Source organism: Prunus avium, chromosome 8, assembly GCF_965620075.1.
Source record: "Prunus avium chromosome 8, drPruAviu1.hap1.1, whole genome shotgun sequence".
Taxonomy (NCBI): Eukaryota; Viridiplantae; Streptophyta; class Magnoliopsida; order Rosales; family Rosaceae; genus Prunus; species Prunus avium.
The window spans coordinates 26,884,330-26,944,574 of record NC_142291.1 but is presented as its reverse complement, the minus strand read 5'-3'; the positions used below and the strand labels follow the sequence as shown (position 1 = coordinate 26,944,574).

The window sequence follows — 60,245 nt, the reverse complement described above, 5'->3', positions numbered from 1 at the left end:
TGGGATAGGGTTTCTTGATTGCGATATTTCAAAGTGCGATTTGTGGTTGAAAGTGCGATGTTTGAAAGGGAGATAGTGTTGATTGAAGTATTAGTGCATTATTGAAGATTTGAGGGTTCTGTTTTGGGACAGTCGAAAGTGACAGTGTTTCGGTGCTTACAAAATGTATACAGAGATACTTCACATGGGGACAATGTTTATGCGGTCTGGAGACCATCCAAAGTATGGTAAGTTACTACAACTTTAACTTAGTGCATTGAATATTTTATAGGTTTAAGCTTTGTCTACATATGTGTGGTTCTATGTTGTTGTCCTTGGTTTGGCTATATGTGTGGTCCTGTGTTGTTGTCCTTGGTTTAGTTATATGTGTGGTCCTGTGTTGTTGTCCAAAGTAATATTGTTTTTTCTGTCAGATAAACCCGAGCTATGCACTTTAGAACTTCACCATTTTGGTATGTTGGAAAATGGTGTATATAAGGGTGGGAAGGTGTGCTTTGTAGACAACTGTGTGGATGACTATTTATCATTATTGGATTTGAAGAAAATTGGGGCAGAGCTTGGGTATAAAGTGAATATAACCCAGAAGGTGACGAGCCTAAAAGTGTTCTATAAGGTGCATGCAGAAGATGTTGTTAAGGAGGTCTTAGATGATAGGTGCATTGCAAACTTAGTTGGTACCATTCCATCAAATAGAGTTGTTGTGCTGTATTTTCATGATCCAACTGACCAGAACACACTTGGCAGTCAAAAAGAAGTGGTATGGTCATCGTTGGATTCTGAGGAGTATGCAAATGTAGCTGAAGAAAATGCAGGGCATATAAATGGTAATGAAGAGGAACATGTGCAAGTTGAATCTGATGGTAATGAAGCAGACAATGAAGAGGAAAATGTGGAAGTTGAATCTGATGGTAGTGAATCTAAAATTGAAGAAAAAGAGAAGGATCAAGGGTTAAAAGACAGTGATTATGAATACACTGATGATGAGATGCCAAACATTGATCATGGAATGACAGCAAAAAATGGAGAAAATGTTCCACCAAATGTGGGTGAAGAGGAACCAAACATTGATCTTGAAATGGTGCCTCTTGATGAAGGTACAGGGGCTATCTCAGATGATGGTGAAGACGCTGATGCACTCCCTTCTGAAGGTGAAACTTCCGAGGATGACCAAGAAAGTGGAGAAAACTCAAAGAAGTCAAAGAAGAGAAAGAAGAGAAAATGACCAAACTTTAAACAATTTAGAAGAGAGACTGACCTTAGAAATCCTCAGTTTAGGTTAGGAATGCAGTTTGTCGAAAGAGAAGAAGTGAAGGAAACTATTAAGGAGTACACAATTGTCGAAGGCAAATCTATAAAGTTTGTGAAGAATGATAATTTTCGGGTCAGAGCCAAGTGTGCTGGGCATAAGTATTGCCCCTTTGTTGTGTTGGCTTCGAGGATAGATAGGAATCAGCCCACTTTTGCAATCAAGACTCTTTCTTTAGAACATGAGTGTACTAGAGTTGACAAGTTGGGGTATTGCAATGCAAGATGACTATCCATTAGGTTTGTAGACAAAATTAGGAAAAATCCCAACTGGGATGTAGTAACAATGCAGGCAGAAGTGCGAGAACAGTATGCTATGAATGTAAGCAAACATCAAATATGGAGAGCCAATAGGTTGTCAAGAGTGGTCATTGAAGGTAGCTACATAGAGCAATACTCAAGGTTATGGGATTATGTAGAACAGTTGAAAGCTTCTAATAAGGGTAGCACAATTATAATTAAGAATGACATGGTTGGGGATGAATATGTTTTTCAAAGAATTTATGTGTGCTTGGCAGGTTGTAAGAAAGGGTTTTTGGAGGGATATAGACCTGTCATTGGTGTGGATGGGTGCCATTTGAAGGGACCATACATAGGACAAGTATTAACAGTTGTTGGGGTTGATGGGAACAATGGAATGTTCCCCATTGCCTATGCTGTAGTTGAAGCTGAAAATTAGAGTTCTTGGATGTGGTTTCTTGAGTTGTTGGTATTAGATTTAAAAATAGAGAATGGGGCTGCTTGGGTGTTCATAAGTGACAAGCAAAAGGGTCTGCTTCCAGCCATTAAAACAGTTGTGCCTACAGCTCAGCATAGAATGTGTGTGAGGCACCTTTACAGCAACTTCATAGGGCAACATTCTGGGCTCCTTTTAAAGAACATATTGTGGGCAACAACAAGGGCCACCACTGTTCCATGGTATGAAGCAGAGATGGAGAAGATGAAGACGCAAGATAATGAAGCTTACAAGTGACTTTTAAAAAGGCCACCAAAGAATTGGAGCAGATCTCATTTCGATGAACACTGTAAGTATGACATCTTATTGAACAATCTCTGTGAGACATTCAACTCATGCATACTAGAAGCAAGAGACAAGGCCATCTTAACACTCCTTGAAAGAATTAGAATTTATGTAATGGTGAGGATATGTGAAAGAAGAATTGCTGGCAGGGTTTGGAAACATCATGTTGGGCCTAGAATAGTGAAGATCGTTGAGAATAATAAGAAGGGAGCACATTAATGTATTCCCAGGCTAGTAGGTGAGAAGAAATACCAAGTGTCTCATATGTATAGGGGTGAGTTTGTTGTGGATCTAAGAGCAAAGACTTGCTCTTGCAAAAGATGAGATTTGTGTGGGATCCCATTCTCACATGCAATTTCTTGCATTTTCCACAGACAAGAAAATGTGTTTGACTATGCATATGAGTCTTATAGCCAAACTACTTACCTCTCCTCATACGATCCAATGGTCCACCCTGTGCCATCCATGGATCAATATGGAAGAAGACTAATTAGACCTCCTCCTTACAAGACCCAGCCTGGAAGACCCAACAAATCAAGAAACAAAGAGCCTTTATGAGGTTGAAGTACTTGCTCCAGTCCCTCCAAATCCTATACCACCTAATTACATTCCACCCCTTGCAAAATTGAGAAGGGTTTTTTTTATCAAGATCAGGTGTTCTATTTGTGGAAAGGAAGGGCACTTTAAACAAGGAGGTGCTGCCAATTCTAGCAACCAAGGGGTAACTGAGGTAGTTGAGGTAGCTTTATGTATTAGGGTTACTATGCAATATGTATTGGGCCCAATAACTGATACCAAGTTTTTTTCATTGTAGGACCAATCTAATGGGCTAAGCAAGCCTGTAAGAGGCTGAGGAAGGGGTGTACATAGAGGTGCAATAAAGGGTGGTGGTAGAGGAAAGGGCAAACAACCTAGCTCTTCATCAGTAAGTGTGACATCTTATTGACTGTTTTATAAGTTTGTGTTTTCAAATTATGTTTTTAATATTGTTTTGCTATATGTTGTTGAAGGTTGGAGATGGGAATGAAAAAAGGAAAACACCAGTTGCTTCACAGCCCCTCCCAAACAATGGAGATTCATCCTTTTCAACACCACCAAACATTGTGCAATCATCATCTCAGCTAGTTTTAAGACCACCAAACACTGGCCAATCTTCACCTCAGCCAGTTTCAAGCCATGGTATCATATTTAAATCTCTTGCAAAGAAGGCTAGACCTTGGAAACCATGATTTTGTTCCTAAATCCAAACATCATGATGTGTAATTGCTTGAGTTTTTGGTTAGGTTGGAGTTTTTGATGTGTAAAGCTTGAGTTTTTGGTTAGGTGGGAATTTGAAAGTGATGTTTTGAACAATTTGGTGTTTTGCTGGTTAGGTTTGATGTTTGGGTTAGGTTTTGGAACCATCTTTTGCTATCCAGGGCTAGCATTCGATATTGGTTGGAACTTTGTATTTGGAGGGCATATTTTGAGCATGAACTCTGATTTAAATTTGGTTATGTATTTGGAGTATGCAATTGGAACTAATGTAAACTTTGGAATCAAGTTATGCAATTGTCAAATTATATCTTATTTTAAGTGATGTTATTATACATTTACACATTACAATGGCACAAATGGCACAAATGGTAGAAATGTACCAAACTTTGGACTCAAGTTATGCAAATGGCACAAATGTACCCAACTTTGGATTGAAGTTATGCAATGACACAAATGTACCAAACTCATTACATTACACATTTCACTATTTAATCATCAAATTCTCCGGAATTTTTCCAAACAAATTTAGGATTTTAATCATCAGCATTGCAACCATGACACCAAGAACCCATGCCACAAACAGACCCACCCACATTAGTTTCCCTCTATGTCAATACACCATAATTTTCTCATCCATCTTCATTCTCTGCCTTCCTAGCCTTCAAACTGTTGCTGTCAATTCCTTGTTTTCTTGCTCAATTTCTTTGAGCTTATCTTTCAGTCCTTCATTATCTTCTTCTATTTCATTCAGTTCATGCTCCATACCTCTCATTCTTCTTAGCAACCCACGAAGAACTTCCTTTCCTCGTGGGCATATCTCTTCGTCCAACCACTCCCAATAATGACCTTTGCCTCTGTTCTTCTGAAGAATTTTCCATATCTAGGGTTAGATCTAAAACCCATGGACCAAAAACCACAAATTTCCAGAGAAAAAACACAAAATGCCAGACAAAGTGATGTACCCGATTATTCTCACAACCCTCAAATCTTCTCCTAGGATTCTAATCTGTCCATGAAGTCCATCTTTTAATAGCTCCCCCACACTCGCAAAGCTTCCATGTGTTACAGCTCCTCGAACTCTGCAACATCTTCTTTTTCTCCTCTCCCTCTGAAATTTTTTTTTTCACCAGATGCCTTAATATTAATAGAAATGGCTAACATGGCATTAGGGTTCAAGTTTAGCGCCATAAATTTGAGAAGTTGCTGATATGGACATGCCTCTGTTCAATCCTCCACTCGAAAAGACAAATATGCCCTTAAATTAAACGGAAAAGTTGACAAAGATGACGGAAATGACGGTTTCTGAAACTGGAGGCATAATTAAAGTACGACAGTAACAATTTAGCAATATGAGGGACGAAAAATAAAGTTGGGCCATAGTCCAGGGACCATTGCTACAATTTTGCCTAAATAGTATAATGAAGTCCAACAGGCCATCACAAAAAACTCTAAACTATGCAATAACTATAGCTCTAGGACAAATTACACAAGAAAATTATATCGAGCGTGCGCATAACGTGTTGTAAAAGTAAAGAGAGAAATATGAGAGAATTCAAAGTTTGTCTTTTCCTATTTTTTTGCCAACCTTTTCCTTTTCCTTTTCCTTTTCTATTTTGTTTTTTTTTTAATACAAGTGATAGCCTACAAAGGGATGAATGTTTCTCAAACACACACACTACCAACGTGTCATGGAGTTTGTGTTCGAATTTTTGTGAGTAACAAAATACAACATTATTATTAAATTTATATTTTTTATATTATTACTATCTTTATTGAATTGAAATTTTAAATGTGTTAAACGGTGGTTTTACTTCTTTTAAAGTTGAGATTTCAAACTTTTTCCTTCTGGTATAGCAGGTCTGGACATGTTCTATTGATATTAATATTGCTTTAATCTCTTTTGGTAGTTTTGTTTTGGATTTTAATGTCTTAAATTTTGAGAAAACGTGAAGGCCAAATGTAACTGAATATGATTTAATTGTGCATTAATTTGATATATTCAGATTTGGTTTTAAACCATATTAACAGTGGCAACTTATTGCTTTTAACGGTGTGAGCATTTTATGCAGTTTAATTGCTTGTTTAATAACCAAACCTCCACTTGGAAAGCTCCTATATAAACCATTCGAGCTATACGTTGGTTCGACAAAAAAAAAAAAGCTATACGTTGGAGACAGATAAATCATATTGGTGCCACATTTCTTCATTTTTTCTCCTCCACATTCTTGGGTATTTTGTGTTTCAATTTTTTTCTTTTATCAAGGGAAAGATTCAAGTTGTTCATCCGATCTAAATATTATGAGTGTACGCTTGTGAGGGTCATAGGTTGTTGTATCTTACAAGGTAGGACGCCATACAACCTTGCTACATAGAGACATTGTCTCTGAGGGGTGAAATCTACTCTTAAGGACAATGAATGACACACCTCAACCTAAAGCTATTATTCTACTCAAACATGAATAGAGAATTTTCTTCTATGCCCCTAAAGATAAGCATTTTGCTGTAATTTCATCGGCTTTATTTAATCTACTCTATCAATGTAAATTACGATTTTCTAGTAATGATTTCATATGATGTTTTGCAGGAAAAGTAGAATCCTTCAACCAAATTTTCCAACAATCTTAAGAGTAGATTTCGCCCCTTGGAGACAAAATACTTAGGTTGTGTTTGGTACGCCTCACTGGACTAGACTTGCTTAAATAACACTAGAAACTCATGTTTAGTAAGAGAGGGGAGTAATTTAAATGAGATTATATAGCTCAACAGTGAAAAAACCCTTCACTCACTCCTCTAATATAGCGAAATTGAAAGGTGGTTCGCAAAATAGCGAACTCACTAAATAGAACACGCCAGTCCGAACTACACCAATTTCTTCTTCTTCTTCACATGGAACTGGATTTTCTGGATTTGTGTTTTTAGTAAACTGTATCGACGCCAAAAACCATTCCCAATTAAACACCCATCACCATTGCATAACCTAGAAACTTGACGCCTCCCCTACACAACCATAACATCCCCTGCAGAACCAATTCCCATAAAGCCAATAATTCCATTCGAAAATTTGAAAAAATCAAAAACCAAAGAGTGACTTATTTTGGGGAAAAAAATATATCAAGGGATGAAGAATTTGGATTCTTGAAAATAGAAGAAAATTAATGGTGGGTCTGTCACCTTTGGAAACGTTTCTTCCCCAATTAATGGGCTGCTGCGTTTCCCTTTTTCATCACCTCATCTAATGGTTTGGTGATGTGGGTCAGAATCTGATGGCCTTAATTAGGGGCAAAGTGGGGTGATAAGGAGGAGAAGAGGCATGGTTGTGTTTGTGGAAAGCATGGCCTGAGCTGTGTGGTTTAGGGAGGTAGGCAAATGGGTTTGAGGAGGATCGTAGGTGGTGAGGTGATGGGGAGAGGAAGAAGAGAAGATATTTGTGGTTTTCTCAAATATTTTATTATTTTATAGTTAATTAATTATTTTAACTTAAATTTTATGTATTAATTGTTTATATCCACTATGATGTTATTATCTAGTTTTTTTAAATAGAATTTTATTATTGTTTTAATTTTTTTTTAGAACATAAATTAACAAAAAATACACCTGAAAATAGCTTGCATATTATTAATCTAAAAAAACATAAGAAAGCCTTTAAAAAATATCAGAATCCTTAATTTAATTTAAATATTACAATATTTATTTTTTAGTCCGACACAACAGCAAACATAAGTCTTCACTAATTTTACAATCTAGCTTCTTAGAGCATCTCCAACCGATATGTCAAAAGTGCCACATAGACATTTAACGGCTAGAAATAACATCTCACATCACTCCAACCGAATTCTCAAAGCTGATGTGGAATAAAGGCTAGAGGTTCACCCATTACTTTTGACATCCCAAAAGCAAGATGTCAAATAAATATTTTATTATTTTTTAAAGACAGCTGTTACTTTCATTTATTATTTTCTTCTTCTTTATCTTGAATGATTTAACTGTTACAATAATTATTTATTTGACATATCGAGTGGAGTGTAAAACTGTGTAAATGTCAAATTGCCACATCAGCCATCAAATTTAAATTTGATGTTTGGTATTTGACATCTCCAAGGGAGATGCTCTTAGTTTGACGCAACACCAAACGTAGGTCGGTACAGTACTTAATCCAGCTTAGTCCAATCCAGGTCAATCCAAGACAGTCCCAGGATTTAGTCTAGTCCATGACAGTCCACCGTACCAAATGACCCTTTATTGTCTTAAAGAGGTTTCTATTGAGAATCGAGAAGATATAGTGACAACTTGGATATGCGATAATGATTTCTGCCATTTGGAGTGCACAAAAAGGAACCTGAAACACTTGGTCTGCAAATTAATGTCTTTTTCCACTAGGTTAGACCTCGTTGACTTTTCCTTAAACTTCTTTATATAAGATTAGGGTAGGCTACACCAAAGTTTTCAGATTTTACATCATTAATTAACTAAACTCATAAGATTACATATTGGCACAAACTCATAATTATTGATAAAACATTTTTTTTATTAAATATAAATTTCCTAAATTGCTAGCATGAATAATTGCAAAATGTAATAAATAAGATTATTGTTGTTGGCGCTAAATCTAAACAGATAGAGATGAGTGCAACTTACAAGTGGGATGGACGATCGAGAGATCGATTGGATGCCGATTCTTCCTGTCCTTGGATGCCGATCCTGAATAGAAAGAAGTCGAGACTCGTAAGGTCTATGGAACCGGTGTGGAACCAGCCTAAGACCCTCCGATGCTTAAGTAAGATTGTTGTTTTAAGAGCTCTTGCTGTTGACCATATAGAAGTATAAAAGTCAAGCTGAAAAGTCTTACCCCTGTATTGTAGTGGAATGGGCATATTTATAGAGGGCATTTAGTATGCTCTTAGTGCTCATTTTCGATGTGGGACTCGTGGGAGGGCCCTATGAGGTTGACACGATTCCTTAGATATTTCAGGCGGGTGCTTCGAGGTTGATTCTGCAGAATCGGTAGGGGATACCGATTGTAGGCTGTGTTGGGCTTGTAATGATCTTTTGCTGCTTTGAGACAATATCATCAGTAGCCTATGCCGATTGTCCGAGGCCTTGGGTGCTTGGGCGAGTTTATGAGATCCACGTGTCGTTGTACGAGTGGAGGGTCAGGTATGGTACAAACAATTGTTAAAAATTGAACAAACTCTAATCTATATTATTGTATAAATCAAACAGTATAAATTATTTTATTATTACTAAACATTATAATTGGAATAGTTTATTATACCCTTCCCGAAATGTGATTGGGACTCACATTATTAAAAAATAAATTAAATTCTCGAACACAAATGGTACCTAATAATAGTGGTACAATTCAAATCTAATGCAACAACTACCATAAATAGTATGTCTGCCTCTCATTCTATAACTACGATTTAGAAGTTCGCTTATTGCAACATCAAGACACTTTTTGTAATTTACGCTAAAAAGATCACTAGTACAGTCAACACCATAAAGGTATTTCTTATCTAATACTTGTTTCCCCCGAGCACACAATGGCCCATGAATAATTTTAGAACTTAATCTAGTGAATAGTTGACGAAGTCTTTTCAGCATGGGATGATCATTGAAATCAACATTTATCAAGTAAATCCCATTTTTTGTGTCTCCTTTACCAATGAAATCTACACCTGAGTATTTAAAAATGCATCCTTCAATCCAAAATGATAGCTCCTCAATTGAGAGGACAATGCTTGCGAAGCTCTAGACCTGTTGTATTGATACAACTTTGGCATGGTGCAAAGACCTTATTTTTTCGAAATAGAGTTCCAACATTGTGCTAGCCCATATACATAAGTATTTTTTTTCTGTTGTAGATTTAGATGTGTTAATGAGTCCACTTCGGTATCCTGAATGAGAAATTTATTTAGATAATACTTCTGTCAATAATGTATTCAAGTTTTCCTCATAATATTCATTGAATATAAATTCTATCTGATTAAAACACAATAAGATATTATTGTTCATTTTATATCATGTGATTATAACGCAATAATTATATATAAATCTATGTGATTACCAATTCGTTCTATAAAAAGCCATATTTGATATATGTGTGAATGTACACAACGCTTAAACGCTAACTTGTTAGTATTCCCATACGACACTAACATTGGTATGGACCAACTTCATAATGTAATTTGATGATTCATATCATTAATTTTTAGGTTCTAATAGTGATTCTAGATATGCCAAAAATCACTTGTATGGAAAATAACTTCTCTATTTAATCACTTTAGGTGGTTTTAAGTGATTTTATGGAGAATCAGATGAGAGGTGCTTCTCCCCATAATCACTTAAAATCACTTAAAGTGATTATACAGAAAAGCATGTGGGAGATACTTCTCCCCAAAAGTGATTCTGGCCTATCTAGAATCACTCCCAAACGAGCCCTTAGAAATTGTTTGGCCGCTTGATTATTATCGTGAATATTTCATTACTTTTCAAAATTATTTGTTTGTTTATTTATTAAATGACAGTTAGATGACAAAACACTTTTAAATTTGAGTGAACTTTTGCATCAATGATCTTTGGGTTAATTTCAATTTGGTAGCCTGGAGTTTACCTTGTTTGTCCCTACGTTTTCAATTTTAACATTGAAGTACCTTCAATGATCTTTCAATGAGACCTAAGGAATGATCGGTTTATTAACATACTAAATGATTAGTGCTTAACCACTCCTATATATACAATAATTTTCATATCTTTTTTTTTTCAAGTCATATTCATTGATCATCCTTTAAAAAAAATAGGTAGGCAAATCATAAATCATTAACACATGTCGTTTGTGATAAAATAAATGGACATACAAGTGTCCCTTAAATAAGTGTTTTTTAGGTAAATAAGCTTATTTGAGGAATCTCTCGACTGAAGCTTCTTCTATATATATAAGAAATTAAAAATTAATATTTTTTTCTCTTTTGAAAGCTAATATATGTATATATATATATATATATATATATATATATATATAATATTTTGTAGTTTTGTGTATAGTTGAAGGGTAAAACATTGCATTTGGTCCTTTAATATAGGGATCGTTAATGGGCTTGGTTGGGCTAGCTCGGCCCAAGCCCAATGAGCTTGGGCTAGGCTAGGCCGGGCTTTATTAGACTAAAGGAAATATATGGGTCGGGCTGAGTTGGGCTTTTATTACAAAATCAAAGCCTAAGTTCGCCCCATGGGCTAGGCTTTTATGAGCCTTGTCGGATCGGACCAAGTGGGCCAAAATAGACCGGGCCAAATTGGGTTAACAATATAAATAAGTAAACAGTTTTTTTTGTCGAAAATAAATAAAGAATAGGATTTGATTTGATAAGGCCCAATTTCTTATACAACTTATAAAAATAAAAATTAAAGTCTCCCAAATTAAAAAGATTACGTTATTACATAACAATTCAACTTCGAATTGTCTCAGGTTTTCTGTCAACCACAACCTCAACAAAAAGATTATATTGTTACATAACAATTCAACTTCCAATTAATTGTCTCATTTTCAGATTCATTGTCAACCTCTCCATTAGATGTCATCCAATCTGGTCCTTGAGGCTCTACTGTTCATTAATTCTTCCGCGCATTGCTCATCTTGTGCTGCATCTTGCATCCTTGTTGCGGTGGAGAGAGAGAGAGAGAGAGAGAGAGAGAATAAAGAGTAAGAGTGAGGCATTGGAGAAGTTGATCGGCACATCCATCCAACATACAAAAAAAATTAAAATTAATGATTGAGATCACAGACTAACAGTGCAAATCCAAAAGCTTGGTTGGAAGTGAGTTTTTGTTGAGAACTAGAGCAATCCAACTACAATAACAACTTTAGAAGACCAAATCCAACAAAAAAACTTCAAAATCAAAGATCACAGACGAAGAACAAAGCTCAGACAGTAGCTGATGCGGCACAATATCACTTCCAAAATGACGATGCATATTGGAACTAAACCAAAAATCGAAGAAATCGCAGTCCAACCTACATCTTAGACAAAAAATGGTTTAATATTAGTAGTCGGAATGAGGGTATATAATTTTCTAACCTATATTTCCCGAGCAACATAAGCCAAATCAGACTATTATCTTCTTAGAATTTATATCAATTAGAGATGTACATGAGATATACAAGTAAGAAATGCTCTTCTTCGTTGTCTTTTAAATAGGTATGAAAATTTTAGACACGAACCAATAAACGACTCAAAACACGACAAAAAATTAGAGTGTTAACCGTACAATTAAAAATCTAGGTATAATTGTCAATGAGAATAACCCAATAAAAAAAGCCTTAATTTGCACACTAGTGCTCTCAAGTAGGGGTGTGTGCGGTTTGGTTTTCGCCTCAAATTGGAACCAAAACCGGTATTATTTACCAGGCTTGGTTTGGTCCGATTTTAGTAAAAAAATTTATGAAACCAGTCAGTTCAGGTTGAATTGATTCTTATTCGGTTCAATTTTAAATCGGATTATTATTATTATTTTTTCAAATTATTATTTTTTATACAAATTTCAATTGAAAATTTATTTTTTGAGTTTGAAAATTAACAAATTATCCAATTTCATACAAAAAGAAATATTAAGCCTAGAAAAGAGAGATGTTTTGAAGTTGAGTTTAGATAAATATTAGGTATGAGATTAAAAATATAACATTGAATATAAATAAATATTAAAATTATATATATTTTAATTTGGCCAGTCCAATTCAACCCGATTTAGTTTTGTTGGGTATAGAACCGAAACGGGAACCAATTAGAATTAGTTCGATTCAGTTTTTTGAATTGAATTTGACTTTTTGGTCAATATGATTTTTTTTAGTCCGGTTTAATTTGCTTGATCGGTTCTTCGGTTTCAATGCCCACCCCTACGTCTCAAGTTCGAACCCATTCCGTTCATGTGGTTTAGACTATGCTTTTACTTAAAAAAAACAACATCCGTTTAAAATCCAGGTCAATCCGGGTCAAATTCGCCTCCCTCTCAGTGTCACTCTCTTCCCTGATCGCAGACCGCCATCGCCCCAAATCCCTAATTTTGATTTCCTCAGCCCCAAATCTCTCGTTTCCTCTCTCTCTCTCTCTCTCTCTCTCTCTCTCTCTCTCAAACTCTTTGTCTTTATCGTGCGCTGATATCTTCTCTCCACTCTCGACTTTATAGGAGCTCTCTCGGCTGAGCACTACCCATCAGGTGCTCTTTCCCTTGTCCCCTTTTCCTTATTTCGTCTTCTATTTTTTTTAAAATGTTGTACGGATATCATGCGATTTTCTCCCCTCAATTGTTCTCATTCTGCTGCTGCTTGTGTCTTCTTATTGATTGATTTATTTGTTTTTCTCCGTGATTTTCACGAGTTCATTTTGTGTTGAATTTGTGGTGTTGGTTTCATTTATCCTTTGTGTATTAACTTCCATCCGCAATTTGCTTGTTCTGTTTTTGTTTCTGTTTAAATTTGATTTAGATGCGGTTGAAAATTGAGAATTTGACTCCTACGTGAATTTGGATGACCATCTCATATGAGAACTCATGTGTTTCTGGTATCAAAGATTGTGTCTTTGAAGTCTTTGAAAGAAACCATCGCTATGATGGTAATTCTTTGACCTTCCATTTGCTGACATTCCTTCATTGTTTGTGTAATTAAAGGAATGATTCTGCTTGTTCTATAATAGTAAAGAACATAGTAATAAATTCTGCTTGTTGCTATTATATAATTAATCAAATTTGATTGTATGTTTTTAATTTCTTTCTAACGTAAAATTATTATGTTTCATATAGATGGATCCTTTTGATAGTGCCGAAGGTGGAGGTACAGAATCTGCAAATAATGTGCAAGAATCTGCTTCTTCTAACCCTATAGAACCTGTAACGCAGTTTGGTAAGAGGTGTAGAAATTAGCGCTTGAAATTAAATATATATATATATATTTTTTGTAATTTTGATTTTGGCTTGGTTCAGCTAGGGTTTAGATGAGTCCACCTGCTTTGGTGAAGATGGAAGATACTAACCCTGAAGTTTTAGCTTCCAAGAATTCAAATTCCGAAAGCAGAGATTCAGACCCCATCCAAGCTCGATTTAATGATTTGTGCAAGGTTGCCACTTTCCCCCCATTTTTACTGTAATTGAATGTATCCTTCTGTTGTTTCTTATTGTAAATGTCATTTTATTTGTAACATTTGGTTTATAAACTGTACTTTTGTTTACTTTTAGAATTTCTTTCTTTATTTCCATAGTCATTTCTTGATTTGTGTTCCTGTGAATATATATGGCTTCTAATTTCAGAATGGATTGTCGTTGGATGAGAATGCTTACACGCAAGCTATGAAGCTGTTCAAAGAAACCAAACATCTATTAATTTCAAATGCATCGGCTATTGGAAACAGAACAGTATGTGTTTTTATCAATTTTCCATTGTATAGTCAATAATAATGTTATTTTAAAATAAGGTCTGAGGTGATATCTTTTAGGATCTTTTTGCTGGGACAGTTGCTTGAATCTGAATTTTTTGTAACTTAAATGCATTTTTCTGTACAGCCTGAAGAAGCAGAACAGTTCTGGTTTGCCTTTGTTTTGTACTCTGTGAAAACTTTGAGTGAGAATAATTCACAGATGAGCTCTGACGATAATGGATTTTCTCTCTTCCAAATTTTGAGAGCTGCGAAGCGGAAGTATGTTGTTTGCCCATCTGTTTTTAAAAAATAATTTTTAATTTTTTTTAAATAAATTTTTTACTTAGCTTACACTCGTAAATTCTTGTTATCTTATATTTTTCTGGTGTTTTACAGCATTGTAGATTTTTTCAAGGAGCTTCCTCAGTTTGTTGTTAAGGCCGGTCCAGTTTTGAGTAATCTTTATGGCATAGATTGGGAAAACAAACTTGAGGTATTGACTTGTCAGAGAGTTAGTTTATGCCTGAAAAGGACTCTGTATTTATGTCTTTTGAGTTTCTGTTTTCTTGAAGTTACTTTACTCCTTGCTCATGAGTTTGAGTTCTTAATTTATTAGGCAAAAGAGTTGCAGGCAAATTTTGAGTACTTGAGCCTGTTATGCAAGTGAGTGTCCTTTCTTCTGCACCATTGTTCCTTATGTATTATTATGTCTGATCGTTCAAGAATTTTCTCTCTTAAAATTTTGCATTATCTTGTGTAAGATCTCTATACTTAGGATGAGACCTTGATGAAACTAAAATAGCAGTATTGCATGTGTGGTGATTTCAGATATGAAAAGTGATGGTAGTGGCTTGACGTGTCAACATTTTTATTAGGCTGTAATGGAAATTTGTTGCAAGACTGAAATTGATTAGAATTAATGTTGATTACAAAAGGAATAAGAAAAGAAATCTGTAATGCAGCTTCTTTGATATCTTCATTTAATTATTTCAGGTTGACTAATTTGCCCCAGAACTAAGATGTTGATCTCATCCTTGTTATGTGCCAAAAACTTTTTTACAAAGTGTGCAGTGTTAAAAACAACCTGGTTTTTTATGTTATGTTATGAAATACTACGCCTCCAGTTTAGTGCTGAGTTTTATAAATTAATTCATGCTACCATCAAGTGGTTGTCACTGAATGCTATATAGTACACAAAATTAATTTGAATGCTGAAGATTGAACTTGATGCTAGGCTGGCTGCTTTAGTGGTTTATTAAGCTTCATTCTTGATTTCTAGAGAACACATTGAGTTGTGAGTGGTATGGACTTCTTATACTTTAGAACTTAGTAGCTGAGTATGGTATTGATGTCTATTACGATTTTGTTACTCTGTAACATGCTACATATCTTTAGAAATCTGGGTTACATTAAACTTACTGTCTACCCTTCGATCTATTTCCTGTCATTTGGGTTCATTGAAAGAAAGAAGAATTAAAAAATAGGAAATGAATGTATGCTAGAGTAGTGCTTTTGGTTAATCTTTTGGATAGTTGACTACATGGTCGAAATTTGTTGTACATCATGCAACATCCCAGTTGGTAAATGTATAGTGTAAACCCATGGAGGACCCCCTTTTTATCTTGTGTCTATTCAATTGTAGTTTCATGAACTTTTAATGGATATGCTAAAATCACTAAGCACCTACAGAGGTGTGTTTACCTGCTTACCCATCTAAATCTTGCAAGGGCATAGTATCTCTTTGCAGTCTGTGGCAATCCATTTTTTTGCATGCTTCGCACTAATATTTAGGAGAAAATTAACATTATATGGATGAAAACTTACCATTAGTTTGATTTCCATTTAATTCAGACTAGATTACTAATTGCATTGAGATGATCCAAGGGACATATGCAGCATAACTTCATTCTTATTTGTTGCGAACTATTTTTGGTGCTACCTCATTTTAGGCGGAGGTCATGTTGGATGTTTCATTGTATGCATAATAAATATGCTTCATTGTACTTTGTCTACGAATTTGCTTTCACATATATGAAGGTTTAAAGCTAATAGAGTCATATCATAAAAATTCAATGCTTCAAGGTACTACAAACGTGTATACCGAGAGGTCTTCTTGACAAGTGATGCAAAATCCGATAAGCAGTCAGCTGTTGCCAGAGGAACTGGTTATGTGTCGGAGTATCATCGTTTTGGATGGTTGCTGTTTTTGGCCCTTCGTGTACATGTATTCAGCCGATTTAAAGACCTGTTGACTTGTGCAAATGGCTTGGTTGCCATATTGGTCAGTTGCATTTCTGTATTACTTCTATTAGTTGCTGATATTAGGATGGCAGTCAGTTACTTGAAATGTGAAACATAATATCAATTTCCATTCTACAATAAACAAAAAATAGGTTGCCTCAAGAAGTGTGAGAACATTACATTACATTATATATGTACACACACACACACACACATATATATACGTATCAACCCACATACATATATTCTTTTTGGCTTTATATATGAACATGTATTTTTTCTTACTGCTTGGTTTTCCTTTTTACAGGCAATTTTAATTATTCATGTTCCTGTTTGCTTCAGAAACTTCAACATCCATGATTCAACACACTTTGGTAATATTTCACTTGGCTTATTAGACTTTGTATTATATGATTTCCTTTTCAAGGAAGGATGTTCAATTTTTGAAACTTGCTTCGTCTTTTGTTCATTTCCCCCATACTTTTTCCCTCTATTGTTTTGGGGTGGGTTTACATTTTGGCATTCTTCATCGGAGCTGATTTGGTTAGTGTCCAATTCAGTTAAGAAAGGCAGCAAAGGCATGGACCTGCTTGCGTCCCTTTGCAACATTTATGACACCTCAGAAGATGAGTTGAGAAAAACAATGGAAATGGCTAATGCTTTAATAGTGGATATTTTGAAGAAGAAGCCCTGTTCAGCGTCCGAGTGTAGAAATAAAAATCTAGAGAATATGGATCCAGGTTTCTTTGATAATTTTCTCCTGTGTACAGTGATTGATACAAATCTCTTGTTCCTTTGTCATTTATCAATGATTCTGAGATCTGATCCTGTTTAATGCAGATGGTTTGACCTATTTTGAAGGTCTTATGGAGGAACCATCATTGTCATCCAGTTTAGATATTCTAGAAAAGGATTACGATGATGCAATTCGGAGTAAGGGTGAACTTGATGAGAGAGTCTTCATCAACGAAGAAGATAGCTTACTTGGTTCTGGTAGCTTTTCTGGAGGATCCATGAATTTATCCGGTGTGAAGGTATGCTTTTAATAAATAGCACCATTGAGGTCCATACGTGTGGTATTGTCAATGTTCTTCTTTGTTTCTTCCATTGGTTCCATTTTGTGTAGAGGGAGTTTTTTGATGGTTTTATATATTCTGTTATGTTAGAGGAAATTTGATTCTATAGCCTCCCCAACAAAGCCAATTGCAAGTCCACTCTCTCCCCATCACACTCTTGCATCTCATCTTAACGGTGGTGCTAATTCAAAGATGGTAGCCACACCAGTGAGCACTGCAATGACAACTGCAAAGTGGCTTCGGACCTTTATTTCTCCACTTCCGTCGAAACCCTCAGCCAAGCTGGAGGGGTTCCTGGCATTGTGTGATAGGGATGTTACCAATGATGTGGTACGCAGGGCACAAGTCATATTGGAGGTTATATTTCCAAGTAGTGCCTTGGGAGAACGATTTGTAACTGGTAGCCTGCAAAGTGCTGACCTCATGGACAACATCTGGGCAGAACAACGAAGATTGGAAGCACTCAAACTTTATTTTAGAGTTTTGGAGGCAATGTGTAGGGCAGAGGCTCAAATACTGCATGCTACTAATTTGACCTCTTTATTAACCAATGAGAGGTTCCATAGATGCATGCTAGCCTGCTCTGCTGAGTTAGTCCTGGCAACACATAAGACTGTCACAATGTTGTTTCCAGCAGTATTGGAGAGGACAGGTATTACAGCTTTTGATCTTAGCAAGGTGATAGAGAGCTTCATTAGACATGAGGAATCTCTTCCAAGAGAATTAAGACGACACTTGAATTCATTGGAAGAACGACTTTTGGAGAGCATGGTATGGGAAAAGGGTTCCTCGATGTATAATTCTTTGACTGTTGCAAGACCTGCCCTCTCAGCAGAAATAAATCGTCTTGAGTTATTAGCAGAACCCATGCCATCTTTGGATGCAATCGCCATGCGTATTAACTTCTCTTGTGGAGGGTTGCCTCCAGCACCTTCTTTACAGAAGCATGAGAATTCCCCAGGTATTTACTTTATATGTATGTATATGTATAAACATCTTAACTCTGAAGTTGTAATGCAGTCCCTCAATTTTATGTGGGATGTCTAAGTCCATGGACATTGGAAATGGATTTCTATCCTCTTAGTGGCAGATGATATAGTAATGTGCTGAAGGGGTGAGTTCGTCTTTTTATTGTTAATTTTCAGGTCAGAATGGAGATATCAGATCTCCAAAGATGGAGCAGAATTCCTTTACATCTCCTGTGAAAGATCGTTTTCTGGCCTTAAGTAACCTTAAGTCAAATCTGACAGCCCCTCCTTTACAGTCTGCATTTGCCAGGTATCAGTCTCCAGTCCCAGGAACTAATAAATTTAATTTCTCTGTAGTAACTGACTGTTGAAAAATGTAAAGTCCCACATTGGGAAACTTGACAAGATAAAAGACAATATATAAGTGAATGGTTCCTCTACTAATGACACCGGGAACTTTTGTGTTAAAACCCCACACTTGCATGTGCTTTGCATGTGGTTAAGTTGGTGACAATATCGGTCGTGGACCAGTTGGTAGTGGGCCACTGGTCCATCTCTCTTAAATCTTGACACTTACTGCTTTGCTTTTTTCCTTGTTGGTATTATACTTCTGAAATTCCAATGTGCAGTCCAACACGGCCAAATCCGGGAGGTGGAGAGGAAACATGTGCAGAAACTGGAATTAGTATTTTCTTTAGCAAGGTGCGAGGGAGTTTCCAAGAAAATAGTTTTCTCTTTATTTTTCCGGTAAATAATCAGAGGATCTGCCTGAATGAAGAGGATGTGTGAAGAGGATGTGTGTTGTAGATATTAGTTCATACCAATGAAGATCTGTTTGTTTGGCATGTTTAGCCACTTGACCTCATAATTCTGCTTTATTAGGATTTATCCTCTGCTTTATACATAGTGCATTTCTTGTATTTAGATAATCAAGCTGGCGGCTGTCAGAATCAATGGTATGGTTGAAAGGATGCAACTGTCTCAGCAGATCAGAGAGAATGTTTATCGTCTCTTTCAACAAATCCTTGTTCAACGGACATCTCTCTTTTTTAACCGCCACATCGACCAGATTATCCTTTGTTGTTTTTATGGAGTTGCAAAGGTGTGATATTACTTCTGACAGTTTTACGGGATGCTGTTAAATAATTATCTTCTTTTCTTACTCATCCACTGTTTTCTGGTTGCAGATTTCTCAGCTTAATTTAACATTTAGGGAAATCTTATGCAACTATACAAAGCAACCACAATATAAACCGCAAGTTTTTCGAAGTGTGTTTGTTAATTGGCCTTCTGCACGCCACAATGGGGTATCATGCCTAAACTTTACTGTTTGTGATGCAGGACGCATAGGACCTAAATTTATTAGTTTCCTAATGTATTTGTTAGTTTCCTAGATTCTCTAGTTTTCCAAATTCTAGTAGGATTTCTACTTTTCCAGATTTCCAGATTTCTAGTTTTAAGTTTCCTATTTTATTTGGGTTATGATTTCTGTTTAAGCAAGGGATTTTTATCCTATTATGTCTTGGTTTTAGTTTGCAATAAATACTCCCATGTAGTTCTTTAAAATTCAGATTTGGATATTGAGTAAACCTTCTCTTAAAACTATGTGATTTCTGTCCTTCCTTCTCGGTTCTCTGATTTCGGTCCTTTCTTTCGTCCCTTCGATCTATATTTTCGCCTCCTCGATCTCTTATATTCTTCTATGTTCTATTGTTTGAGTGCTTAACCTAATACCTACGGGCTGTACTACATCCATTGGTATCAGAGCCTAGTTTCCTAATGTATAGGACCTAAATTTATTAGGAAACTACATCAGTTTGTTAGTTTTCTGGATAGATCCCAACCCTTCTCATGTTTTGGAAACAGAGGCCAGCACAGGAACACATTGAAATCATACCATTTTACAATGAAATATTCATTCCTTCTGTGAAATCTCTGCTAGTCGAGGTTGGACCAGGTCCAACAACTACAAGAGCTAGTGTAGTTCCTGAAGCAAACAATGACAATGATGGTATGCGTTTGCTAAAACTTACATGTAACTGCACAATTTATTTCCTGTTTTTTTTGGAATATTCTTCTCCATCATTTCCTAATAAGCTCAATTTTTTTAACTGGCCAATTAGCTCAATGTCCTGGATCACCTAAAGTATCCAGTTTTCCAAGCCTCCCTGATATGTCTCCAAAGAAAGTATCTGCAGCACACAATGTTTATGTCTCTCCATTGCGATCATTTAAGGTACTTGTTTAGTTTTTTAGCTTTTTTGCCTTTATTTTATTATTTTGTTTACTTTTTTTTACAACATGTTGATTCTCATATATGAATTGCCTCTTAGAATTGCAGAAGCCATTCTTAACGCAAAGTTGTGGTTATATATTTACTATGTGTTAATCACCAACTTATTTAACATAACTAATTTTATATTACTTTAATCTTGAATCTCTCAGCAGTCTTTGATGGGTCAATGTTATGTTTTTTATTTTTTATTTTTTGTAGTGTTGAACATTTGATGCATTGGCTTCATATTCCTTTTCTTTTATTTAACTTCGAAGCCCATTGGCCTAATACAATCCCATGCAATACATATCCCTGATATACCATTGTTTTTGGCTGATAGCTTTTTGCTTATTTAAGAGGATTTTGCTGTATGTTGCATGCCTAAATTCTTACTGTGATCCTACTTTACGAGTGTCTAGAGTGGGCTGGCTTAGGTATTAGGACTCTCTCAATTTGGTGGAGACCAAGGTTTCTTTCTCTTTTTCCACCTTCAACTTCTAGTTTGTAGGATTAAGTACCAAACATGCATGAACTTGGATAATGCAATATGCAGTATGATTTAAGTATGCTAGTGCGATCATATCAATGTTTTGTTAATTCCATCTTAGTCAGTATAGTTCAATTTGTATACAAAATTGATCTTATTAGAGTTGAAATATCTGATAGAATATATAGAATAATATCAAGATATGTCAAACTATATCTGTATGAACTGAATGGTTACTTGATCTTGCTATGGGCTTTTAGTGAAGCTCAGTGATGTATCAGCCAATCGTTTAACTCATGCAAATTTGTGAGGTTAAAAGAAAAAACATCACATGTATCCTTTGGCGATACTGTACTCGAAGAAACTTCATGCCTGTGCATCAAATTTTGAACTTTCTGCAGATGGATGCTTTGATCTCGCATAGCTCAAAAAGCTATTATGCTTGTGTTGGGGAGTGTACCGTTGCGTATCAGAGCCCTTCGAAAGATCTCACTGCCATCAACAACCGCTTGAATGGGTATTCTATTACTTCAAACGAAGGTAAATTTTTTTGCCAAATTAATGATTTCCTCTGATGCATCATTCTGTTTTTCAGTATGCGAAAGCTCAGAGGCACTCTCAACTTTGACAATGTTGACGTAGGCTTGGTCAGTGATTCTATGGTGGTCAACAGCCTCTACCTTCAGAATCAAAATGGAAGTTGTGCATCCTCATCAGGCGCACCAGTGAAAACTGAGCAACAGGACTCATAATTCAACTCAATGGCTGTGTGTATAGTTATAGTTTTCCAGTTTGTAAATCTAGTATTTTGATTCTTCATAGTTCTGTACATTTCTGTTTATGACACGAAGTGCTGGTGCTGAATGGGCGGGTTACCTAGAATGGCCACCAAAAAGCCCCGTTTCCCATTTGCTCACGTATGTTAGGTAGGACCTTTTTCCTCGACTTTCTAGGGTTCAACTAATTATATCGAGATTCTTCTTCTGTAGGTGTATCTTTCCACCTGAGTTGTTAATGTTAGTTCCAATTTACACGTATTAAGTGTTCAACTAGCAATTGGTTGAAAAATGACCAATTCAAAGCCTCACCTGCCAATTGCAATTCACAATATATGACTCGTCCAAATGAAATTTTATTGTGAGTTACATTGTCTCCTAGCTATTAAGCATTGTCATTAACTGAAATGATGGTATCATTGTAATCACCCCATTTCAATGAGGTATAGATCCATAACTTGTAATATTTAATATCCGGTTTGAAGCTGTAATGTAAATGTTTATTATATCTAAAAGAAGTGAAAATCTTAGCTTGAAAAGCGAAATTAGGGGAATCTCATACAATAAAACTTGGGGGAAAAAAAAACCTAGTTATGGAACTTGAAAAGAGAAATATTAATAAATAAATTAAGGATATTTAGATGTTGCTAATTAAATTCACTAATGAACTTCTCTTCTGAATTAGGTGTATATAGGCATAATTTCCCCCATATAAATACTCCTATCAGCAAACTCACACACCGGTTATAACTATGCCCTTGTATAACTTAATTGAGGAACAAGGGTGAGGGAACCGATACCAGTGCTCTAACTGTTCAGTGTTGCCCTAAATCTATTATCTAGTAACTGTTAGCTTTTGTGTAATTTGAGTGAAGTCAAAGCATGAACCATACGTCGAACAGATGGGTTCAGCCAAGTTGTTTAGAGAGGATGTGCTTCCCATTCTACACCCGAGTTCGAATCCCTTTTTCTGAAATTTAGATTATATTAAAATAAAATATCGTTTGTATTAAAAAAAAATATATATGAACCAAAAGTCCTTTAATTTGGGAATCATGGTGTAATGGATTAGAACCCACATTGGCGTAGTTGATCAACCACAAGAAGTATAATTTTCCGAAGTGTCGAGATAAGTTTTTAGATTGAATAGTATGAAGCACGTCCCTCAAGTGACACAAGAAAGAAATTTTTTTTTTTTTTTGGGGTCAAACAAACAAAGAAAAATCTTAAAGACGAAACCTGATAATTTTGTGAATCCATGGATGTCTTGTGGTAAAATTAGTTTTGCAAATTTAAAACACATTTTATAATAAAAACCCGTTTTAAAACTAAAAAAAGAAAGAAAAAGAAAATACATAAATCTCAGTTCAAATAGGTGAAATGTCTGTGAAGAGGACCAAAAGCTCAAACAGCTCCTCCAAAGTAAAGTTCCTGGACATTATTTGAAAGCCAGCATTTCTCTCTCTCTCTCTCTCTCTCTCTCTCTCTCTCTCTCTCTCTCTCTCTCTCACAAAGTCCATTGGTCGAGAACCAAAATCTGGGCAGATTTGGCCCTTCAGTCGTGAATGGACGCTATCAGAAAGCAAGCCACCAGGCTTCGCGAACAGGTCGCTAGGCAACAACAGGTACTTTCATACCAATCCTAATCCCACCAGATCCAATTTTATTTAATCTCTTTCAATATCTGCCCGCTATTCTGAATCCGTATTTGATTTTTCTTATTTTAACTAATTTCCCCTTGATTTAGCTCGAGTTTCTTTTTCTTTGTTGGTGAAATTTGCAATCTTGTTCTGCCTGTAATGCTTTATCTTCGTTGGGTTTGTGAGTTTCGATTTGTTTCAAATTGTATGATCCAACACAATGCATTCGCTTTTCAAAGTCATAAACTTTTTATGAATTTTGTTGATTGACATTTGATGTGCAACATAAGAGAGTGTAACACATAATTGAGGAGAGGCAATATTAATTGTGTTCTAGCGGCCTTAATTGGTGAATATTTCGGGGATATTCTTGGCATTTGATGGCTAATCTTGGAAATTTTATTGGGTGAATTGAGAAATTGGTCTATGGAAGATTGCAAAGGGAATACATGGGTAGAACAAAGAAGTATATTTGTTGGTTCATTTGCCTTCAAAAATTAGAGCCTGCAGTGTGTTACGGATACAGGTCAGGCTTGTTCATCCAATGAAAAGTAAAAGTTTTACATAGATATGCTCCCTTAAATGAAATGGACAATCAGTTAAATTAAGGTATGGTTTCACTCAAAAAATTCAATAGAAATTAGCCATTTGAGAAGTTTTGCCAATGAATGTGTTAAGGGATTTCAGTTTCTGCTGTAACTTTGTTCTCCATGGCTTGAAAAGTATATGGTGCATCTTCAACTACATTCCCTCAATTTGAAGCTCCTATTTATTTACATCCCTCTCTGTCATTAATAATGTTTTCTTTCTTTTTTTATTGAATAAAATTACATGGCTAAATTAGATTGCATTCTTGCAATAACAAAGGTTTACTTACATTTCAATTTTCATTTGAGCAAAACCAATCATTCTGACTACATTGGGCTTTACTTCAGGCTGTCCTCAAGCAGTTTGGAGCTGGAGGATACGGAGGTTCAGATAATTTAGTTACTGATGAGGCAGAACTCCTGCAGCATCAGAAACTTGAGAGGCTTTACATATCAACACGTGCTGGCAAGGTTGCCTACTACCTTTGTTGCCTCATCTAATTTCAATTCAATTTGTTTGACCTTTGCTTATATAAATTTTAATTCATGTTTTAGCATTATCAAAGGGATATTGTTCGTGGTGTGGAGGGATATATTGTTACTGGGTCCAAACAAGTTGAAATAGGTGAGTTGGTAAAATTTTATGTCATTTGTCAAGCTCATACGTAATCGTTTAAGGACTCGGTTTTATAATAAAAAATGTAACCTTATTGAATAGGAACAAAGTTGTCAGAAGATAGCAGGAAATATGGTGCTGAAAATACATGCACTAGTGGTAGTACATTATCAAGAGCTTCATTAAGCTATGGGCGAGCTCGTGCTCAAATGGAGAAGGAGCGGGGGAATCTATTGAAAGCTTTTGGCACACAGGTGTGTCAAATTTTCTTCGTTTAAACGCGAAAGTTTATAGATATGACTTACATGAGCAATATGCGTTTCTGAATGCTCTTCAGTATGTGGTGGAAGGACTAATACATTTGTATATTTATGTTTTAGTTACTTTGCATAATAAACTGTAATTGGCCTTTTCCTTATGAGATGAGTGAAGGGATGTGGATTCAGATACACAATTTTGCCTCATCTTCTGTGTTCAAGTTGTGACAACAGCGAACACAAGTTGTGGCATCCTGAGCTTTGCAAACATTATGCAGAAACTTATGGAAAACTAAGAATTAAAATTGAAGGTTATGTTGTGTGTACTTGAATTATACCAGACATGATATAACAAGTCATTTCTCTTGTGGCATAGCTTACAGCGTTCCTTATAGCTGGATCATATATTAACATAATGTTGAGTTTACGGTACTTCGAGTACAATTTCATCAGAAGTTATCTCAGTTCACTAAAACCTCAAGCCATACCATACTATAAATTGAGAGCAGAGGATCATATATCTTGTTTAGACTGTGGTTCTCTTAGTATAAATTCCCCTAGGCCCTCCAAAGTTAATCCCAGAAGGCATTAGAATTTTGATAACTGACTTTTAGGCCCACTGTATTATGACATTGATATTTGCTTAAAAGATTTTTATTTTATGCTCAGCTTTTTATTTCAGTTATCCTTTACTTTTTGAAGACCATTGTAGGATTTAATTTCAATTAGTTTCTTCGTTCTTGATACTACCAGAGGTTAATGCGGGTGATATGGTGTTTAAAATTGTTATTAGGTGGCAGAGCCATTAAGAGCGATGGTAATGGGGGCTCCATTGGAGGATGCTCGGCATCTTGCTCAACGTTATGATAGAATGCGACAAGAAGCTGAAGCTCAGGTATCTTTAATTTGTGTTTACCAGGGACTATCTGAGTGTTTTATTCTCACAACAGCAGTATTTTAGACTGGAAAGCATAGTGAGTCTAGTGATGTACCTCATATTTATACAATTGGTGACAACTAAATTGATAAGTTGATTTTCTTTTACAAGTATGTCATTGTGCGTTCTTTTGAACCTAGACAGGCTATTGAAGTTTCCAAACGCCAAGTAAAAGTGAGGGAAACACCAGGAAGTGCAGAGAATGTTATGAAACTGGAAGCTGCAGAGTCAAAGCTGCAAGATCTGAAGTCAAATATGGGAATATTAGGGAAGGAAGCTGGTGCAGCAATGGCAGCTGTTGAGGCTCAACAACAGAGGTTGACTCTCCAGCGCCTCATTGCTATGGTAGACAAGTTCTCTCAAAATATACCATGAGTTAAATATGTTAAGTATCAGTAAATCTTTGGCCGAGATGTATGGGGTATTAGTGTTTAAACTTTCTTCTTGTCAACTTTGTTCTGGATTGAAGGTTGAGGCAGAACGTACTTATCATCAGAGGATCCTTCAGATACTTGATCAACTTGAAGGAGAGGTAAGCAGTCATGCTACAACAACACACCCCCCCCCCCCCCCCCCCCCCTTACTTTTCTGAGCTACAGCAAAGTCCAACTTTTTATTTTTGCATCAATTGATGATTTTATGTAATCTTTTTCTGATATTGATAGATGGTATCAGAACGACAACGAATTGAAGCGCCTCCTAGCCCTACTGTTGATAACACCATGCCTCCACCCCCACCTTATGAAGAAGTTAATGGCATATATGCTTCTCAAACACATAATGGATCGTCAGACATCATGAATTACTTCTTAGGGGAGGTTAGTAATGAATGAAAATCCTACATTCTTATTGCTTAAATGATGCAACACTTGAAGGCTGTTCAATATGTGTATGGTCATTTGTGTTTATTTGTCAATTTATTGCAGGTCATGTTTGCATATCAAGGGGTATCTGATGTGGAGCTCAGTTTGTCAGTTGGAGACTATGTAGTTGTGCGAAAGGTTTATAACTCTCTGAGATACTATACTTCAGCTACATTGATCCTTAAAATTTGAATTAAGGGTAGCCCAGGGCTTGGATTTGGACTAACCCAAGATCTAATCTAAATAGAAAAATGGGACCAATCTATTGTTGTATTTAATTGTGATAATTAATATATGTCAACTGGATCCACTTTAGGTTGCTGGGTTGACAGCAACAATTAGATATAGTCCAGCTGGTTTTTGCTAGGCAACTGTGTCATTTCGGGTTGCCTGTTATCCGAGGCAAGTCATTGAATCCAGGTTGCAGATTGCAGCCTAGTTCCTTTATTTGAAAGAAAGGCCAGGTCATATTCCTACAAGTAGTGTTTTGGCTCATAACTGATGATGGGAATGCTTAGCATGATTTGTATTTTGTTCTTTCAACAGGTGACAAACAATGGTTGGGCAGAAGGTGAATGCAAAGGCAGGGCAGGCTGGTTCCCATTTGGATACATTGAGAGAAGGGAACGAGTACTTGCAAGCAAGGTGGCAGAAGTGTTCTAAAGTTTGTGCATGGGTTGGATTATAAGCAGAGTGTTTTTTCTTTTCTTTTCTATGTGTATGTTTTTTTAATCTAATTGTACTCAACGATGGAGCATACGGCGTTCAATTAGAAGAACGTGTATCCTCTCCCTTTTGAAATGATGTATGTAGATACTAAATTCTTTCTATCTATTGATTGATGAGAAAGGTTTATTTTTTTTAATTTATGGTATATCCTACTCTATCTTTCCTTTCTCTTGTTTGTTATATACAACAAATGACGATCACTTTGAATTCTTCGCTCCATATCCTTGTTCTTATTAATCTCAGTTTTCTCTTGTTTCTTTGTTTTTGCTTTTGGCATATCTTTGTGTTCTCTCTTTTTTTCACAATTTTTTTTTTTTTCAGATGAGTTTCTGAATGATTTGATTTTGTTCGTTTATAAATGGCTTTTCAGAACAGACCGAAACTCATGGCCAAATCGAGCAGATCCATATTATTTGTTTGTACACGTGGCTGACCAAAATGAGGATCCCTAATTGCACGGTATTAGGTCTTACATGTAAAGGATCATCTGCCCATGAGTCAAAATGTCCTTGCCAAGGTAATTTTTTATTTGGTCATAGGGTACTTGAAACAGATTTCTGGAAGTCCACAGAAAAATTATTGCCAATTGCCTGAAATGAGAAGCAAGAATTTTGATAAGAAATATGTTTTTCAGTAATATCATCATGACTCTAGAAGTCAAATACCACAAGTTGCGGGGTCCTCACGTAGTATTTATATAAGGAAAACATTGGGTCTCATACATGTCATGCAATCGAATTTGACAGATTTATCAACGAACTTGACGGTATGGGGCAATGTGAGATGAAAAAAGTGAGTTTGAGAGGCTAGTTGTGTCAAAGTCACTTTTAAACGGCAATGTGAGATTTGGGATATCTTTTTAGAGGGCACGAAGCCTTTAAGGTAATGGAAAAATACCATGATAGGATATGTGTCCAATTGACTCTACCATGAAGGTCCATTGTCCAAGACCCTTGACACAATTCTGGAGCCCTTGCAAACAGAGCTTCAAAAGCAACTCATTTTCAACTTGCCTCCGAAGCAATTTGGCAATTTCCAATCAAAATCCGGTTGACCCGCATGCTTGTGGTTAAAATGACTCAATCTTCACCTTTTTTGACAACAAAAAAATAAATCCAAGAACTCTTTTTGTAGAATGCACCATGCACCTATATTCAATTCTCGCATTCTTAAATATAGTTTCAATAAAAAAATAATATCAATTCAAAAATTTAATATTATTTCTTTAATCTTCATTTTCTGGTAAGATTCTTTAATTTTATATAACTAATAAGTTTTTTTTTTTCTTCAGACATGACGTGCGCTCTCTCTTAAAGAACGTCCATGTTGAAAAACCTCATATCTAACTCAATTTCTTTTAACTTTATCAGAATAGTTAATCGCTTAGAATGTAGGTCCTAAAGCCCAAAAACGAATACTTAAAATCTAAAATCGAAGCTCTAAAATATAATTCGATACCTTAAATAATAAACTCTATCAATAAATTGAAACAAAATTGAATAAAAATGGCGCATAAAAGAAAGAACGAACGTCCATCTTAGAACAACTAGCATACAGGCCGAAAGAAAAAATAGTAAATAATGTACGTAGTCTATCTAGAACAGTTCAATCGCATATTAACCCTAATGAGCATAGCCATTTCATTTTCTTTAGTGCGCTTGCAACTTGGCCTAGTCTTCCACTGAAAAAGTAGCAAATGCTGATTAAATTCTCTGATAATGGATAAACGATTGAACAACAAATTCAAGTTGACACCATATGAACTAGTAGCAGTGTAGTTTTCTGGACTGAAACAAAAATGGTACAGTGGGGAAGCACCAATGGCTGAATGGTGGAGGAAACAATGTTTCTTGGTCTTCTGTTCATTTTTCGTCGAAATATATGCTCCCACTCCCACACAAGCAATATCCTTTAATTATTCGTGGCCAGCTTGAATTCGTCTTTCAACATCATTTGTGGAAGCTTCCTCCACAACAAGTCAAAACCCCCTAACTAGGCTTGTTATAGTCCGCGGATAAGACTTCTGACTAGATCCCAATTTAAAGTAGTCAGCAATTTCAACTCCGGCCAGCGGCCGTGACAGATATTTTTAGAAACTTCCCATATATGTATATATATTGTGTTCATGGATATTTTAAACCCAATTTTTGAGTCTCATAAATCCATCATGATATTCTTCAAATCAATCCCTCTTCGTTTCTTGGTCCTCTGTTTTTTCCACCATTCAGCCATTGGTATATGTATATATATTGTGTGATTGGGGCAAGCAAAGAGCTTCGTGAGCGTTGCCCATATAGCAAAGGAGCCATAATTTGGTATGATCATTGCCTCTTCTTAAAGTACTTAGACGCGAACTTCTTTGGGAAAATTGATAACAAAAACAAGTTCTCTATGACAAACGTCCAAGCAGTAGAGAACAATCCCACACTAATCAATGAGAAAGTTCAGGAATTGTTAAGTGGGTTATCTAATGAAGCCTCCGATGCTAATCCAAAGTTTTATGCTACCGGTGAGGTACAACTCGACACATTCACAACGTTATATGGTATTGCTCAATGCACAAGGGACCTCTCTAACGTTGATTGTAAGAAATGTCTTGATGTTGCAATAAGTGAATTGCCAAATTGTTGTGATTCAAAACGAGGTGGGCGTGTTGTAGGTGGGAGTTGCAATGTTGGATTCGAACTTTACCCCATTGTTGGTACTTAGCTAGATCATAATTGCTATAAATAAATAAAAAATTTGTAATTGGATCAGTGTATTATTATATATGCTACGAATAAATGAAGGCTTGTAGCTTATTGCCTAATTTGTCCAACCATCTCATTCTATGATCTGCAGTGTGTATTCTAATAATTGAAAAAAATATATATATTGACCATTACTGTTATTTGATGCAGATAGTTAATTTCAAGAATACCCCTGAGGTAAAGAAATATATCAAATAAGTTAAAGATATCTGGTTAGATAAGAAAAATACAAAATTCCCAAATAAAAACGACAATAAATCAACAAGGTCACAAGCCGCAACCTCTGGCAGTGGCAGAGCTGGTGCTTGAGACTCAACAATTTGTTCCATTTGAGTCCTTAACTCTTGCAACATACTTCTTGTTTCCGTGGCCTCCTGGCGTAGAGTATCAATCTCCAGTTGCTGCTTTTCCACAAGAATCTCTGTAGCAGCAACCCTCTCACGTAAGGCAAACATCTCATTTTGATCATCATGAATATCATGATGATCATGATCAGATGTTGTCGTTGACGGTGATGTGGCATTCGGGCGAAAGAAAGACGTGAAGCGAGAAAAATTAATAGACTTATTGAAGCTCCGGGACGAATTAGGGTCATTCTTGCTGGGTGTAGTTTCTGCAGGATCTATATCGCTTGTGATGGTGTTTTCTTTGTTACAAAATTTCATTTTAGAGTACAATCCCAGTCTAATTGTTGTGTTCAGTTTTGTAAGGCCTGGTGGCAATGGAGGGTTTGATGCATTAATTTCCGAGTTTGATTTTCCATCAGTGCAGCTCTCAAAGCTCACATATATATGCCTCATGCAGCTGTTGGGCGCCTTCCTCTTGGAAGTTTTCTAGGGTTGAGGAGGAGGCGGAGGATTCTTCAAATATGGTACTTAATGTTTCTGACATGATGGTTTTCCAAATATACTCTGCTGATCAAGGCAAGAGATGCACAATTAATATAAACCTAAAATAAATAAATATATAAACAGTAAGAGCAAGTTTTGGAAAATTTAATTACCTTTTAATTAGTCTTGATGCCAAAAAGATGCTGCAGAGTTTTACAAGGACAAGCCCCTATAGTTCTACACTCCCATGAGTGTTTCTTGATCCCTTTATATACAGATTAGCTAGGTGGTTCTTGAGAGGTTTTCTCTCAATCAGTATGTATGAATGATTTGAGGGTTTTTTTAATATATTTTTAAATATTTTTTAACAAAGAAATTAATTAATACTGCACAACTTGAAATAGAGTAGAAATGTAGTGTGCTTGTCCTAGATTGACAGAACAATAGGAGCTGTACGAGGTTGACAGTTTTATTGGTAACTTCACCCATGTAAACGACGTTTGAACCATTATGAAATTGCTAACACTAGGAACAAATACTAGCTAGCTATAACAAAGTATCGAAGAAAACAAATAAATTAAAGTAGCTGGCCCCAAAACCGTTTTGGTTCGTCAAAATTTGGTCCTATCCTCCACTTCAACCATGTCCTAACACTTCATTGGCCTCATCATTGACGTGCCTTCTAATGGATAGATCTGGATAAGTATCTAGTCCTAGCATTAGAAACTCTGATAGCAGTTGGGCCATTTAAGATCTCTCTAATTGTTGCCAACGGGGTCTAGTTCATTGGAAAAGGGGCTTGATTTGTATACTAGTGGTCTCAAGTTCGAACTCTCGTGGCACATTGATAGTGTGTGTGTGAGAAACACCACTGCCCACTGTAGTTTAGACTATCACTTATATTAAATAATAATAATAAAAGATATCTCTAATTGGTTTTAGCATTTGAGTGTCATTAATAGGCTTCATTTTGTTTTCGTTAGTTAGATTTTCATTCATTAAATCCGAGATTTTTTTTTAGAATCATTCAGTGTCACATTGAATTTTAGTTTTGTTCTCGTGGGAGTAAAAATTAAGCTAGTCCAGTTGGTTTTTGCTACAGAAAAACTGTATTGTATTTTGGATTGCCTGTTATCTGAGGCAAGTCATTGAATCCAAGGTTGCAGATTGCAGCCTAGTTCCTTTATTTGCATATATTTCTTCTTCTTCTGCTGAATAAATAAACCTAATTAAACGAAGAAAGAAGGGGTCATGTCATATGCCTACATGTAGTATTTTGGTTCATAACTCATGATGGGAATGCTTAGCTTAGCTTGATTTGTATTCTGTTCTTTCAACAGGTGACAAACAATGGTTGGGCAGAAGGTGAATGCAAAGGCAGAGCAGGCTGGTTCCCATTTGTACACATTGAAAGATGGGAACGAGTACTTGCAAGCATGGTGGCTGAAGTGTTCTAAAGTTTGTGTATGGGTTGGATTATGAGCAGAGGTTTTTTTTTTTTTTTTCCTTTTTCTCAGATGAGTTTCTGAATGATTTGGTTTTGTTTGCTTGCCAATGCCTCCAAATTCCCTTGTCAAGCAACATGAAATAAAAAATAGTATATAAAGGACTTACTAGTCTATCTAGAACTGTTCAATCGCACCAAGCCTAATGAGCTTGATCCCACGACTCTGTCGTATCTGCATTGCAATTTGCATTATATATATAAAGTTCTTCCTTTTATATTTTTGACATGTAATTATGAAAAATACTTCCTTCGTTCTACATTCTTTGCTAATGATGACATCATTCCCCTCTAATTAGGAACTACATTCCTTGCCAATGACAGTATGACATGTGTGTAAAAGTTCTTCCTTTCATATTTTTAACAAATTATTTTTGCACATATATCAAACTGTGATTTTCACAATAAAAGAATATCTCCTTTCAGTAGAGGGAGACAAGCAATATCCTTTAATTATTGGTGGCCAGCTTGAATTCGTCTTTCAACATCATTTGTGGAAAGCTTCCTCCACAACATGTCAAAACCCACCAAGTGATATCCAGGCTTATTATATTGGCTGGATAAGACTTTTGACTAGATTCCAATTTAAAATAGTCAGCAATTTCGACTCCGGCCATGACAAATTTTTTTAGAAACTTCCCATATATGTATATATATATATTGTGTTCATGGATAGGACAATTCAAACCCAATTTTTGAGTCTCATAAATCCATCATGATATTCTCCAAATCAATCCCTCTTTGTTTCTTGGTCCTCTGTTTTTTCCACCATTCAGCCATTGGTGCTTCCCCACTTTACCATTTTTGTTTCAGCCCAGAAAACTACACTGCTAATAGTTCATACGGTGCCAACTTGAATTTGTTGTTCAATCTTTTATACACCAAAGTTCCTCCTTCTGGCTTTGGCCTTGGTTCAACTGGCCATGCTCAAAACCAAGTGAATGGCCTGGCCCTTTGCCGCGGCGATGTCTCTAGCCAAAACTGCAATACTTGTGTGATTGGTGCAAGCAAAGAGCTTCATGAGCGTTGCCCATATAGCAAAGGAGCCGTAATTTGGTATGATCATTGCCTCTTAAAGTACTCAGACGCGAACTTCTTTGGGAAAATTGATAACAAAAACAAGTTCTCTATGACAAACGTCCAAGCGGTAGAGAACAATCCCACACTATTCAATGAGAAAGTTCAGGAATTGTTAAGTGGGTTATCTAATGAAGCCTCCGATGCTAATCCAAAGTTTTATGCTACCGGTGAGGTACAACTCGACACATTCACAACGTTATATGGTATTGCTCAATGCACGAGGGACCTCTCTAACGTTGATTGTAAGAAATGTCTTGATGTTGCAATAAGTGAACTGCCGAACTGTTGTGATGCAAAACGAGGTGGGCGTGTTGTAGGTGGGAGTTGCAATGTTGGATTCGAACTTTACCCCATTGTTGGTACTTAGCTAGATCATAATTGCTATAAATAAATACAAGATTTGTAATTGGATCAGTGTATTATTATATATGCTACAAATAAATGAAGGCTGGTAGCTTATTGCCTAATTTGTCCAACCATCTCATTCTATGATCTAGATATATTTCCATAGAACTCTTGAGCTGATCTGCAATTTTTATTCTGGTTATTTGATGCAGATAGTTAATTACAAGAATACCCCTGGGGTAAAGAAATATATCAAATAAGTTAAAGATATCTGGTTGGATAAGAAAAAAATACAATATTCCCAAATCAACAAGGTCACAAGCCGCAACCTCTGGCAGTGGCAGAGCTGGTGCTTAAGACTCAACAATTTGTTCCATTTGAGCCCTTAACTCTTGCAACATGCGTCTTGTTTCCATGGCCTCCTGACGTAGAGCCTCAATCTCCAGTTGCTGCTTTTCCACAAGAATCTCTGCGGCAACAACCCTCTCACGTAAGGCAAGCATCGATGTCATTGTCGATGGTGACGTGACATTGGAGCGAAAGAAAGACGCGAAGCGAGAAAAATTAAGAGACTTATTGGAGGTGCGGGCCGAATTAGGGTCATGCTTGCTGGATGTAGTCTCTGCAAGATCTATATCGCTTGTGTTGATGTCTGCTTTGTCATAAAATTTCACTTTGGAGTGTAATCCCAGTCTAATTGTTGTGTTCAGTTTAAGGCCTGGAGGCAATGGAGGGCTTGATGCATTAACGTCCGAGTTTGATTCTCCATCAGTGCAGCTCTCAAAGCTCACATATGTCTCATGCCAACTTGAATTTGTTGTTCAAACTTCTATACACTAAAGTTCCTCCTTCTGGCTTTGGCCTTGGTTCAACTGGCCATGCCCAAAACCAAGTGAATGGCATGGCCCTTTGCCGCGGCGATGTCTCGAGCAAAAATTACAATAGTTGTGTGATTGATGCAAGCAAAGAGCTTCGTGAGCGCTGCCCTTATAGTAAAGGAGCCATAATTTGGTTGTATGATAATTGCCTTTTAAAGTACTCAGACGTAAGCTTCTTTGGGCAAATTGATAACAAAAACAAGTTCTCTATGACTAACGTCCAAGCGGTAGAGGATAATCCCACATTATTCAATCAGAAGGTTAAGGAATTGTTAAGTGGGTTATCTAACCAAGCTTCCAATGCTTAATCCGAAGCTTTATGCTACTGGTGACGTATGTTAAAAAGTAATACACATTTGTACTAGAATAATATAGAAATGTCTTGAATAATCTAGAAAAATCAAGAAAGATTGAGAGAAAGTAAAATATCTATGAACTATAACTAGAGAAATCTAGAATCATGTGAAAAATTATGGCTAAAGACAAATATCAATGGAGGAATTCTCTAGAGCAAGACTACATTAACTAGATATTATATTAGAATAATATAGTTAAGTCTAGAAAGTTATATAATCTAGTGGCTGTAAATGTACAAGCCAAGTCGGTGGAACTTGTGCTATGTCGGTTGTAATCTCCTATATATAGGCTTGATGCCTATACAAAATTGTAATCAAGTGAAAACTGAAGCTACAGCTTGTCTAACTCCCAGCCAACTCTTGTATCCAATTCTAAAGCCTTGTACCCTTCTTAATAAAATAAAATTATCTTGTTACCCTTTCAAAAGCTTTCTATTCCACATAAACAATATTGTCCTAAATAGTAAACTAACTATTCTCTAAGCCTCTCTTCTCCCTTCAACTAACAGTGGTATTAGAGCTTGTTCCGATCAACCTTGGGCGTTGGTTCACTCTAGTCCTCCATCATGTCTACCACTGGCCAAAACTCTGACCCTCTTCCTATTTTCACGGGAGAAAACTATGACTTCTGGAGTATTAAAATGAAGACCTATTTAATATCTCAGGATTTATGGGACATAGTTGATAGTGGCTTCAATAATCCAGAAAACCCAACTGTGGAACAGTTGAGGCAACTGAAGAAGGATCAACAAAAAGATGCAAAGGCCTTATATGCCCTGCAACAAGCCTTGCATGATACGATTTTTCCAAGGATCATGGGAGCCACAACTGCAAGGGAAGCATGGAATACCTTAAAGGAGGAATTTCAAGGCAATGTCAAGGTACGTGCTGTTAAACTACAAACTTTGAGAAGAGAGTTTGAAAACATTAAAATGAAGGATTCTGAGACCACACAAGACTATTATGCTAAAATAAAAATAATAATCAATCAATTGAGAGCCTATGGAGAAAATATTAATGATTCAAGAATTGTAGAAAAAATACTTATAAGTCTTCCTGATAAGTATGATCCGATAGTTACTGCCATTGAACAGACAAAAGATTTAACTAGTCTGTCAGTGACAGAACTAATGAGCTCTCTTGAAGCTTATGAGAAAAGACTGAGTAGGATAAATGAAAATTCAGTTGAAAGTGCCTTTCAGTCAAAACTAAATTTAAGGTCTCAGAAAACTAAAGAAGGGGAAAGGAAATTTGGAGAAAGTTCTAGAAGAGAAAATTATAAATCCAATAAGAATTGGGAAAATAAAAATGAAATAAAGGAAAGAAAAATCTATCGTCCCTGCGGGGTGTGTAAAAACACAAACCATCTAGAAAAATATTGTTGGTTCCGTGGCAAGCCCAAATGTCCAAATTGTAAAAAATTTGGGCACATAGAAAAAGACTGTCGGACCAAGAACTATCAAGCCAATTACTCAGAAAAAAGTGAGAAGAACGAGCATATGTTTTATGCTCATCAAGCCACACCAGAAGGAACCAACAAGAAATGGTATATTGACAGCGACTGTAGTAACCACATGACTGGAGATGAAAGCATCTTCTCCAACATAGACAAGTCCGTAAAATCCCACGTAAAACTGAGAAATGGAACACTAGTGGAGACAAAAGGAAAAGGTACAATCTCTATCCAAACTAATAAAGGAACTAAATATATAAAAGATGTTCTACTAGTACCTAGCCTGGAGCATAATCTATTAAGTGTTGGACAAATGATTGAAAATGGATACTCTTTGCACTTCTCTGGAGGCTCCTGCACAATATTCGATAAAAGAAATAAAAATCACATAATAACAAAAGTAAGGATGGAAAATAGAAATTTTCCTATCCACTGGCAATTTGTAAAAGCCACAGCCATGAAAGCAGAAATAGAAGATTCATGGTTATGGCATAAAAGATTTGGCCACTTTAATTTTTATGCACTAAAAACTCTTTATCAAAAGAATATGATGAGAGATCTTCCAAACATAAAAAAGATCCATGATGTCTGTGAAAGTTGCCAACTTGGCAAACAACATCGACAAGCATTTCCATCTTGAAAGGCTTGGAGAGCTAAGGCCTTGTTGGAGCTTATTCACACAGACGTTTGTGGACCCATGAGGACTCCATCTCTTGATAATAACAGGTACTTTATCCTGTTCATAGATGACTATACTAGAATGACGTGGGTTTATTTTCTACGAGAAAGATCGGAAGTATTTAATATCTTCAAAAAATTCAAAACCCATGTTGAAAAACAAAGTGGCCACTATATTAAAGCTCTAAGAAGTGATAGAGGAAAAGAATATACCTCTAAAGAATTCAACAAATTTTGTGAAGATGAAGGAGTACAGCATCAACTAACAGTTGGCTATGCTCCTGAACAAAATGGAGTCTCAGAAAGGAAAAATAGAACTATCATGGAGATGGCAAGATCCATGATATTTGAAAAAGGCTTGCCAAACACATTCTGGGCAGAAGCTGTGTATACAGCAGTATACTTGCTAAATAGATGCCCAACAAAAGCTTTACAAAATAAGACTCCTATTGAGGCTTGGAGCAATATAAAGCCATCAGCAAAGCATCTCAAAGTATTTGGATGCATTTGCTATGTGCACATTCCTAAGGAAAAAAGACACAAGCTAGAAGAAAAATCTGAAGTTGGCATATTCCTGGGATACAGTTCCCAATCTAAAGGCTATAGAGTCTACAATCCCAAAACAAAGAAGTTCATGATAAGCCGAGATGTTGAGTTCGATGAATCGGCGTCATGGAATTGGGAGGAAGAAAAAGTTGAAAAGAAAAGTGTTACTATAACACAACCGTGCAGAGAGGAAATTGAAGAAACTCCAGGTACGACTCCACCACCTACAACTCCTCCATTTATACAACATGAAGGCTCTCCAGAACCAGAACAAAGAACTAGATCACTCCAAGATATATATGAAACTTGCAACTTCATAACTATAGAACCAGAAAGTTTTGAAGTTGCAGTAAAAGAAGAAATCTGGAGAAAAGCTATGGAAGAAGAAATTAAAACAATTGAGAAAAACGAAACATGGGAACTCGTTGATCGCCCACAAGACAAAGAGATCATTGGGGTTAAATGGGTCTATAAGACCAAATTTAATCCTGATGGATCGATACAAAAGCATAAAGCAAGGCTAGTAGCTAAAGTCTACTCGCAGCAGCCAGGCGTAGATTATAACGAGACATTTGCACCAGTTGCAAGACTTGATACTATAAGAGCACTGGTAGCATTAGCAGCTCAAAAGAAATGGAGAATTTATCAGCTAGACATAAAGTCTGCATTTCTAAACGGAGAGCTCGAAGAAGAAATATATGTGGAGCAACCACAAGGATTTATTGAGCAAGGAGGAGAAGATAAAGCACTCAAGCTAAAAAAAGCCTTGTACGGACTCAAGCAAGCACCACGAGCATGGAACAGCCGCATTGACAAATACTTCATCAACGTAGGCTTCAGGAGGAGCAAAAGCAAGCCTACTTTCTACACCAAAACTCAAGGTAAGTCTGATATCTTGATCGTCTCTCTATATGTGGATGACCTAATCTACACTGGAAACAATGAAGAAATAATTCAAGAGTTCAAAAAAGATATGATGAAAACATTTGAGATGAGTGACCTTGGGTTGATGCACTATTTTTTGGGCATCGAAATAAACCAAGAAAAAGATGCAATCTTCATATGCCAGAAAAAGTACACTGAAAATCTTTTGAAAAAGTTCAAAATGTACGGGTGCAAGACTGTAGCTACTCCACTTATCACCAATGAGAAATTCAGAAAGGAAGATGGATCAAGAAAAGCTAATGAATCAGTTTAAAGAAGTCTCATTGGGAGCTTACTATACTTAACAACAACAAGACCTGACATCATGTACGCGACAAGCCTACTATCAAGATTTATGCATAATCCAAGTCAAATACACTATGGAGCAGCAAAAAGAATATTAAGATACTTGCAAGGCACAATTGACTATGGCATATTGTATAAGCCTACTACAGATCCAAGACTATTTGGCTACACAGACAGTGATTGGGCTGGATCAGTGGATGACATGAAAAGCACATCAGGCTATGCATTTACAATTGGATCAGGAATATTTTCATGGTCATCAAAGAAACAAGAGACTGTGGCTCAATCATCAGCAGAAGCCGAGTACGTAGCAGCAGCAAGTTCAGCATGCCAAGCTATTTGGCTCAGAAGAATATTTAAAGATATGGGAGAGTGCCAAATAAAAGCTACTGAAATACTTTGCGACAACAAGTCTGCTATAGCAATGACGAAGAATCCAGTATTCCACAGCAGAACAAAGCATATTGCCATCAAGCATCACTTCTTATGAGAAGTCTCAGCAAACAAAGAAGTTGAGCTCAAGTACTGCAAGACAGAGGAGCAAATTGCAGACATCTTCACTAAGGCACTTCCAAGACCAAAATTCGAACTACTACGAAGCATGCTCAGAGTAACACAAATGTGCATTAAGGAGGAGTGTTAAAAAGTAATACACATTTGTACTAGAATAATATAGAAATGTCTTAAATAATCTAGAAAAATCAAGAAAGATTGAGAGAAAGTAAAATATCTATTAACTATAACTAGAGAAATCTAGAATCATGTGAAAAATTATGGCTAAAGACAAATATCAATGGAGGAATTCTCTAGAGCAAGACTACATTAACTAGATATTATATTAGAATAATATAGTTAAGTCTAGAAAGTTATATAATCTAGTGGCTGTAAATGTACAAGCCAAGTCGGTGGAACTTGTGCTATGTCGGTTGTAATCTCCTATATATAGGCTTGATGCCTATACAAAATTGTAATCAAGTGAAAACTGAAGCTACAGCTTGTCTAACTCCCGGCCAACTCTTGTATCCAATTCTAAAGCCTTGTACCCTTCTTAATAAAATAAAATTATCTTGTTACCCTTTCAAAAGCTTTCTATTCCACATAAACAATATTGTCCTAAATAGTAAACTAACTATTCTCTAAGCCTCTCTTCTCCCTTCAACTAACAACGTACAACTTGATACATTCACAACGCTATATGGTATTGCACTATGCACAAGGGACCTCTCTAAGGTTTACTGTAAGAAATGTCTTGATGTTGCAATAAGCTGCCAAATTGTTGTGATGCAAACAAGGTGGGCGTATTGTAGGTGGGAGTTGTAATGTTGGATTTGAACTTTACCCCATCGTTGGTGCTTAGATTTTTATAAATCTAAAATGTTTATAATTTGATAAGTGTATTATTAACTATGCTACAAATAAATGAAGTCTGGTCATTCTGCCTGCAGTTTTCATTCAAATAATTGAAAAAATGAAAACTCTGCATAAACTACATGGTGCAAAGTGTAATTACAAGAATACCCTCGAGGTGAAGAAATAAATAAATAATTTAAAACACCTTGTTAGATAAGAAATGAACCACATTTTTGTAATGACAATTAATATTCCCAAATCAAAACGACAATAAATCAACAAGGTCACAAGCTGCGACCTCTGGCTGAGCTGGTGCTTGAGACTCAACAAATTGTTCCATCTGAGCCTTTAACTCTTGCAACGTACTTCTTGTTTCCATGGCCTGCTGACGTAGAGTATGAATCTCCAGTTGCTGCTTTTCCACAAGATTCTCTGCAGCAGCAACCCTCTCAAGTAAGGCAAGCATCTCATTTTGATCATCATGAATATCATGATGATCATGATCAGATGTTGTCGTCGACGGTGATGTGGCATTGGGGCGAAAGAAATACTTGAAGCGAGAAAATTTAATAGACTTATTGAAGCTCCGGGACGAATTAGGGTCATTCTTGCTGGGTGTAGTTTCTGCGGGATCTATATCGCTTGTGATGGTGTTTTCTTTGTTACAAAATTTCACTTTAGAGTACAATCCCAGTCTAATTGTTGTCTTCAGTTTAAGGCCTGGTGGCAATGGAGGGCTTGATGCATTAACGTCCGAGTTTGATTCTCCATCAGTGCAGCTCTCAAAGCTCACATATGTCTCATGCAGCTGTTGGGCGCCTTCCTCTTGGAAGTTTTCGAGGGTTGAGGAGGAGGCGGAGGATTCTTCAAATATGGTACTTAATTTTTCTGACATGATGGTTTCCAAATATATTCTGCTGATCAAGGCAAGAGATGCACAATTAATATAAACCTAAAATAAATAAATAAATAAACACAACCATAACGCATGTTAAGAGCTAGTTTTGGAAAATTTAATTACCTTTGAATTAATCTTGATGCCAAGAAAAATGCTGCCAAGTTTTACCAGCTTCCAAAGGTTGTCATGGAAGGAAAAGCTTCCTTTAGTTGTACACTCCCACATGAGTGTTTATTGATCCCTTTATATAGATTAGGTGGTTCTTGAGGTTGAGAGGTTTTGTCTCAATCAGTATGTTTGAATGATTTGAGGGTTTTTTTTTACAAAGAATGCACAAGTGGATAACTTAGAGTAGAAATGTACGAGTTGGGCAGTGTTATTGGTAACTCCACCCATGCAAACAACGTTTGAACCATTCATGAATGCTAAACACTAGGAACAAATACTAGCTAACAAAGTATCGGAGAAAACAGAAGAAATATTTAAAAGTAGCTGGCCACAAAACCGTCCTGGTCGATCAAAATTTGGTCCTATCCTCCACTTCATACCATGTCCTAAAACTTCATTAACCCCCAACATTGACCGAAAAAAAAAAAAGCATCAGAAACTCTGGTAGCAGTTAGGCCATTCAAGACGTCTCTAATTTGTGCCAACGGGGGTCTAAACCAGTGAAAACGGGCTTTGATTTGCATACTAGTGATGTCAGGTTTGAACCTCTATGACACATAGTAGTAAGTTTGAGAAATCCCCCTTCCCCATTATAATTTAGATTATCACTTGTATTAAATAAATAAAAAAGACGTGTCTAATTAGCATTTGAGTGTCATTAATAGGCTTCATTGTGTTTTCGTTAGTTTTCAATCATTAAATCCAAGGTTTTATTTTTCTGAATCATAAAATAATGTAAGCAGGAACCAAGAAGCCACTTACCATACAACCTAAATTTGGGGGGAGTAGAAGTACAATGGAGCAACATGATATCGACTATCATAGGAAATGAAGAGAAAGAAGGAACATGGGATTTGGAGCCCATGGCCTACAAAGGGAGAAGGGATATGACATTAACCAACACTGACTTGAGCGACATAGTATTTTCTTGCTGGTAAACCCTCTAATTGTTAATAATGTCCTGCTTCTCAACTACAAGCATTTGCAAAGGTTATCAAAACCATCGAAGTCCCAAAATCTGAACATAAACATTTCCATTATACTTAAATGTTTCGAAAAGTACAACACCATTAGACACCAAATTCTTCAAACAACCACTGAGGCAGAAATCATTATTTCAAATGATGATAGACACACTACTACAAATATTGAAAAAGACAACGCTGAATACACAACGGTTGGCTCCAGTATTAAGGTCGACATCCAAACCACTTAGGAACTGGAATGGCACTCCATCTGCATCGGTGGCAAGTTTGGTTGTTACCCTTGTAGTCATATTTGTCCCATCTTATAGGAAAGCTAAAGGTAATAAACTCTTAATATCCACAACTAAGTGTCCATGATATGCATCAGCAATGTAGCGTTTGTTCTCCAATTTGTTAAAGGCCAAACCCAGTGCGTTCCACATTGCTTCCAGTTCGGCTGACAACACACAAACATTTTAGTGGTTACAACAAGTGATGATAAAAGCTTCCTTTTGATAATGTTAGATATATGTTTGGTTTGGTTTCGGTTCTATTCACTTTGATGGAGGTTGTGAGACCGTGAAGGAGAGGTGAGGGAGAGGATGAGACCATGAGGGAGATGAGAGATTTTGATATTAGATTCATAAGTGAAATGAGTTATATCAATATATAATCTTGTATATCATATAATCGGTCTGATTTAGTTTTAAGTGGCGAAAATCGAGAACCGAAGCCAAAGCCCCATTTTTTCAAATTTTAAGGTGTCCTTGTTTATACAAAAAGATTACCTTTCAGTTGTGTGGGTAATGTGGTATTTGCATATTAAATTTGGATTGCAATGGCATTCAACGGTATTTCCCCTTATTTTTTAAGCCCAAACTTAAAAATCAGCCCACCCAAGTCCCATCCTACTTATCCATCCCCTCCTTCCTTTTTCAGCCCAAACTAAAGTATGACCAAGCTATAATTCTGATGGGATGAAAAAATTAAATAAATAAAACCCTAAAATATTTTTTGGTCATAAAACCCTAGAATATGCATAGGGCTCGTCAATGGGCTTGGATTGGATCGGATCAGGCCGGGCTTTAAAGAGGAGAGAGAAAATATCCGGCCGGGCCGGACTTTTTTAGAAAATTCAAAACCCAAGCCCATCTCATGAGCCGGGCTTGAAAAAGCCCATCGGGCCGGGCCAAGCCGAAATGGGCCTAAAAAATAATAAGTGTAAAAAAAAAAAAATTTTTTTTATAAGGATGGTATGAATAAATATGCAAATGTTTAGTGATGTGTTAAAGAAAAGTATGATTATATTTGGTGGTATGATTATGTTTGGTGATATGATATGTTGTTTGTCTTATTATATATATATAATTGTTGTATTAATAAATGACACAAATTAATGTGCTAATCATCTAATTATAAACTAGGAATGAGTAGAATTCAATGGAAACAAACACAATTTTTATAACAAGTAACACACACAAAAAAAATTAAAGAGGGGGATTTGTCATTCAAGTGATGTAATCATAATCCTAAACCCTTATTTATACATAATTATATATGTATGCGGGCCTAATGGGCCGGGCTTTCCGATTTGATTTTTTCCTCCAATCCAACGACATCCAATTTGTATGCAATAAAAAAATGAAAAAAAATCGAAAAAAAATTTAAAAAATACCCAAAAGTTTTGAAATTTTTTTCTCTATAAATATCTACCAAAACTCTTCACTTTCAACACCTTATTTTCATTTTCAAAATTTAAGTAAATGTCTTTGTCCTTTTACTTTTATTTATTTTTATATTACTCTATTTACTTAAGTTTACAATGTAAATAAGGAAGTACCCCCCATTTGGATTCAAATAAAAATACTAGAAAATCAAATTCTCACCAAATCAAAATATGAAAAATCGATTTTAGTGCAAAATACGATTTAGGCAAAAAATGATGGCTCATTAAGTCAATATATACTTCATACTAAAATCCCATAAAATCAAGTTTTGTTATTTGATGTGTAAGGAACAAAAGCCGCCAAAAATTATCTTGAGAAAATGATTATTCCGAAAAATCATTTTTCATACTTAGTCAATATTGCACCTCTGCTAAAAAATTTATGGGTCCGCCAATGCACATAGGAACCCAAAAATCTTATCCGAAAATATTGTCCAAACTAATTATTTAGGTAAACAAATTTGTGAAAAAAACAAAAAAAATGAATAGTATTTGCCCTTTGCCATGACAACTGCTGAAAACCAACATTGCTAGAGCAGCCACTATTCACGTGAATAGTGGCAGCCCTAGCCCCCTTGCCATGGCAAGGGGCAACTGCTGGAAGTGCTCTTAGAGGCGGTTCGTCTTGGGGGACGGGCAAAGTGACTATGCACAGCACAGGGCTCCACTTAAGAAGGTGTGCAAATTAAAATCCCAATATTCTTGTACTTATAAAGAGAACCTTTTTCTTTGTTGTGAGGGGCCGCAAGAATAATTATTATATATACTTCCTATGGGAACACAAGAAATTCTTGTCAGGTCCCTGAATCATTTGTTGAAATTTTTGTCTAGAAAAAGCATAACCTTGGACCAAACCAAACTCTACTCACTTTCCATTTCCAGTACCTTTCTTTCAGAACCATCGAATCAAATCAACCTCCTTAACGGATATTGGAAAATTTTCCAATAAAATAATCATGATAAAGTGCTTTACTTTTTTTTTTTCCCTATACGAAATAGGAAACTTTATTAAATAAATAAAACCCTAGAATATGCATGTGCCCATACGTGTAAAAAATTCACACAATCATTAAATAAAAAAACATTCATTCTAAGCCAAACAAACTTCAAATTGCAAGTACCAAATCGAAACACAGCATTCTAGGAACACATGCAAGCGAATTAAACATAAGCATATACGTAGGTCTGCAAAATTCTTCTAACACCAACAACATTAACATCAAGCCATAAGTATTTCACAATTTAAAGAAAATAAGATTTTATTGCCTTCATTAGAATTTGTGGAGAAACCCCCAAATCCTTCTTAACGGCTACTGCAAGCTCCAACCCTACAATTATTAGAAAATTAAACAACTAGTTAGCTAGCCTATAACAGTGAGTGAGCTAAAACAATTAAAAAGAAATCATTTTATTCATAAGTCATCTCAACACATACTCTCATTGACGAGGTGGGGTTAAAAGTCAAAATAAAAAAAGAAAAAAAAGAAAAACAAGCAATCATTTTGTTCAAAAGTCATCTCAACATGTACTCAATGACAAGGTGGGGTTAAAAGTCATCTCAACACAAACTTGAAATTACAACTTGAAACACATGCTTATAAAATTGCACATAGATACATGCAATTCTCAAATATCAGCTAAACCCAAAAAAGCGCAGAGATAAATTGTAGACTACTTCTACTAAAGAAAGAATAGCAAAACATGACGGGAAAACAACAAAACTACAATCAAATTCAAATGTAATTTACCTAAGCCTTGAGATTTTTGCTACATCTGGGTTTGTGGTCCTCAAATTCAGATCTGTTACTGAACTTCCTTCGACATTTTGGTTTCTTGCACACAATGAACTTCGACTTTGATCCCCTGTGGACCATTTGCTGATGATGTATCAACCCTTTGTTATTTTCAAATTCTTTTGAGTTCATGTTTCTATCAGAACAGAGGTTGCATGTTATAATCTCTCCTCTTCCCACATCTTCATCTTTGACCTCAGGAGCCCAGGTATGGTTGTCCTTGATATGCTCTAGCAACTGAGCATAATTGTTGAATGGAATGTCACAGTAGTCGCAGAATAAAGAGTCCTCATCAAACTGGTAATTCATTTCTGAATTGAATTTATAAAATAAATAAAAAAACAACAAATTATATCAGATAAATCTTCAATAAAGAAACGATAAATTAATCATACACCAACTACGAAATGAAACACAATTTAATTGTATAATTTTGGCCAATTTGATGAGGAATAAAGTTTTGGTAAAAAGTGGTGGAAGGGTCATAAGCTGAAATTATATCAACTTTTCCACACCCTATAAATATTATATCAAAAGAGATGAAAACATGAGAACCACAGCCTCTTCTGCCTTAGGCGGCGGGCTCTGAACCACCGTCAACTACAAGCTCAAACCCATAGGGAAAAGCTTGGGAACCGACTCAATTGTCATAAACCAAACACCAAGTCCCATGAAATCATAAATCAAAAGAAAAGAAAACCAGTACTGAGGGAGAGCCAAACAATCATGTTCAAAGAGACATATGGGATGATGCTCAGAAAGAACCATTTGAGATCATGGTCAGAAAGAGGTGGAGGTGAAGGCGGTGGTGGTGGTGATGGACTGGGGGTAAAGATAACCTAGCTGAGCAATGAGATCATAAATCAAAAGAAAAGAAAACCAGCACTGAGGGAGAGCCAAACAATCATGTTCAAAGAGACATATGGGATGATGCTCAGAAAGAACCATTTGAGATCATGGTCAGAAAGAGGTGGAGGTGAAGGCGGTGGTGGTGGTGATGGACTGGGGGTAAAGATAACCTAGCTGAGCAATGAGATCATAAATCAAAAGAAAAGAAAACCAGCACTGAGGGAGAGCCAAACAATCATGTTCAAAGAGACATATGGGATGATGCTCAGAAAGAACCATTTGAGATCATGGTCAGAAAGAGGTGGAGGTGAAGGCGGTGGTGGTGGTGATGGACTGGGGGTAAAGATAACCCAGCTGAGCCATGAGATCTTAAATCAAAAGAAAACCAGTACTGAGGGAGAGCCAAACAATCATGTTCAAAGAGACATATGGGATGATGCTCAGAAAGAACCATTTGAGATCATGATCAGAAAGAGGTGGAGGTGAAGGCGGTGGTGGTGGTGATGGACTGGCGGTAAACAGTCAGCTTTGAGAAACTCAACCAACAACAACTACAAGTCTGAAGTCTGAACAACTACAAGTCTGAAATTATTGGACATATATTCAGTTCTTTCTGAGCAGTCTCATATAATCAGAAAATGAGATACGTGAAAACTCAACCAACAACTACAAGTTCAGACATATATTCAAAGATCACTGACCCATTTGTGCCATTTGGGAGAGTGAGAGAGAGAGAGAGAGAGAGAAACTTCACACAAACAGCGAATTTCAGGAGAAAAAAAGAGACTGCTAGTCGTAGAGAAATAAGAGGAAAGGGCAGGGAACTTTTAGAAGCAGAGGTCCAAAGCTACGACTCTATTTTCATATTATTTTAAAGCCTCTTTCGTGTGTAAAAAGGCAGATATCAGTGGGTGGTAAAAATGCGAGGTATCTCCAGGCAATGTTTGAATATTTGGGTTTTGAGTAGAACCAGGTTCGAATTATTTTTTGGCTTTCTGTTTTCTTTCTTTAGGGCAAGCATTTCATTTCTGCTAATTCCTAAGATTCATAAAACAAAAACTTACCTGCCATGCCATGCCAGGGTTAATAGTTTTGTTTGGTAAAAAAAAAACCATGATCATGGTCATCATGGGTGATGGGGGTCAGTAACTCTAGGTTAACTGAGTTCAACATCTTTCTCTTAAGATATTTATCTCTTAAGTAAACCCAGCATTAATAAAACGATACAGGCAAAACGACAATATCATAAGATGAGAAAATATTATAAGAAAATATTCCAAAACGTCAACATCATGGACAGACTCCAAATATTGGAGAAATCTTCACTCGGCCTAACATGAGCCTCTCTCAAATTTTAACATTTAATTATATGTTTTTTTACAAGAGATATTTAGCCTGGAGAATTAAAACACAAGACCCAACACAACTCGTCTTCTAATAAAGCATCTCTTCCAAAAAAAAAACAAAAAACAAAACTCGTGGAGGCTGGTTTTTGGTACAACATGACCGATCGCACAGGGGCCGACATTAATTAATGTTAATTTAATCTTGGCTTCATCAATTGCGCTGAGGTTAAGGCCATAGTCGTTGGACTAATGTTCGCGTTCCGTGTGAAAAAAGCGTGCATTGTATAAGTGAAAAAGCGTATGTCCACAGTCCACGTCAGATAAAGTCACAACGTTTTATGACACAATTATTGTTGTGCTTAATGATACGGAATAGGACACACAATATGTTTTTGTGCTCTTTTTCTTGTGCCTTATAGTCAGTTTTGTATTACACATTACATTACATACTAACTTGGCTGGTGTGTGTTGTATCATACATTACACACTAACTTGGTTAAACTTTATGATGGTGACGGAGTGATCAGGCATCTGAGCACATAAGATGTGGGGGATTTTTCGTTTCAATCACATATAAATAAAAAACCAAGAGTGGAGAGAAAATATAAGGAAAAGAAAAAAAATGATAGAGAGAGGAGAGAAGAGAGAGAAGGAAAGAAAGAAAGAAAAAAGAGAGAGAGGACAGAACTAAAGAGAAGGAAAAGAAAGAAAGAAAAAATAGGAGAGAAGAGAGAAGGAAAAGAAGAAAAGAAAAAAAAAAGAGGAGAGAAAACTAAAGAGAAGGAAAAGAAAGAAAGAAAAAAAAGAGGAGAGCAAACTAAAGAGAAGGAAAAGAAAGAAAAAAAATAGGAGAGAAGAGAGAAGGAAAAGAAGAAAAAAAAAAAAAAAAAAAAGAGGAGAGAAGAGAGAAAGGAAAAGAACAAAAAGAGAGGAGAAGATAGAAGGAAAAGAAAGAAAAAGAAACATTATAAATATCGAAAGTCATAATATATAATCAAAAAGTTGTATGTAGTATGGTGGATAAGGTGTTAGAGAGTAATGAGGGTGGTAGGGTTTATGTGTTAGAGAGTAATGAGGGTGGCGGAGGATGTGGTGTTGGATGCGGAGATGGAGATTGTGTCATTTTAAAAAATTAATTATTGTATTTTGGGAATTAAAAGAAGTCATTAAAGGTTTATCTCTATTTATTTTGAAAATAGCTTCGAAAAGTAATTCGAAGCATGTTTTTAAAAGCTGCTGTCAAAAGGTCACTGCTTTTAAAATAATCGGAATATTTTACTTTTACCAAACACCTTAAGTTGCTTAACTTTAAAGTTTATTTCGACGAAAAAAGAGAGTTTTAATTTTATTAACGGAAGAACCCTGTATTATTCTCAATCGATCCGTGCTCAGGCCTAGTTCAACATGTATTAATATAACGTGATAGTAATTGCGCCGGGAGCATTTTTGCTCACCACCCTTAACTAGAGGTGTACCCTCACCACCACCTCCAAAGGGTGACACGTGTCCTATTATTAACCTTAGTTAACTTTTACGTGGAAATCTGAAAAAACAAATAAATAAGGGGCCCACAGCCTTCTCTCCCCTTCCTTTCTCCTTTTCCCCTTTTCTGTTTTTGTTTTTTTTTTTTCTCTTTTGGAATTGCAACTGTTGTTGCATAAGTATCAGATTTGCAGACACAGTAAAGGCTGATATATTATCATTTTCTATTTTCATGTATTTATTTCATTCAAGGTTTTTTTTTTAATCAAACAATTCAATCAGCACAAAACGGAAATATAATTAGAAGAGAGGAGAAAATATGATCTCTGCTATTTTGCCTCCATCAAAATTGTTGAGTCAGTGGTCCCAAACACCTTGAATTTGACAAGAACAAAAGGAAAGGCCAACAACCGAGTAGGACAAACTGGATTAATCAATTGCAAAACTTGATTAATTAACTCTAATTAACAAGACTGAATTGACTAACTGCCCATGATCCTAGATGCCACCTACTGTTTACAGATTTAGGTTCTACACTCTTTGTTATCTCAGCGGCTGCATGCATATATTTTTCATTTTTAATTAACAACGAAAAAGCAAAACAAAGATACTCACATACAGAATGAGGAAGAGAGAATGGGTCGGGAGAGGCTGAAAGAAAGAAAAGAAAAAAAAAAAAAAAAAGGAAGGGGAAAGGAGGAAGGAATAGAGAATGGGTCGGGAGAGGCTGAAAGAAAGAAAATAAAAAAAAAAGGAAGGGGAAAAGAAGGGAGGAAGGGGAGAGAAGGCTGTGGGCCCCTTATTTATTTGTTTTTTCAGATTTCCACATAAAAGTTAACTAAGGTTAATAATAGGACACGTGTCATCCTTTGGAGGTGGTGATGAGGGTACACCTCTAGTTAAGGGTGGTGAGCAAAAATGCTTTCCAATTGCGGCTGATGTATTAATATTGGCTTCATCAATTGCGCCCAAAAAGTATGCATTGTATAACGTGAAAAGGCATAGGGCACAAGCAATAACACTTGTCCTGTACTTACATTCTTCCTAAAATTAGGGGCTGAAAGTCTTGTGGTGACGACTTCGAACCTATGGTTCTGAGAACTTTGATGATCCCAATGTGCATTTTCCGGTTACAGGGCCCATTTAAGTGGGCCCCAAAAATATTACAAATCTTTTTTAATCTTATACATCCTCGTTTAAGTGCTCAAAGAAGAGAAATTATACAATAGTACGGTACTACCACGTGTCAGTGACATGTGGTAGTATGCACCAATTGTATAATGACACGTGGTATGGCTGCTTTTTAAAAGAAAAAATGTTAACATTCAAATTTAATTGTAGCACCGTTTAGTAACCAACTCTCTTTTTTGTTTTTGTTTTAAAATATAAAAAAGAAACCCTAAGACATAATTACTTTTGTCGAAATTTATACCCCTGTTATGAAAAGAAGACTTTTGCAGCCATTTATTTTTTCGGTCAAGCTTACAGCTATAAAGCTATGGATAGTGACAGAGGTAAACAAATATCCTCGATTTGTCTTTGCAATCGTACTTTTTTATTTTATTACTGTAGCTTTTATTTGTCGATTGCTGCATATTTTTTTTTTGAGTCTGTTGTTTACTTCTTCTTTTTTGTTGATTGTTGCAGATTTTTTTTTCAGTCTATTGTTTTTTTTTTTTTTCTGTCGATTGCTGCAGCTGCAGTTTTTTTTTCAATATATTGCTGCCTTTTTTTTTTCTGTCGATTGCTGCTTTTTTTTTTTCAGTCTATTGCTGCTTTTTTTTTTTTCTGTCGATTGCTGCAGTTTGTTTTTCCAGTCTATTGCTGCTGCTTTTTTTTTTTTTTTTGTCGATTGTAGGAGGTTATACAGGTTGTTTCTCTTATATATATATAATAATTATTATTATTATCATTATTTCTATGTTTGATAAGATGATGTTGTGGCTTGTGTCAATATTCATTGATGTTGAAAGTGATGAAGAAAACGTAAGAGAAAAAGATCCAATGATTGTTAACCGTGTAGAAAATATTGATGAAGATTTGCTTGGAAGGGTTGTGTCCACTGAAAAGGAAGCTTATAATCTCTACAACAATCACGCTATGAGAGTTGGATTTAGTGTTCGAAGGGGACAAAAGAGATACAATACCAAAAAAGTTCTACGGCAATTTAGTTATCTTTGTTCAAAAGAAGGTTTTCGACTAGATAGTGACCCTTCAGAATTGAGCAAGGTTAGCAAATTAGAAACAAGAACAGGTTGCGAAGCTAGCATTCGATTTGCATTCCAGGATGAAGATGATATGTGGAAAATTTCTCATTTTGTTCCTGAGCATAACCATGAACTTGCTAAGCCAGAAGAGAGGCAATTTTTGAGATCAAATAGAAAAGTTTCATATTCAAATTTGGGTGTCATTAAAACAATGGTGGGTGCAGGAATAAGGACCACAAATACATATTCTTATTTAGCAGAAGAAGTTGGCGGGTTTCAAAATGTTGGTTTTACAAAAAGAGATTGCTACAATGTTGTGAACAAGGAGAAAATGGCCTGCTTCAATCAGGGGATGCTCAAAGCTTGATGAACCTTTTCAAGCGCAAACAAGCTGAAGATCCTATATTCTTTTACACAGTTCAAGTTGATCAAGAAAATCGAATGACAAACTTTTTTTGGAGAGATGGAAGGTCACGAATTGACTATGACTGTTTTGGAGATGTGGTAGTATTTGATACTACTTATCGAACTAATAGGTATAACATGATATGTGCTCCTTTTGTCGGCGTCAACCATCATTGGAAAAACGTACTATTCGGTTGTGCTTTCTTATTGTATGAGAAAACTGATTCATTTATTTGGTTATTTGAGACATTTTTAGAATCAATGGGAGGTCGAAAACCGAAGACTATTTTTACTGATCAATGTCAGGCAATGGCAAATGGCATTCAAAATGTTTTTCCTAGGGTATGTCATCGTTTATGCTCGTGGCACATATCTCAGAATGCTGCAAGAAATTTGGGAAGTTATTATGGTAATCAAGAGTTTAACCATATGTTCAATAAGTGTCTTCAAGGATATTGTGAGACAGAATTGGAATTTCAATCTATTTGGGATGACTTATTAGCAAAATTCAACCTTACAGGCAACCCATGGTTGATGACACTATATAATATTCGTGCAAAATGGTGTCCAGTATTTAGCCGACATATTTTTACTGCTAGGATAAAATCTTCACAAAGAAGTGAGAACAAACAATGTTTTTCATCAAATGTCTACTAAGACAATGAGTCTTACTCAATTTGTGCATCACTGTGATAAACAAGCGGAAAAAATGCGTTCAAGTGAATTAGAAGAGTCTTTTCGTTGCAATCAAGGACTCCCTTCTAGAATTGCCAAAAGCAGTGGAATTTTGAATCATGCTGCTACTGTCTACACAAGGAAAATATTTAAATTATTTGAAAAGGAGTTTGTAGATAGTTTGGCAGTGATGATATATCAGGTTGGAAGTGATAGCACAATTCACTCATTTCAACTTAATGAAGAGGGTCACAACAGAGTTTACCTTGTCGAACTAAATTCATTCAATTGCACTATTTCATGTAGTTGCAAAATGTTTGAATCTATGGGTTTATTGTGTCGTCATGCTCTAAGGGTACTAAATGTCAAATGTTGGAGTCAGATACCAGAACAATATATATTGAAGCGATGCACAAAAGATGCCAAAAAAGAATTGGAGGCAAATGGGCATGGTGAATTATTACAGGTAAATGGTAAATCATCGGTCACATTGCGACGAAATGCTTTGATGCGAACAACTTATGATGTATTGAGTAAGGCAGCAGAGACAGAAGCTACTACTAGAATTGCTATGAAAAAATTGAGAGAGATGGAAGAATTGATTGAAAAAGAAATGACAAAGTCAAAGGAAGAAGTTAATCAAAAAACTTCTGATAACGTTTTTGATTGTAATGCAAGTGGTTGCATATTTGATGAGACACCAGTACTGAATCCCCCGTGTGTAAGGCCAAAAGGTATAAGCAATGCCAGAATAAAAAGCGCTATGGAGAAACGAAGAAAAAGGACATCAAAAGATATTGCTTCATCAAGTATGAAAGTTCCATGTCTTGTTTTATTGTTTACAATCTCTTATTATTAATTTCTTCTCATCAGTAATGCTTATTATTACAAATTGTTTTGTAGGGAAAACCAAGCAATCAAGGGAGATAGGTCATCCATATAGCTCAGCTCATACACCAGTCAGTGTACCAATGAGTACAAATATTAGTAATCATGTATGTTTTAAAGACTTTTAATTCTCTTTTTTTTTTTCCTTCTATAAAGTCAACTAATTGTATAATCTCACCACTGTTATATAGGTCTACCCAACTATGAGATTGTTACCTACCGAAGGTCATGCAAATTTGCCTCAATCTAACAAAGTAATGCAATTTGTTAGTTTAAAAATCAAGTTTGTGTTTTCATTTATGAACCTAGAAAATTTAATGGTGTAACACTTCTTTTTTTTTCTTTCTCTCTTTAGGATTCCAATTCTACAAGGACATTATATCAACCTAATTTGTCCTTTACAAGCATGCTACAAAGTACTAATTTCATGGCACATTTGAATAAGGTATTCATTGAATCAGGATGGTTTATCTATAGCTTATGCCTATTTTGAAATATTTGATTGACATGAAGCTATATATAATGCAGGATTCACATTCACATGCTTATGAGCAGCAACATAATCCATAGAAGTAATATGTCTCCGCAAGAATCGTTTATGCTTGGAAATTGTTACTTATTTTGATTCAAATTTGATGTACTTCATGGTAATTGTTTGTTACTGTCGTTACTTTTTTGATTCAAACTTGATGTACTTCATGGTCATCATTTGTTAATGGAATATATGATCATGTTTTTCTTCTACCACCTTTTCTTTTTTTAGTTGGAAGAAACATTGAGATTACAAAGCAATGATTATTTTCTCTTATTCTTACGGACTTTCTCGTAGAGAATTGTTGTAAGGCATATAAATTGAACAATGGACCACTTTCACAAATGAGAAGAAGTAGCACAACACTAAGAAAGTACAATGCCAAAAAATTATAAAATTATTGAAGAATTACCAATAACTTTTTAAAATGAATGAAATTTTCATTAAACATAAATTTTAGTCTGTACAAAGTACAAACAAATGACAAGAAGCACATGTCGTGATACAGCAAATCAAAACTAAACAAATAGCTATTTCAATCTAGGCACCAGAAAAAGAAACTAAAGAAATCCAATCCAAAATATAGTTGTCTTCCATTCTTGCAATACATTGCCACACAAACTTGAACCCGTAAAAACTTAGAGAAACAGACTCAAAGAGATTACAATCCATCTCCCACAACATTCCTTCTCCTTCCATGGAATCCAAATGACACGCTGCAGTTCCATAGAAGTTTGAAGAGCATATCAAATGAAAGGAAATAAAATGATTACTCAAAAGAAAGGAACTGCATTTAATCAAATGAAAGGAAATAAAGTGAAAACAAAGAAGCTATAAGACCCATCAGCTCAACAATTACCTTCAGGGGAGGACATATGCCAAAAAAGAACAGATAGCAACAATATACTCAAATTGTAAGCTAAAACAAATAGCAAAAGAACAGAGCAATAAGTATTATCCATTAATAATATACCCAAATCAAATGAACTTCTACACCCCAAAAATTAAGAAATAAAATCAACATGTATTAATTGCAACAAGAAAATATAACCCCAATGTATCATATCATTTTATAACCTGAATGGAATGCTACAAAAAAAAAAAACCTAAATCAAACCCCTTCCATCTCACAATTTAAAACACAACCAAAACCCCAAAAGTGAAGCAAATCATGCCAAAAAAAGAACAAAAAAGAACAAAAAATTGCAGTTGATTCAGATTTGACAAAAATTGAAGAAACTTAAACAAGAAATTACAGTAAGATTCAGATTTGACAAAGAAAAGCCAAAAAGTATTAAACCCCAAATCAGAATTATTTAACAAGAAAAAGAAAGAAGAGCACACAAGAGAGACGGAGAAAGTTTGGTCATGGGTAGGATTTGTAGCCCGAGGACGAGATCTCGCGTCGTCTTTTTCCGAACGGTTGTGGGCGAATAAATAACCTGCAGAAGTCGGGAAAGAAAAAAGACATGAAGCAATCGGCAAAAAAATAAAAAGAAGAGACAAACTGGGCGAATAAAAATAACATTCAAAAATCGGAAAATAAATAACCTGCAGCAATCGAATGGCTGCACCAGTCTTCTTCTCAGAAATCGGGAAACAACCACTCTTCCTTCTTCTCAGAACATGTCGTAGGGTTTCTTTTTTATTTTTTAAAACAAAAACAAAAAAGAGAGTTAGTTACTAACGGTATTACAATTAAATTTGGATGTTAACATTCTCTCTCTTAAAAAACAGCCATGCCATGTGTCATTATACAATTGGTGCATACTACCACCTGTCACTGACACGTGGTAGTACTGTACTATTGTATAATTTCTCCCCAAGGAATCATCCTTTTTAATAAAATATTATTTAATTCTGTCTAGATGAGGTACCGATGTCTAATTCTGTACGGAGAGAGAATTACGTGGAGATCAAGGAACCCTTTAATCGAATATTCCAATACCTTTCTTTGGAAAATTTTCCAGTAAAATAATCATGATAAAGTACTTTATTATTATTTTTTCTATACGAAATAGGAAACTTCCCAATAAAAAAAATTAAATAAATAAAACCCTAGAATATGCATGTGCTCATACGTGTAAAAAATTCAAACAAGCAGTCTTTTGCTTTAGCCCTTATGCTTCTTTGGGCTCTGTGGAGAGACCGTAACTCTCGAATCTGGGAGAGTGTGGATACTATTCCTACTGGCTTAGTGTTACTGGCCTCTTCTTGGTTGCAGGAGTTTCATGGTCTGATTTTGGGTCAATCATGCCTAGTCCCCCATCAGCTTAGTCATAGATGGATTGCCCCGAGGAATGATTTTGCCAAAGTCAACGTCGGTGGTGCGTGGCTTGCTGCTGAACATTGTGGGGTATTGGGGTGGTGATCCGGAACGAGTCCGGGGGCGTTCTGACAGCCTGCTCTAAAAAAAACTTAGGAATATTGGGTCTCTTGATCAATTACGAGCCCAGACTTTACTAGTGGGCATTCGGTTGGCTGTGGAGTTGAATCTCCAACAGGTTTGTTTTGAGTGCGGCTCTGTCAAGGTTGCTGCTGCTGTCTCGTAAGGTATCTCATTTGGTTTTGGTAGGGGGGTTTTGATTGATGACTGTTGTGTGCTCCTCTCTCAATTCCAGTCATCCTCCGTGGCCCATGTGCCTAGGCTTTGTAATCGAGTTGCTAACAGGCTTGCCTTGTTTGCTTTTCATTTGCTCCAAGATTGTTTTTGGTTTGGTGAGGCCCCTGAGCTTGTTCAGGATCTCCTCACCCAAGACTGTTGCCTCAATTAATCTTCAATGCAATTGATCGATTTATTTCAACCAAAAAAAAAAAAAAATTCATTCTAAGCCAAACAAACTTGAAATTGCAAGTACCAAATCGATACACAGCATTCTAGGAACACATGCAAGAAAATTAAACATAAGCATACACGTAGGTCTGCATAATTCTTCTAACACCAACAACATTAACATCAAGCCATAAGTCTTCCACAATAAAATTATTCTAATACCAACAATATTAACATCAAGCCATAAGTCTTTTAAAGAAACTAAGATTTGATTGCCAAATCCTTCTTAACGGGTACTGCAAGCTCCAACCCTACAATTAGAAAATTAAACAACTAGTTAGCTATAACAGTGAGTGAGCTATAAAAAAAAAACAAATAAAAAGAAATTGACGAGGTGGGGTTAAAAGTCCAAATTAAAAAATTAATAAAAAATCATTTTATTCCTAGGTCATCTCAACACATACTCATTGACGAGGTGGGGTTAAAAGTCATCTCAACGGATATTCATGTCCGTCTCAACACAAACTTAATTATTTTAGTGATGTTATGGTCAAACCCACCAAGTACATCTCAACACAAACTTGAAATTACAACTTGAAACACATGCTTATAAAATTGCACATAGATACATGCAATTCTCAAATATCAGCTAAACCCAAAAAAGCGCAGAGATAAATTGTAGACTTCTTCTACTAAAGAAAGAATAGCAAAACATGACGGGAAAACAACAAAACTACAATCAAATTCAAATGTAATTTACCTAAGCCTTGAGATTTTTGCTACATCTGGGTTCGTGGTCCTCAAATTCAGATCTGTTACTGAACTTCCTTCGACATTTTGGTTTCTTGCACACAATGAACTTCGACTTTGATCCCCTGTGGACCATTTGCTGATGATGTATCAACCCTTTGTTATTTTCAAATTCTTTTGAGTTCATGTTTCTATCAGAACAGAGGTTGCATGTTATAATCTCTCCTCTTCCCACATCTTCATCTTTGACCTCAGGAGCCCAGGTATGGTTGTCCTTGATATGCTCTAGCAACTGAGCATAATTGTTGAATGGAATGTCACAGTAGTCGCAGAATATAGAGTCCTCATCAAACTGGTAATTCATTTCTGAATTGAATTTATAAAATAAATAAAAAAACAACAAATTATATCAGATAAATCTTCAATAAAGAAACGATAAATTAATCATACACCAACTACAAAATTTAATTATATAGAGACTGACGGCAACTCCATTTCACCATTTTCTTTAACATCTCATAAAATCAATACACTAATAGATTTGAGAGGGGATATAGGCTAATCTAACAAGAATCACCCAAGAAAAATAAGCATTCATCACAGAGGTGGAGCCAAAATGAAACACAATTTAATAATATCATTCAAAAGAAAAGAAGAGAAGCTGAGAAAGAGCCATGAAATCATAAATCAAAAGAAAAGAAGAGAAGCTGTAACTCTGTGAGAACCAAAAACCCAGTTCCAGAAACCAAAATAAAAAAATCATGAAAGCTCAAAGAAAATCTTTTTACAAAACATAAAGGGATGGAAAAACAACCCAGGAAAAACCAACAACAAGAAGTTCAGACATATAATCAAATATCACTGACCCATTTGTGTCATTTGGGAGAGAAATAAAGAGACTGCTAGTAGTAGAGAAGTGCTCAAGGACTGGGGACTTTTATAAGCAGAGGTCCCAAGCCGACTCTTACGATAGATATCTCTGTTTTCATTTTCTTTTAAAGCATCTTATTTTTGGAAATTAGTTTAGATTGAGAGTGAGGGAGAAAGTTATTTTGTTTTTATTTGTGTGTTTGTTTAGGGATTGAGAGTGAGGGACAAATTGGGCACAGGAAAAATTAAACTCAGATATGAGTGTAGGTGGTAAAAAGTCAAGCTAAATGCATACATGCTTAATTAAAGGAGGTTCTTGTGGAAACAACGGTTGATCAGTGGACCCACGATGATCTCTGTATACATGCACAAGCTAGTGTTGAGGCAAATGTGAATACGTTAAGAATTTTGCAATATTAATTATTTTGCTAATTTAATTTGCAAAATAAAAGTGCTAGAGTTTTGCAATCTTATTTATTTATTTATTGTTTTGCTAATTTAATTTGCAAATAAAAGTGCTTCAGTATCACTGTCTGTCTGATGAGTTTGGTGTGAATTCAAACGTGCAAAGCAAAATGATTGGCCACGTTTATCCTCATTGAGACCACAAACCAATTAAGACAATGCATAAATCATAGCCTCGACCCCAAAGTTGAGTTTTTTTCTTTTTCTTTTTACTATTGTTTCTATCTTTCTTTTTGTTTTTCGGTCTCAAAGTTGCTTTCAAAGATAATTGCGGAAACTTGTTCCACAATTATTACCATCCTTTTAGTGGGTTATTGAAAAGTTTTGACCCACACAGTCGCTTATTTGACAATTTCATTGGCATTGCATGTCATGAAATTGATGATGATTCAGTCCAAAGTGGTAATGATTCTTTGTAAAAACCTTATATGAATCAATGAAATCTCACCCTTTATCTATATACAAGTAATTCTTCTACTCCCTAATATAACCAGCCCTACAACCAAAACCCCATTGGTGTTTTTTTTATGTGGCTTAGTAATTATTGACGTTGTTTTCCGTTTTCCACTACATAGCAGGAACATGTTTTCATGGAAGAACATAGAAAAGGCAAATCAGCCAGCCTCCACTTTACCTGTGTTGCCATTCCCAAAAATAAAAAAGAACAAAGGAATAAAACCTCCTTGAAAAATGCAATCTGACTGAAAATGTATGAATACTTCCGGGGACCCTAAAGGCCAACCCCACCTTATGTTATGGATCAGTTATCTCAATCATGATTTCCCTACCACCGTGGTTTCAACTTTCCAGCCACAAGCTCTAATTCTCTGAGTCATAGGCCCTGTCTCATCATCACTCTTTTAACTAAAAGCTGTTTCCATAATTCGTTACACGAAGATGTGATGTGGAGAAAACAACGTGACTTTTTTCACGTAGTCCAATATAAGAAGGTGGTTTGCTTTTATTTTTTATTTATATATTGGCGGGAATCAAAATCACTTGTCCTGTACTTATAAAG

General features: G+C 35.9%; 2 protein-coding genes, 1 long non-coding RNA gene and 3 pseudogenes across 7 annotated transcripts; 5 read left to right on the top strand and 1 right to left on the bottom strand.

Moving 5' to 3' along the window:
• Positions 1-12,491: 12,491 nt before the first annotated feature.
• Positions 12,492-22,067, top strand: LOC110768505 (retinoblastoma-related protein). 5 transcript variants are annotated; one of them, XM_088245537.1, is made up of 21 exons: positions 12,492-12,790; positions 13,059-13,185; positions 13,373-13,472; positions 13,557-13,686; positions 13,877-13,981; positions 14,129-14,262; positions 14,380-14,476; positions 14,600-14,646; positions 16,066-16,264; positions 16,532-16,598; positions 16,785-16,964; positions 17,065-17,258; positions 17,391-18,261; positions 18,446-18,578; positions 18,898-19,015; positions 19,194-19,370; positions 19,456-19,575; positions 20,135-20,279; positions 20,392-20,504; positions 21,432-21,547; positions 21,626-22,067. In XM_088245537.1, exons 4-21 carry the CDS (start codon positions 13,564-13,566, stop codon positions 21,780-21,782), a joined length of 3,096 nt encoding a protein of 1,031 aa, XP_088101663.1. In that variant the 5' UTR covers positions 12,492-12,790; positions 13,059-13,185; positions 13,373-13,472; positions 13,557-13,563; the 3' UTR covers positions 21,783-22,067. The 5 variants fall into 5 exon arrangements, with proteins under 5 accessions (XP_088101663.1, XP_088101662.1, XP_088101661.1 ...); XM_088245535.1 differs by having other exon boundaries at positions 12,493-12,790; positions 13,553-13,686; XM_088245536.1 differs by lacking the exon at positions 13,059-13,185.
• A 1,120-nt stretch (positions 22,068-23,187) lies between these two features.
• On the top strand, positions 23,188-27,571 carry LOC110768546 (SH3 domain-containing protein 2). The gene is made up of 10 exons (XM_021972311.2): positions 23,188-23,431; positions 24,382-24,504; positions 24,589-24,658; positions 24,752-24,903; positions 25,700-25,801; positions 25,988-26,188; positions 26,313-26,375; positions 26,509-26,661; positions 26,770-26,844; positions 27,253-27,571. Exons 1-10 carry the CDS (start codon positions 23,372-23,374, stop codon positions 27,367-27,369), a joined length of 1,116 nt encoding a protein of 371 aa, XP_021828003.1. The 5' UTR covers positions 23,188-23,371; the 3' UTR covers positions 27,370-27,571.
• Positions 27,572-33,182: 5,611 nt separating this feature from the next.
• Positions 33,183-34,066, top strand: LOC110747268 (antimicrobial ginkbilobin-2-like protein pseudogene; annotated as a pseudogene).
• A 671-nt stretch (positions 34,067-34,737) lies between these two features.
• Positions 34,738-40,442, top strand: LOC110747269 (antimicrobial ginkbilobin-2-like protein pseudogene; annotated as a pseudogene).
• Positions 40,443-51,594: 11,152 nt separating this feature from the next.
• On the top strand, positions 51,595-54,407 carry LOC148292431 (protein FAR1-RELATED SEQUENCE 5-like; annotated as a pseudogene).
• A 2,839-nt stretch (positions 54,408-57,246) lies between these two features.
• LOC148292430 (uncharacterized) lies at positions 57,247-58,860 on the bottom strand. Its single transcript, XR_015826180.1, has 3 exons — positions 58,759-58,860; positions 57,903-58,258; positions 57,247-57,453 (listed from the first exon to the last, which is right to left on the bottom strand). It is a non-coding gene; the product is annotated as an uncharacterized LOC148292430 (long non-coding RNA).
• Positions 58,861-60,245: the final 1,385 nt, after the last annotated feature.

Bases quoted from the DNA above. Each gene is read 5' to 3' on its own strand.
- LOC110768546 (XM_021972311.2), top strand. From the start codon at position 23,372: ATGGACGCTATCAGAAAGCAAGCCACCAGGCTTCGCGAACAGGTCGCT. The intron at 26,376-26,508 runs GTAAGCAGTCAT...TGATATTGATAG, and splicing joins TTGATCAACTTGAAGGAGAG to ATGGTATCAGAACGACAACG. The intron at 26,662-26,769 runs GTTAGTAATGAA...AATTTATTGCAG, and splicing joins TGAATTACTTCTTAGGGGAG to GTCATGTTTGCATATCAAGG.
- LOC110768505 (XM_088245536.1), top strand. From the start codon at position 13,564: ATGAGTCCACCTGCTTTGGTGAAGATGGAAGATACTAACCCTGAAGTT. The intron at 18,262-18,445 runs GTATTTACTTTA...GTTAATTTTCAG, and splicing joins GAAGCATGAGAATTCCCCAG to GTCAGAATGGAGATATCAGA. The intron at 19,016-19,193 runs GTAAATAATCAG...TCTTGTATTTAG, and splicing joins GTTTTCTCTTTATTTTTCCG to ATAATCAAGCTGGCGGCTGT.